This window comes from Lampris incognitus, chromosome 6 (genome assembly GCF_029633865.1).
Source record: "Lampris incognitus isolate fLamInc1 chromosome 6, fLamInc1.hap2, whole genome shotgun sequence".
Taxonomy (NCBI): Eukaryota; Metazoa; Chordata; class Actinopteri; order Lampriformes; family Lampridae; genus Lampris; species Lampris incognitus.
Window position 1 is genome coordinate 4,521,425 of NC_079216.1, and position 71,432 is coordinate 4,592,856.

Consider the following 71,432-nt stretch of genomic DNA (forward strand, 5'->3'; position numbering starts at 1 on the left):
GTATTACCTCCAGCTTGGTCGGGCGTCCCTACAGACACCCAACCGTGGCCGTGTCTGCGGTTGGGAAGCCGAATGTGGGTGTGTGTCCTGGTTACTGCACTAGCGCCTCCTCTGGTCAGTCGGGGCACCCGTTCGTGGGGGGGGCAGGGGGGAATAGCGTGATTCTCCCACGTAGGTGAAAAGAAGCGGCTGCCGACTCCACATGTATTGGAGGAGACGTGGTTAGTTTGCAGCCCTTCCTGGATGGGCAGAGGAGTTGGAGCAATGACCGGGGAGGCTCGGAAGAGTGGGGTAATTGGCCAAGTGCAACTGAGGAGAAAAAAGGAGAACCCCCCCCCCCCCCCAAAAAAAAAAAGAAATATCTTCTATTCTTCTTAACCAACAATTTTGTATGACTGTTTGTAGCAACTATGTTGTAGCCAGTGGCTGAATAAGCAGACTCTGTTCTGTAGTCTAGCACCATACTGTCCTCACAGTGGGCTGCATGCACTTCACGCTCTGCTTGTAGGCAGGAAGCAAGAGCACTGACAGGTGGTCAGATTTCCCAAAGTGAGGTCATGGGCTAGACCTGTAAGCCGCCTTGATCGTGGAGTAACAGTGGTGGAGAGTCTTATTGCCTCTGACTGGGCAAGTGACATGTTGGTAAAATTTCGGTAGCACAGATTTCAGGTTACAGTGGTTAAAAGTCCTGCACCACAATTGAAATGGCCTCAGGGTGCAAGTTCTCCTGTCTGCTAATGGTTCCATCAAGTACATCCAGTGCCACCGGCACTATGTAGGCAGCAATTAACGTGCAGGGCAATTCCCTTGGGAGATAGAATGAGCTGCACCTCATTGTTGTTCCAACACCGGCAAACAGGACTGACACAGTATCTCCACGTCAGTGCAACATGAGTTTTGTTTTCTTTTTTTGACAGCCCCCCCCCCCTCTTTTTTTTTTCTCCCCAATTGTACTTGGCCAATCACCCTATTTTTTCCATGCCGTCCCGGTCTCTGATCCACCCCCTCTGCCAAGCCGGGGAGGTCTGCAGACTACCACCTGCCTCCTCCGATACATGTGGAGTCGACAGCCGCTTCTTTTCATGTGACAGTGAGGAGTTTCACCAGGGGGACGTAGCATGTGGGAGGATCATGCTATCCCCCCCCCCCTCAGTTCCCCATCCCCCCTGAACAGGTGCCCCGATCGACCAGAGGAGAGGGGCATGCAGTGACCAGGGGCCTCATGTATCAATCGTTACTATGGGCAAATTTCTACGTACACACCCATGGGGTTTTTTAGCCCTGAAGTTTGTCTCAGAGACCAGTGTAGAACCTGGCTAACCCCTGAATTTAGACACCGACTGGCTAACGCTGATGTCTTTGCAGGCCTGGGTGGTTGCTCGTTGTAAGAGGTAGACAATAGATGTTAGGAGGAAGGAATTAACAGATAACCATCAATCTTTGCTCTGACTGTCAGACAATCTTGAGGACAAAAAAATTCCATGGGTCTGTACACACAAATTTGCCCATAGTAACAATTGATACATGAGGCCCCAGGACACAGACCCACATCCGGCTTCCCACCTGCAGACATGGCCAATTATGTCTGTAGGGACTCCCGACCAAGCCGGAGGTAACACAGAGATTCAAACTGACGATCCCCGTGTTGGTTGGCAATGGAATAGACCACTACGCTATCCGGATGCTCCAATTAATTTTTAATAGAGAAGCATACGCCACCTCCCTTTTACCTTGCCAGTAGTCATCATGGAATGGTCCATGCGGTGCACAGAAAACCCCTCTGGTTGTGTAGCCCTATCAGGTGTATTAGGGCCCAGCCAAGTCTCGGTAAAGCAGAACACACAGTCCTTCATGTCCTTTTGAGAGCTTATTCAGCAGTGAAGTTCGTCCATCTTGTTGTCAAGGGACTGGATGTTAGAAAGAAGTATGCTGGGAATCAGGGCTGAGTAGGACGCAGTCGTAGCCTCGCCAGGGCGCCACTTTGTTTGTCTTGCTTCAGGCAGTGCTGTCTGCGGCCATTACTCCATGGTGGCACCTGTTTATTATTGTAGGTAATCTCTCTCGACAAGTCCTGCAGCTTCTAGCTGTTGGGAACGTCTAATCTTATGTCCTGTAAAGTTTGGCGATCATGCGTCTGGGTAGCATAGTGGTCTATTCCGTTGCCTACCAACACGGGGATCGCCAGTTCGAATCCCGGTGTTACCTCTGTCTTGGTCGGGCGTCCCTACAGACACGACTGGCCATGTCTGTGGGTGGGAAGCCGGATGTGGGTATGTATCCTGGTCACTGCACTAGCGCCTCCTTTGGTCAGTCGGGGCGCCTGTTCGGGGAGGAGGGGGAACTGTGGGGAATAGCGTGATCCTCCCATGCGCTATGTCCCCCCTGGTGAAACTCCTCACTGTCAGGTGAAAAGAAGCAGCTGGTGACTCCACATGTATCGGAGGAGGCATGTGGTAGTCTACAGCCCTCCATGGATCGACAGGGGGTGGAGCAGAGCAGTGACCAGGATGGCTCGGTAGAGTGGGGTAATTGGCCGGATACAATTGAGGAGAAAAGGGGGGGAAATCCGGGTGGGGGGAAGTCCGGCGATCATAGGTAATTGTGCAAGATCCATTTTGTGCAACAAAATAACATGAAAACAAACCACAAGGCGAGAGTAGCTTATAGTGAGTCGCCGTAGTACAGCACCATGTTTGAGCTCATCATATGAACAAACTCCAAGTCAGTATTCACCTTGTTTGATTTTCTAGTTCGTTAATTAGTTTTTTTGCTTTACAGTGTCTCTAACTATGCCCCCATCCTGTTTCCAGTTCCTCCTGGCGGAGCTGAACACGTTTTACCTGAAGTTTGTGCTGTGGATGCCTCCAGAACACTACCTGGTTCTACTCCGACTCGTTTTCTTCGTCAACGTGGGTGGCGTGGCCATGAGGGAGATCTACGACTTCATGGATGACCCGTGAGTGACATCCTGCCTCTGGTGGGGGTGTGTGTGTATGGGGTGGGGGGGTTTGGCCGGCTGTCATAATGTTGGTTGTGACCTGGGGCTGGTTGGAAGTGCCCGTATGTTGAATAACCGTCAGCAGCTCACTGTGTGTTTCCCAATGCGAACACCAAACCGTTTCTTTGGAAAGGGATGTCATGGCTGCACGGTGGCGCAGTGGTTGGCGCGGTCGCCTCACAGCAAGAAGGATCCTGGGTTCGAGCCCCGGGGTTGTCCTACCTTGGGGGTCATCCTGGGTCATCCTCTGTGTGGAGTTTGCATGTTCTCCCTGTGTCTGCATGGGTTTCCTCTGGGTGCTCCGGTTTCCTCCCACAGTCCAAAGACATGTAGGTCAGGTGACTCGGCTGTACTAAATTCTCCCTAGGTATGAGTGTGTGTGTGTGTGTGTGTGTGTGTGTGTGTGTGTGTGTGTGTGTGTGTGTGTGTGTGTGTTAGCCCTGTGATGGCCTGGCGGCTTGTCCAGGGTGTCTCCCTGCCTGCCACCCAATGACTGCTGGGATAGGCTCCAGCATCCCCATGACCCTGAGAGCAGGATAAGCGGTTTAGATAATGGATGGATGGATGTATATATACACACATAACTTCCTGCTCTTACAGGAAGTTCCACAAGAAGCTGGGCCAGCAGGCGTGGTTGGTTGCAGCCATCACAGTGACAGAGTTCCTTATCGTGGTCAAGTATGACCCAAACACCATCCTGCTGCCTATTCCCTTCTTCATCATACAGTGCTGGATCCTGGGGATCCTCCTCATCCTCACCTGGACCCTGTGGCGATTCTTTATCCGGTAAGAGGGATCGTTGGTGAGAAATTTAAACCAGTTTCTTACATGTTCAATTGAGCAAAGAAAATGCACATCACGATCCATTAAGTTTCACAATCTAAGGAAATGTCCAAAAGGTGTGTGGGGGGGGGGGGGGGGCTTCAAGGCTTTAAAAAAAAAGGAAAAAGGGAGCTACTTTGCAATATGTAAGTGAAGGCTCGGACAGAAAATGATTACCATTTATCGAAGACTTGCCACATGTAACGATTACAGTTCTGCACTCAGATCTCTAAACTTGAGGCTCGCCTCATTGATTCTTTTATTAACAGAATTTATAACACACCTAGCAGGGACATTTTGTTCGCCCCCTTTTTAATCCTGGGGGCTAAATCAATACACAACCACCGAAAACTTACAAATAGATAACTCAGTGGACAGAGACCAAATTAATCTCTGCAGCCGATCTGACTCAAATCTGAGCTGAAGAAGCATTTGATGATTGATGGTTAGCATTAGGGCTAGGGTACTAGCCATTAGCTTAGTGTGTGTGAATCATACGTCCAAGTGTTGGTACCAATTCAGATGGCTGTCGTGGACATACTTATCAGCATCCTTTTTTTTTCTTTGTTTTTTATAACCAATAAACTTTAACTTGTCAGTAGTTTTATGTGTGGATATACCTGTCCAGTGTGATTTTTTTTTTTTTTTTTGCAAAAAAAATAGGAATAACACGCCTTTTTTTTGCAAAAAAAAAATGGCTTGTTATTCCTCCTTTCTCTTTTGGTTTGGGTTGTTCTTGGTTTGATTCAGCTTCTGCTCAGCACTGCCCCCACCTGGCTGCAAACAGATGTGACTGCTAACAGCATGTTGAGATTCTCATCTGTTCTCTGCTCCCCATACCCCCCCTGCCCTTTCCTCTTTCTCCCCCCCCCCACCTGCCCCTCTCCCCAACGCTCAGCAGTAATGTCCATGTCCATTGAGGTAGGTATAGATAGGAGAGAGATGTTTGCTTCGCCCACCTCCCTCCTATTAGACATGTGGTGCTTTGCTTTGTATCTCTCTCTCGCACCATGTGTGGATCCATTATAAGCCCTTAACCCACTGTTGGAACTTAACGAACTGTGACCCGGAACTTTCTGCACCGAGAACATTTAGGAACCTGTGTAATTTCTGGTATCGGTTCTTCTTTTAGTTTCCATTGTATTTAAGAAACTGCGAAGCTCGGGAAATATGACACAGAAACACAGCGGTCACATAGTCAACATGTGTCATGCAATGATGTTGTGCATAGCAAACAACAACGGTTCTCCCACTGCTGTTTTTTAAAATGGTGGTTGTAGCTGGGCCATAGTGGTGATGGTGTGATGGCGCATATTTTGACCAGTCATGACAGCAGGCGGCACGGTGGCACAGTGGTTAGCGCGGATGCCTCACAGCAAGAAGGTCTTGGGTTCGAACCCGGGGGTAGTCCAACCTTGGGGGTTGTCCCTGGTCGTCCTCTGTGTGGAGTTTGCATGTTCTTCCCGTGTCTGTGTGGGTTTCCTCCGGGTGCTCCGGTTTCCTCCCACAGTCCAAAGACATGTAGGTCAGGTGACTCAGCCATACTAAATTGTCCCTGTGTGTGTGTGTCGGCCCTGTGATGGTCTGGCGGCCTGTCCAGGGTGTCCTGCTGCCTGATGACTGCTGGACTAGGCTCCAGCATCCCCGCGACCCTGAGAGCAAGATAAGCGGTTTGGATAATGAATGAGTGAATGATTGACAGCATTGTTAGCTCCCCCTCGAAGTTCTTGGTACTCAGATTTAGTATTTCTTCCCGAGCATGGCCAAAATTAGGATCCAGGAACAAATCTCCAAAACCAGGCCGTCGCCAAGGGAAACAAAACCAGAAGCCAACGCATACCGAACCGGAACTAAATGTTCCGGTATTTTCCAACAATGGTTGAGGGCTAAATTACATGGATTCACCTCTTGCATGACACTCTTCAGTTTCCTGCCATGGTTGCCACTTTCCGTTTTGTTTTTTTGTTTTTTTTCATCTTCACTTTCCTCTCCCTCTCTGTGTGATTGGCCTTCTCTGCTGTCTTCAGGCTGAGTAGGTCTGGATCACACAGCACAGTTTCCCAAGCCAGGACATAAACCACTGACCAAGATTCAGCTTGCAAGGACACAAACACCCTACACCATCTGCCAATCAGCATGCAGACTCCTCTCACCAAACAGCCCATCGTCCAGTGATAACCAATCATATCGACACAGCCACGATCTGTCAACCTCAGTTACAGTCCTGACAAGCAGACACTCGTCCTCGAGACTTTCTGCCATGCTTTGAGACAATAGCTAGTCCTCAGATATGCAAATGATGCAGACTTTCTTAGGAGTTAATTTTTATGTTTAAGTGTCTGATAAGACTTTGCCAGGAGTGCATGGTGTTTTCCATCTTCATCATAGCACCCAGGTGAGGAAGAAGAAGGCAGGTAGTGTAGAGTTTGAAGAAGAGAAGTTGCCTAACCAGCAGATATGACAGAACAAGCTGGTAGAAGACCTTTACCAACACATAGTACTACTTCAGAGAACAGGGAACAGGACACATCAAATATGGACTACTATAAAAAGGGAGACTTTGATTTCCACTGCAACGGTGACTTCAGTGTCTTTTAGATTCTGGTAGATTCCAGATGCAGCTTGTCAGTTTATCAGAAAGAGTAAAGTTCTCATCAACTTGTAATGAAAGCAGCAAGTCCACCCAAGATTTGAGTGCAGTTCAGGGAAACGTCAAAACCGTCTGTGCAGAAAACCAAAAGCTGCCCCCCAAATTGCAACCCATATGCTATGTAGGTCACTTTATTCACCTTCCTCCATTTTATTTGAGCGTCTGCCTTCCAACTGTCAAGCTCATCCATTTAGTAACCTCAATAATGCTCACAATGCATTTGAAAATGTAGTGTACATTACTTTGTGGGCAGCACCGTGGCGCAGCAGTTAGCAAGAAGGTCCTGGGTTCGAATCCCGGGGATGTCCAACCTTGGGGGTCGTCCCGGGTCGTCCTCTGTGTGGAGTTTGCATGTTCTCCCCGTGTCTGCGTGGGTTTCCTCCGGGTGCTCCGGTTTCCTCCCACAGTCCCAACACATGTCGGTCAGGTGAATCGGCCGTACTATACTGTCCCTAGGTGGGAACGTGTCAGTCCTGTGATGGACTGGCGGCCTGTCCAGAGTGTCTCCCCGCCTGCTGCTCAATGACCGCTGGGATAGGCTCCAGCATCCCGCGACCCTACTCAGGATAAGCGGCTTGGGTAATGGAGGGATGGATGGATGGATTACTTTGTTAAAAATACCACAATGCAATGCTTTGCCTCTTTTGCTCCTCTCGTGTACTCTTTTCACCGTCAAATATGACATCATGAGATGAGAAGCCCCAAAATGATGAGTCGGTGGCATCAGAAATCTGTGTATTATTCCCTACAGAGTGCTTCACATGTAGAGAATAGTGAATGAGTGGAGGTGGGATAAATGAACGATTCTGAACACAGCTGAATATGTCAGAGAACATGGAGATTTGTCCCACAGCAGGTAGCCTAGCTACATGTGATGTCATGAGCGGCACGGTGGCCCAGTGGTCAGCACTGTTGCCCCACAGCAAGAAGGTTCTGGGTTCGATCCCCAGGCCGTCCCAGGTCCTTTCCGTGTGGAGTTTGCATGTTCTCCCCGTGTCTGCCTGGGTTTCCTCTGGGTGCTCCGGTTTCCTCCCACCATCAAAAAGACATGCATGTTAGGATTAATACCCCTGCCTGCCTGTGCCCCTGAGCAAGACGATGGAAAGAAGAACTGGAGTTGGTCCCCGGGCGCTGCAGCTGCCCGCTGCTCCTGGGTCCGCAGCTGCCAGTGTGCGTACGGAGGATGGGTTGAAGGCAGAACCATGTGGAGGTTCCACACCTCAGCCTTCTGGAACAGCTGCTCGTGGCCCTGCCGGGTTGGGTGTAAAAAGAACTGAGTTTGAAAATGTGCCAGTTCTATGTTTCTAGTACGTATCTGATCTGGATTAGTGTGTGGGGGGCGTCCAGGTGGCGTGGCGGTCTATTCTGTTGGCTACCAGCACGAGGGTCGCCGGTTCGAATCCCCGTGTTGCCTCCGGCTTGGTCGGGCGTCCCTACAGACACAACTGGCCGTGTCTGCGGGTGGGGAGCCGGATGTGGGTGTGTGTCCTGGTTGCTATAGTAGCGCCGCCTCTGGTCGGTCAGGGCGCCTGTTCGGGGGGGAGGGGGAACTTGGGGGGAATAGCGTGATCCTCCCACGTGCTACGTCCCCCTGGTGAAACTCCTCACTGTCAGGTGAAAAGAAGCGGCTGGTGACTCCACATGTATGGGAGGAGGCATGTGGTGGTCTGCAGCCCTCCTGGATCAGCAGAGGGGGTGGAGCAGAGACCGGGACGGCTCGGAGGAGTGGGGTAATCGGACGGGTACAACTGGGGGGAGAAAAGGGGGGGTGGGATCCACAGAAGGTATTAGTGTGTGTGTTGTACGCCGGGATCTATTGTAGGAACCTGTAACCTGATGGTGTGTTTCTAACGCCGTTGCCCCCCCCCCCTTTCTTTTTCCCCCGCAGTGACATCACACTCCGCTACAAAGAGACCCGCCGCCGCAAACAGGAAGTCCCCGGCGACCGGGACCGCCCCCTCGGCAACGGCAACACGGTGACCCCCAGCGGGCGCAGCAAACTCAACGGCAGCTCCGAGCTGCTGCGACAGAGGAAGTCCTGAGTGACCAAAAGGCGGGGTGGGGGTGGGGTGGGGGGGCGGAGCTTAGTGAGTCGAACTGTCAGCGGTGATTGAAGGAAAAAGAAGACAGTTTTTTTTGTTTTTGTTTTTTTACAGCAGCGGGGTTAAAAACGAGGAAAATGAAGGACATGACGGCACACATGGCTGGACGGAGGAGGGGGTAGTGTGCGCTGTGGACAGTCGTTCTTGTGCCTACCTGAACCTGAACCTGAACCTGAACCCGAACCCGAACCTGAACCGACTAGAATCATTCCAGCGCTGGCTTCTTCACTGTTAACACTAATCACTGATCAAACACAAAGGGAGGGCGGGGCATCGTCTCGCCGGTGTCATGTGACCAGGATTTACCTCATTGTGGCGGTTTTGTTTTGTTTTCTTCAGAGGAACTGTGGGGGAGTTATTCGGGTGGTGAGTTTCAGGGGTGGAGGAGAAAAAGGGGAGTTAGGTGACCAAACAGAGGGGAAGAGTCGGAGGGACGATGGACTTTTTAGCTGGTGTGGCGTTGGAGGCCGTTTAGACTGATCTACCAGGTTTACCCTCGCTCTCTCTCTCTCTCTCTCTCTCTCTCTCTCTCTCTCTCTCTCTCTCTCTCTTTCTCACAGTCTCGTTCTCTCTCTCTCTCTCTCACAGTCTCTCTCTCTCTCTCTCACAGTCTCTCTCTCCTCCACTCGCTCCATCTTCTCCTCTTTGTCTCTCATGCAGCAGACGAGCATCAACACAGCAGCCACCACCCCCCATAGTTGTGTTTCCGTGTGGCCTCCGGCTTGGTCGGGCGTCCCTCCAGACACAACTGGCCGTGTCTGCGGTCGGGAAGCCGGATGTGGGTATCCGTCCTGGTCGCTGCGCTAGCGCCTCCTCTGGCTGCTCGGGCGGAGGGGGGGGGGACTGGGGGGGAATAGCGTGATCCTCCCGCGTGCTACGTCCCCCCCCCCTCCCCCCCAGTGTAATTCCTCACTGTCAGGTGAAAAGAAGCGGCTGGCGGCTCCACATGTGTCCTACCACCCAGTGAAATCCCTACACCTGACGTAGCACTTCACCATCCACATCCGGAGCCCACAGCAAAGCACATGCCTGAGACGGACTCTAGAAAAGCGCACAACAAAGACAAATCTGAGGCAACAGGGCAGAGGGGGTGGAGCAGCAACCGGGACGGCTCGGAAAATAGGGTGATTGGCCAAAGTACAATTGGGGTGAAAAAGGGGGTGGGGGGGGACCCCCCCTCCCCCACAAAAAGCGTGTTTTGTCCCATCTCGTGTTTTCAGATGAGTGTGTGCAGGGGGGAAAAGGCCGGGGTGTGTGTGTGTGTGTGTGTGTTTAAGAAGATGAGCATACTTTTTCTTTTCTTCGTCCACTGCTATGCAATCTTCAGCATCAACCTGGGACTTGATTCAGTTTGGCACAATATTACCAAGCACTAGTGGAAATGGAGCTCAGCTAACAGGAGACGAGTTTTCTGCCACGCACAACTCGAGTCAGTCATCCAGGATCCTCCCGGGGGGGGGGGGGACTACCTGGCTCCTGACAATGGAAACCGTGCGTTTGTCCCGCTTCCCCCCCCCCCCCCCCCCAGACAAACTTCATTCGTTTTTCCACAGCTCCAGGTGCGTCCTCACTAGTATGTCTCGGTCCCGGGTTTCACATATCGAGCCCGGAAGTGTTATTGCTCGCACCTCCAGGGGGCGCTCCGCCGTCTTGAACGTTCAGCGCCATGCTCAAACAGAGGAGAACCGGCCAAAGCCACCATGTTCTCAGGCTCTGTTCTTAAAAAGAACAGTTTGGTTTGTAGGAAATAAGATGTACCGTACTCTAGCTATCTAACCGCCGACATACGTCGTGCTGGGGCAGTATCTAATGTGGGGGTAGTTTTCTCTCTTTAGGAAACGGGTTTTGCCATGGCCGTGAGAGGACTGCAGATAGACCTTGAACACTATGTCGTACTTGAGTTGTTGTTTTTTTTGTGAAACACGGTTGTGTTATCTTGACAAATCTATGGCACTCTAATGAACACATCGAGGACAATCACGCTCCACTACGCCCAGTCCATCCTCTGACGGAGGAAACCTTGACGTGGTTTTAACCCGCTGAGTGGTTTCTGGTCAGTCAGAATGTTCACTGAGGTCCGAGATCCATGTTCGAACCCTTGTTTTGACCAAATGAACAGAATGGTGTGTGTGTGTGTGTGTGTGTGTGTGTGTGTGTGTGTGTGTGCCAGAGTTAGAGGACAGATAGGTACACAGGCGTAACAAGCCAGCCCGGGCCCCAGTGCATGATGGTCAGAGGGCCCTGGCCTGCCCATCACAGTCAGACGTAGCATGACGCCATGTCGGCAGTGAATGAAAGAAGTGAAAGCACGCAGCTTTAAAACGACCAGCAAAAAGTGAAATGTGCCGCCCAGTTGACACCTAAAAGAAACGGTTACTAGGAGGCCGCTGTGCTATAGAAGATAGTCATAATAGCAAGGCCAAGCAGGGCGTCCAGGTGGCATGGCGGTCTGTTCCTTTGCCTACCAACACGGGGATTGCCGGTTCGAATCCTCATGTTGCCATCGGCTTGGTCAGGCATCCCTATGTAATGACCACGGATAAGTAGATTATCTAGCCCTTGGCTAACGGGTCGGATCCTTGGTTACGTCCCTGCTGCGGCAGTTCCCGGCTGACCCCAGGGAACCGCAGCAGCCGGGATGCGAACCTGGGTCTCCCGCATCACAGGCAACTACATTAACCAGTCGACTAAAGGGTCCGACCCGTTAGCCAAGGGCTAGCGAATCACCTTACCCGTGGTCGTTACATCTACAGACACAATTGACCGTGTCTGCGGCTGGGAAGCCGGATGTGGGTATGTGTCCTGGTCGCTGCACTAGTGCTTCCTCTGGTCGGTCGGGATGCCTGTTCGGGGGGGGGGGGGGAATAGTGTGATCCTCTCATGCGCTATGCCCCCCTGGTGAAACTCCTCACTGTCAGGTGAAAAGAAGCGGCTGGCGACTCCACATGTATCTTAGGAGCAGAGGTATAAAAACCAGGTCCAGAAAGTAAATGTCCAAACTGTATTTGCTCCAACCATGTTACTAAACCAGCTGATTTCATTAACTAGTGTTCCCTACCTAGTTGAGGAGTGCTGTTGACTAGAAGCTGCTGCTGTAGTAGTGCATGAGTGGAGCAAATACATGGTTTGGACTTTTACTTTCTGGACCTGGTTTTTACACCTCTGCGGAGGAGGCCGGCTCGGCAGAGGGGGGTGGAGCAGAGACCGGGACGACACGGTAATAGGGTAATTGGCCAAGTGCAATTGGGGTGAAAAAAGGGAAAAAATAATAATAGAGAGGCCAAGATCGTGATAGGCTAGCCTACTTAAAAGTCTGGGGTCGGAGCACCACAACGGATGACAACATCGGTGACGGCGCACCCGCACATTGACTACATTATTCATGTCTGCACATAGGCTTTATAAACACAAGACACAAGTGTGTAGACTGATTATTGGTCAAATAAATAATAAGTTCTACTTACATCGTAGGCACACTCTCCGGGCTTTTCGCTGTGTGAAGTCTTGACACTTGGCCAGCTAGCTAACTCTTCTGAGTGGACTTTGCTATGCAGTAGTACGCATGTCCATAATTCCACGCGGGTACACTTTGCACATTTTTGAACATACTATAGACTCCCAAAACCGTTGTGGACCCCAGTTCAGTTGCATTACCTGCATATATGTTAGCTTTGCTTCTGGATAGGTGTTGTGTTGGAAGTGTGTGTTGGATTGTGTCTTGCAGCCATGTTTCACCTGCAGTCAGCCAAAGTTTTGTACTCATTCCTGCAGAAGCCATAAAGGCAGTACAACAAAAGACAAGCTTATTACGGTATTTTATCTTGTTTTCTTGCCTCATAATGCTCATTTCGAGATAATACTGGTAAATTTTTCCTCCTCAACTCGCAAAAATTATTTAAAGTGCACTTGTCTCATGATAATGGGTCATGATTTAAGATCATCTTGTTTTAGAGTGAACATTGAATCAAGTTTCTCGTTTCTCTGAAAATTTCTTTTCCCGTTTAGTGAAAATGTCTTATAACAAGTCTTATAATCATGAAACAAGCACACTATTTAAAAAAAATCTGCCAGTGGGGTGAGAAAGTTACTGTCCATATCTTGACATGAGCGTTATGAGACTCAAAACAAGGTACAACACCTTGATAAATGTGTCTTTTCTGCACGGTTCTGCGGCCAACTGGGAAAGCCGTCGATTCCTTCCATGTTTTGAAGTCCAGAAGCCACTGGGGCCTGACGGGTCACTCACAAAGCAGGGTTAAAAGTTAGCCAGATAACTTGAAGAAGTATTATGAAATATATTATTCAGTTGTATTACTGGCAAATCACCAACATGCATGACCGAATCATTCCTGAATCTTCATTTTCAAGCTTTGTTTTACTCAGTGCATTGACATGCGCCGTTAAGTCGAGCTACGGTTACAGCTCCATTAGGCCATGTAACTGGACTACTGTCGTTGATTCCTGTCAGTGTAACCAGGCTCTTGCCTACTCTACTTTTCAGTTACCTGGCTAACTTTTTAATCCTGCTCTGTGAAATATCCTGCAGGATCGTCAGCATACAGTTTGATTGTACAAGTGCGTGTAGGCCACAGCTTCTGGGTTAAAAATCTAAGAGAGGGCCCAAGCGGGACTGTTCTGATCAGCTTTGAAATGAAGAGTGGCTTTGGACGTGTCAGAAACCATCGATAACTTGAATATTGTGGAATAACTTTCTTTCTAAACACGAGGGAGACTCTGTGAAAGCTCGTTTGATTTTCATGTCCGCCACGACTTTGGTTATTCAGAACGCAACGCTTCGATCCCACAAAAAGCTGCTTCAGAGTTCATCGAGTCCAAATGGGAAATGACCCCGGCTTCTCTGGAAGGTCTGCCCGGATGCCAGCCGGAGGCCTTGTTCGCGCGGCCTCCGGATGTTCGACAAGAGGAAACAAAAACCCAACTCCACGAGTCGTCTTAGCCGCCTTCAAACGGAACTCGTGCGCTCGCGGTGCGACGCGGGAAGTCGTGTGCACGACATGCGCGCCGTTCAAGCGGTTCAGCCGTCGTGAGAACACCTGTTGCTAAGCAACGCGGACGCCAAAAGACTCCTCCTCCTCCACTAAATGCGGAAACGTAAAGGCGGGAGGACGATGAGGCCGTTGGGAATATCAACATTGCCGTCAGACACAATTATACAATTACTAAGAAAAACTATATGGCTAACACTACAGTATATTTTAGGTTTGTTTAGGTTGTCGTTTGGGCACCTTGTAACATTGTTTAGAAAGGTGCGCTATAGATAAAGTTTATTATTATTACCGGTCAGTCTTGGTTCCATCCCTCACCTATGCTCATGAGCTTTGGGTAGTGACCGAAAGGGTGAGATGGCGGATACAAGCGGCTGAAAGGAACTTCCTCCGTAGGATGTCTGGGCTCAGCCTTAGAGATAGGGTGAGGAGCTTGGAGTAGAGCCGCTGCTCCTTCACGTCGAAAGGAGCCAGCTGAGGTGGTTCGGGCACCTGATCAGGATGCCTCCTGGGCCCCTTCCTTTGGAGGTTTTCCGGGCACGGCCAACTGGGAGGAGACCCCGGGGTACACCCAGAACTCTCTGGAGGGACTACATGTCCAATCTGGCCTGGGAACACCTTGGGATCCCCCAGGAGGAGCTGGAGGGCGTTAATGGGGAGAGGGACGTCTGGAGTGCCCTACTTAGCTTGCTGCCACCATGACTCGACCCCGGGTAAGCGGCTGAAGATCAATGAATTATTCTTATTTACTTACCATCCACTGAAAATGAACTTCATGCCCTCGGCCATTTCTGAACAAGTCAACAAGACGTCACAACTCGTGAACTCGGAGCTTTCAGAAAAGCATGACCCCGTTTGAAGGCAGCAGGAGTCTCGGGGGTCGGTCGTGTATCTGTTTCTGTGCGCTAAAGCTGTCGTCGTTTTGTCTCCTCCGCGGAAAAAGTAGTAACCTGTTTTAATGAACTGGCTCCAAATCTCCCGCCGTAATCTAGCTCAGTGTTAAATGGCGCCATTCTACTCGTGAATGTATGTGATCCAGCGGAGGCGGATGTTCAGAGAAGAGGGCTTTTTCTTCTGGAATAATCATGTAAGATATTCGTTCACACTAGCTAAGAAATGACCTTTTCCATATGCAGTCCATCCTGACGTAGCTCAACAATATGTTTGCCCCCTTCGTTGAATATTTGGACTGCCGTGACAATATAGACATTAAAAATGCCGTTTAGCGTTAGTGTCCAAGTTTATACTACTCGTTAACCTGTGCTGTGTAATGCGGTCCGCTAAACTGGGTAGAGTCGTTTTAGGGTTTTTAGGCGGGGGCAGATTTGTGCCTGTCTTCATGCTTTGGATCGGCTTACGTTTCCCTTTGGCTCAAACAGCTGAATCCGAGGGAACAAACCGATGAAGTCATGAATTCTTAATCTGTCCTGAAATCATTATGTAGTTAATTCAGGTAGTACTTTAGCCCTGTGTTGGGACTAGCATGAACCAGTGCGTGGGTGCTAGTCCCATAGAGATGCGCTGATAATTGCTCTTGCGCCGTTTGCGGCACTTTTGACTCGGGTGGGGCAAGGTTTGCCGGCTGAAATCTGACAATCTGCTAAACTTTCTAAAGGTCTTGAACACTTTTCTGTTACCCGGCTGACATATATTGGATATTGTAAGATAAATTATAAAATCTCACCTGTGTGGTTTACACAAGTCTACTTCCAAGTGCATGTCAACGTGGACGCTCCTGGCCTACGCCTCTACAGGAGCGTCCATTTTGACATGCATCGGAAGTAGACTCTTAACAAGCCACACTAAGGTCAGCTTTCATACCTTTTCTATGTAAATATTGTAACGACCACGGATGTGTAGACTCGCAAGCGCTTGGCCAACGGTTCGGACTTTTTAGTAAACGGGTTAACGTAGTCGCCAGTGGTGCGGGCGACTCGGGTTCGCGTCCCGGCTGCGGCGGTTCCCAGCTGCCCCCCCCCCCCCGAATTCGCTACAATAGTTCCAGATGTTTCACTCGGGTTACAGAACAAGCTAATCAAATTGGCAAATTTCGGTCGGGAGAAGTAAAAGAAGTTTTCCGGGGCATTGCCACGAGGCGGCACAAAGTGGTTTGTGTTAAGCTAGTCCCAAACTGAACTAAAACGAAAGTGTCCCTGTGAAACCTGCTAACTGCAGCTGATGCAGAAAGTCAAGGATGGTCGATGTCATCTTTACTGCCTCTCTGCCTGTGCAGTCCCATTTACTTATGAATTGCTGTAAAAAAGCCATTTTCTACTAGCGTTGAGAAAATGTGAAAACAAATGAACAGAGATGCTGCTGTAGTTACATGTTATTTTATAATATTTTCAATAAAATCAACTGAAACTCTGCAGCTTTGTTATGGTCTCTTGATTAAAATGGCCATTTTGTCGTCAGGTGACAAAATGGTATCGTTTTGAAATGTGGTCTTTATGTTCAGTTTAGCGACACAATGCTGACAAAGCAAATAAAAGACCTCCATCATGTTCTGCCCTAAGACTGATAACACCCTCCGTTTGTTTCAGGTTTGGAGGATGTGACTGATTTTTGGCTTGTTAAATCAGGTATGCATTCTTTTCGAAATGTGTAATCTGGTAGGACATGGTTTGTTTTCCAGGTTTCGGGGAGAGTGGGGTGAGTTGAGCCAGTTGTTACTTGAGGTGTCTTTAAAGTGAGGGCATGACAGTAATGTCTCCAGCTAAAATAAGTACATATATCTCAGGATGTGGTGCATCCCTGGGAATAATCGCTTTGGATCTAAAATAAGCAGTTTTCAAAATATGACTTTCCAAAGAAAAGGGGTCTCTTGGCCCAACTTGCCCCTGATGAGGGGTAAGTTGAGCCTAGGGAGAGAGGATAAGTTGAGCCACATAGGGGTAAATTGTGCCATTGATTATGTTGAAGTGAAAGTGAACATTTTCTCCTAATGTTATATCAAAACAAGACAGTTCAATAACAAATGACTTCTTAAAGGTTTTATTTAAAGATAAAGTTAACAACTTCAAAGGCCACTTTTCTTAAACAAGGCCTATTTAAAATTTCAGAACAAAATCAAGGTCAAGATGAAGAACAAAATTGACGTCGGACCATTAGGCCCACATTAGAGCAACAGTATCATCTACATTTGTCACAGAAGAATGTTGTTTGAGTTGGTCTGTTACAAGCTCTCCATGCAGGTGCTTTTCCCATCGAGCGCTCCTCACATCATGCCTCACACAGTAGTTAAGACGGTCGGTGTCGTGCCCCCGCTGAACAGTCTCTCTGGACCTCAGAACCCATTCCTGAGCCGTACACCGCAGTGCAACGGGCTCAGTAGATAAAGAGGTTGCCGTGCAGTGACAGCCTACTTGTCATGTGATGCCATCCATTGACCAACAGAGTGGTTCCTCTGCATGCCATCTGATGTTTGTGCCATTGGTCCGATAGGGCTCATGATCCTATTGGGCTCTTCTGCCACAAACACCATCGAGCACCCTGCTGCCAGGGCCTTCTTGGATTTGAATTCGGAGTTACCTTCTTCTAGCCCTTTGCCTAAAGAGGCAAATGTACAAGGCAGTAGAAACAGATGCAGATAGCACCATCTACTGTCATAATGGTAGCAGCAAAGGTTGACCTGACTTGGATTGGACTTGGACTGAAATGGATTTTACTACAGGTTTGATAAGCAAACTTTCACACCCCTCTCCGGTCACAACACATAACCATCTGCACCCCCTGCCAGCCCCTCTTCCCTCCCCACCGAACCCCCACCCGCACTCAGGATCTGTGTTGAGGATGTGTGCCAGCTCTTCCAGAGACAGAATACCAAGTGGCACTGGGCCCTGATGACATGTCACCCTCCTGTCTTAAAGTCTGTGCTGACCAGCTGGCCCCCATTTTCATACTGATCTTCAACAGATCACTATGAAGTCCCCTCCTGCTTCAAGAGCTCCACTATCATCCCGGTCCCCATGAAACCCCCTATCACAGGATTAAATGACTACAGGCCCATTGCCCTAATGTTTGTGGTCATGAAATCCTTTGAGAGACTGGTGCGGGCCCACCTGAATGAAATCATAGGCCCCCTGCTCAACCCCCTGCAGTAAGCCTACCGAGCAAACCGGTCAGTGGAGGATGCAGTCAACATGGGATTGCACTACATCTTCCGACACCTCAACTCCCCAGGGACACACGCGAGGGTCCTGTTTGTGGACTTCAGCTCAGCGTTCAACATCATCATCCCAGATATCCTCCATTCCAAACTCAACCGGCTCACTGTACCAGCCCCCATCTGCCAGTAGATTAAAAACTTCCTGACAGAGAGGAGGCAGCTGGTGAGGCTGGGGAAAAACACACCCAGCACCCGGACAATCAGCACTGGTGCCCCCCAGAGATATGTGCTCTCCCCTCTACTCTTCTCCCTCTACACAAATGACTGCACCTCAGGAGACCTTTCTGTTAAACTCCTGAAGTTTGCGGATGACACAACCATCACTGGCCTCATCCGGGATGGTGACAAGTCTGCATATAAACGGGAGGTTGAACAGCTGGCCCCCTGGTGCGGCCATAACAACCTGGAGCTGAACACACTCAAACAGTGGAGATGACAGTGGACTTCAGGAGCCCCCAACACTGCCCCCCTCACCATACTCAACAGCACGGTGTCTGCGGTGAAACCTACAGATTTCTGGGTTCTACAACCTCCCAGGACCCAAGGTGGACATCCAACATAGACACAATCATCAGAAAGGCCCAGCAGAATCATTGGTGCCAACCTGCCCTCCATTCAGGACTTCTCTCCAAAGTCAGGAAACGGGCAGACGACATCACTGCAGACCCATCGCACCCTGGTCACAGCCTGTTCCAACTCCTCCCCTCTGGTAGGCGCTACATAGCACTGTACACCAAAACAGCCAGATATAAGAACACAAACTTGAACCAGTTCATCTGGACACAATGTTTATTTAGACCTCTTCAGTCTCAACTGACTGTGAGTATCCCCACTCTTATAAACAATACACTGGAATAACGACCGAAACGATTGGTTTCATATGCAAATTGCCGTGACCATTAACTAGAGTTACAATGTCAATGGGCACTATTCACAGAGGATTTGGGAATGGTAACAATCACAATATTGTAAAATGGCGACAGATGCTGGGATTGCAACCATTCCCAATTCCTCTGTGAATAGCACACGTGGCCATTGTAATTCTAGTTAATGGTCACGGCAATTTGCATGAAACCGATGGTTGGTTTGGGTCGTTATGCCACTGTATTGTTTATAAGGGTGGGGACGCCGGCAGTCAGTTGACTGAAGAGGTCACTTAGATGATTGATGACACGTTTCTCCCAATGAACGTGTCCAGATGAACTGAATTAATGGGCGCCCCCCTGATTCAATTTTCTCTGATTTTCTTACCTGGATTATTGAGCATGCATCAAGACAACCAAACGTAAATAGTTTCTTTCTGTGGGCTGTCATTCCAATGAACGCCCAACATTGTCAAATATACCCAACCATGTTGTATATACTGTACTGTACATTGTACATATACTGGTACACTCTGTCATGTCCATCTACTTCAGGCATGCAAGTAACCTGCTAAAATCTATTTCAGCAGCTCTGATATATTCATTGCACTTTATCGCCTCATATTTTGCCTGTATATAGTCAGTCCTTGTGTATATATCTGAAGATTGTTGCGTTAATCTATGTTAAGTACCCTGAGGGCCGCGAAACCGGAGTCAAATTCCATGTATGTGCAAACCTTCTCCTGGATCGCCACCTTGCCGTGGTGGAGAAGCTTGTGTGTACTAATGATCCCAGAGCTATGCCATCCTGAGCTTGGCTCCTGGCAGGGTCACCCAAGGCGGATAGGTCAAGGGGGAGGTTCTAGACGAATCACGATCCGACAAAGACCTCAACGGCGGAAAATGTCTTCAGGTCACAATACCAGTGAAGGCGGATGAAGGCTGCAACCAGAGGGTGGTCCCCAATCATCTTGGTTCTCCATGCCATTGGACTCTGGCCACCCCCTGCCAAGGACCGAGACAGTCATACTCAACCCCGAGTGACCACCGATGATGTGCAAACCTACATGGCCAATAAGATCAATAAGAATCTATAAACTCGATTCTGATTCTTACGACAGTTACTTAGACAGTTGTAAAGTTGCAGTTTTCTTTATTGCATAGTCTGTTCTCCATCCATCACCAAGGTTACTCGCAACACAGCCTGTCACGAACTTCTGATTAAAATAAGCTTGCATAGCAGAGTCATCTAGACAGAGAAGACTCCAGGAAGTTAATCACAATGAGAGAAATAAATACAACTCAGCCAGTAGTGCAATCAGATATCAATCTTTCTGGATTCCCTGAAATAGAAGATTTAAAATTATTTCAAAAAGCGTAAGAAAATTCTCAATCAACAGGTGCTGGGCACTGAACCGGAAAAGAAAGGAGTAGCTTTAACCCAGTAGTGCATTGTATAAAATGCATAGTGTATACAAGGAGTATATAAGAGGAGTGATTTCAAAAGTAAAAAATACATTTATGCAAAAAAGACCAATTAAAATACCGTCAGTCAGGTGCCTGAGACCTCACCGGGAAAGTACCGTGGTCATTTTGGTTAAGAAAGACAGGCTCGAGCCTTGTGTTCTTTGGCGATTCTGAAAAGGCACAACACATTACATTATGTACTCATGTATGCAAACTCGGGGTGGAACGGTCCCTTCGCAGCAGATTCAACAAAATTATATTCAATATGCACGACGGAAAAATGTCAAAGAGTCCGGAACATCTTGTTTAAGCTCCAACCCAACATACTGGGACGCCCGTTTGACAGGCTTGTGCACGTGTCTAAAAAGAGAATATAAAAATTGTACTACAAGACATCTCAGAATACATCGGCCGGTAACTGTGTGAATGGTGCACACTGTGCATTGGTTAGTAACTTTTTCATAATCCTTCGCAATAGCTGCCTACGCTTAGCATGAGAAGACAAAAATACAAATCGCACAAACAAGCTAACAAGAAACACATTTTCAGGAAACATTTCTGAATGTATGTGAAACCTATAAGCAGAACCTTGCTCGGTGGTATTCTCAGGTTCAGGCCTTCAAGATTTGACCAGTTTGAAGCCCTGGCCCGTGTCCAGTACAGCTGGCGGGAACCAGTTCAGTTTAACCCTCCTGAGACACCGCAGGCAGATGCTGCAGGCCCACAGCAGGTTCAGGCCTCCACACCACAGCTGTAGCTGGACCACCGGGTAGGTCACCCGTGGGAAGTACTTCCTCCAGTGTTTGGTGACATCACTTCCTGTCGGCAAGTGCAGCGTGTAGTCACTCCAGTGCTTGGAGATGCCGTAGGCGGCGGCGACAGCCCTGCCCCTCTCCGACCACTGGATGCTGCTGTCGGCATTGCAGTTAAACTCCACCCACTGGGCGGTGAAGTCCCCGAGCTGCGGGTCATCCTGGAGTTCAGGGTCTGTCAACTGCACAAGTTCTGCCCCCTGCACCGCCACATACAGATCCTCCACTTTCCTGACTTCTCTCACCCACGGCATTGAGTTGTCACAGTCCAGAACCAGGATGAGGCGGGAACAGAAGTCGGCGTTCTTTTCCTTCCACCACTCCAGAATCTGGTCTAGGCGGAGAATGTCTCCACCTAGTGGCCATCATCGAGAACAGCCAAGGTTAGTCAGGCAGGAAACTGTCTTGCCATCATTGTAATAATAATAATTATTATAACAAATTATATTTAATGGCTCCTTTCATGACACTCAAGGTCACCTTATCATATACAATAAACAACAAAGTAGTAAACAACAATAAAACACACAATAAGCAACAGAGCATAGCTCAGCAGGAGTTAAATCAGGAATCAGGAACACTTTGTCATTTCATGTATGGAAGTACATGAAATATCGTTCCCCCAGCCCAGAGCAGTGCAACACAAAGATAAAAACATCCAAAAACTACAAGAACTAAAGTGAGTAAGCTAGTTTGAAAAGATGGGTTTTAGGTGCAGTTTGGAATTCCATAATGGAGTCCAGTATGAGGATGTGACAGGGTATGGAGTTCCAGAGTTTGGGTGCAGCATAGGAGAAAAGCCCCTGGCGCCCCTTGTGCCGAGGCTGATGGCTGGTAGTGCCAAAAGACCTGCTGGTGAGGACCGCAGGGAGTGAGGGGGAGTGCAAGTCTGAAGGAGGTCTGAGATAAGCAGGGGATAAGTTTGAAGCACTTTGAATGTTGATAATAAAATTTTAAAATTTATATTTTTTTCAAACATGTACAACATACGCCATCCTCCAGTCATGTGAAATGCAAATCCTCAGACTGTCTGCAGTTATTAAAATGTAATACTTAAGAACTTTCAAAGACCAAATATACAGAAATTTAAGCCCGATTTTAAGAAATAGTGCCGGAAGGTTTCAATCAACAGGTGGCATGAGTAGGAGCAATTCTTGGATTTTTTTCGTTTAAATGGGGGGGGGGGGGCACAATGACACCACAATTTGTTGAGGGGTCAACTTGATGTCTCATACATAGTTGATCTACTGCAGACAGCTCCATAAATATTAAACAAAAATATTTTTCTCATTTCTTTTTGAGCATTGTAGTCTCCCCAACCGGTAGGTGTGGCTGGTAAATATTAAATGTGCAGCATCCAGATAAGCATTTGGGAGGCTTATGGTATCAAACACTTACTTTCTACTGCAAAAGAACACAAAAAACATTTTTTTTGTACCCCCCCCCCCCTCCCTTTTTTCTCCCCAGTTGCATTTGGCCAATTACCCCACTCTTCCGAGCCGTCCCGGTCACTGCTCCACCCCCTCTGCTGATCCGGGGAGGGCTGCAGACTACCACATGCCTCCTCCCATACATGTGGAGTCACCAGCCGCTTCTTTTCACCTGACAGTGAGGAGTTTCACCAGGGGGACGTAGCACGTGGGAGGATCACGCTATTCCCCCCAGTCCCTCCCCCCAAACAGGCGCCCCGACTGACCAAAGGAGGCGCTAGTGCAGCGACCACGACAAATACCCACATCCGGCTTCCCACCCGCAGACACGGTCAGTTGTGACTGTAGGGCCGCCCGACCAAGCCGGAGGTAACACGGGGATTCAAACTAGCGATCCCCGTGTTGGTAGGCAACGGCATAAACCGCTACGCTACCCAGAAACCCCGGTAATTCTCTCCTTTATTAGACAGGACAGTGAAGAGAGACGCTTTCTAGTGAGGAGAGAATATAGGCATGTGGATCAACCCTGAACCTATCCGGTCACATGATCTGCTTGAGCCACCAGGATGTCCTACGTCTAGTCTTCTCTTTTTCTTTTTTCTAATCTAGTGTCAAGCGTCCTTGGTCTTAAAGGGTCCTTCGGTTCCTTGAAAGGCGCTACACAAAACTAAGTTGTTGTTCTAACCTGCCAGCGCCCACTCGCCCGAGCGGTGCGTGTGCCCGCTGTAGAAGACCATGTAGGTGTCGTGGCGCGGCCCGTCGGCCGTGCGGAGCTCCAGGAAGGCCTTGAGTTTGGTCTGGAGCGCCTCCAGGGTCACGCCGCTGGAGGAGTAGTCGCAGCCGAAACTCTCAATCAGGTGGTGGGCAAAGAAACGCTGCACGTTGTTCAGCATGCCGGTGGAGCGCAGGTTCAACTCCTGCACCTGATCCGGGGGCAGCAACAGGGGCTGCCCGTCAGGACTAGAAGGGCAAATGGAGAAAGAACACAGGAGGGTAAGAGCAGGAACATGTGTAAAAAAAAAAATCAGCTTACAAGCATGGCGTTGACCTTGCTTTGTGTCACAAACTACAGTGTCTGGTAAAAGATTCATGGGTGCTATTTGTTTATTTATTTATTTACCCCCCCCCCCTTTTCTCCCCAATTGTATCCGGGGAGGGGCTGCAGACTACCACAAGCCTCCAATACATGTGGAGTCACCAGCCGCTTCTTTTCACCTGACAGTGAGGAGTTTCACCAGGGGGACGTAGCGCATGGGAGGATCACGCTATTCCCCCCAGTCCCCCCTCCCCGAATAGGCGCCCCGACCGACCGGAGGAGGCGTTAGTGCAGCGACCAGGACACATACCCACATCCAACTTCCCACCCGCAGACACGGCCAGTTGTGTCTGTAGGGATGCCCGACCAAGCCGGAGGTAACATTGGGATTGGAACCGGCAACCCCCATGTTGGTAGGCAATAGAATAGACCGCCACGCCACCCAGACGCCCCAGGGTGCTATTTAACTCCTTTTTCCTGGTAACATTAAGAATAGGACCTCAAAATGACGGCTGCTTATGTGCCATCGTTTCAGCTGCCGGTAAAGACGTGCAGATGTGGAGACCATCAGTTATGTGGTCGTCACAAGAGCAAATTAGTTTACCTTATGCAAATAAAGACATTAATAAAACTTAATCTGAATTTAATTAAACCTGCTGTGCCGTGGTTCTCCGACAGGTCCTCTCTACATATCAATGCTGGTTATGTAATGCAGACACTGGCTCACCCCAGACCAAGTCTGCACTGAACAGTTAATTTACAGTGAGTTGGCCGGCTTGTCACATAGCGACTTTGACCGAGTTCTGGGTTTCGAAGTGCTTTTAGGTTCCTGCTGAATTATCTGATAAATATCATCCCACAAAATTAGTTTTAAAAGGGTCAGTTTGTGAGTATACACCGATTAGCCGACACATTAAAACCACCTGAGGCCACTTATCAGGGAGTACTGTTGCCATGAAGGGGTGTACGATGTGCCAGGGGGACAGCTCAGGTTGGACGGTTTGGAGACAAAGCAAGAGAGACAAGATTGAGATGGTGTGGACATGTGTGAAGGAGAGATGCTGGGTATACTGGGAGAAGGATGCTGAATATGGAGCTGCCAGGGAAGAGAAGAAGAGGAAGGCCAAAGAGGAGGTTTATGGATGTGGTGAGGGAGGACATGCAGGTGGCTGGTGTGACAGAGGAAGATGCAGAGGACAGGAAGAGATGGAAACGGATGATCCGCTGTGGTGCCCCCTAATGGCGGCAGCTGAAAGTAGTAGTAGTAGTAGTAGTAGTAGATGTGTCAAAGTAACATCCACATGAATGCCAGGACCCAAGGTTTCCCAGCAGAACATTGCCCAGAGCATCACACTGCCTCCGCTGGCTTGCCTTCTTCCCACAGTGCATCCTGGTGCCACCTCTTCCACAGGTAAACAACGGACACTCCCAGCCATCCCCATGATGTAAAAGAAAATGTAGTTCATCAGACCAGGCCACCTTCTTCCACTGCTCCATGGTCCAGTTCTGACACTGACATACCCACTGTAGGACCTTTGGGTGGTGGACAGGGGTCATGGGTACTCTGACCGGTCTGCGGCTACACAGCCCCATACACAGCAAGCTGTGATGCCCTGTGTGTTGTGACACCTGTCTATCACAGCCAGCATCAACTTTTTCAGCAATTTGAGCTACAGTAGCTCTTCTGAGGGATCGAACCAGACAGGCTAGCCTTCACTCCCCATGCACATCAATGAGCCTTGGGCGCCTATGACTCTGTCACCGGTTCAGCGGTTGTCCTTCCTTGGACCACTGGGAACATCCCACAAGACCTGCCATTTTGGAGATGCTCTGACTCAGTCATCAGAGCATCACAATTTGGCCCTTGTCAAAGTCGCTCAGATCCTTACACTTGCCCATCTTTCCTGCTTCCAACACACCAACTTCAAGAACTGACCGTTCACCTGCTGCCTAATACATCCCACCCCTTGACAGGTAACACTGTAATGAGATAATCAATGTTATTAACTTCACCCATCAATGGTTTTAATGTTTTGGCTGATCGTTGTGTTTTCATCGGCTTGTTTTGCCCTTTAGCTAAAACGCTAACAAGGTATAAAAGACAAAAAAGACAGAAGTGATGTTACAGCTTCCCGTTTTCTGAACAACGCTCTTGTCTATGTTCTGCCAATTCACAAAGTTCAAGAACATTTTCAGTGAAGTGGCAGCGAGCGGTAATTTCCCACTGAGACCACACTTCTTTTTTTGGGTTCTTTACCTGCAGTAGTTGGTGGGGACCACCATAGCGTAGCCCACACAGGTCCCTCCCAGGCAGCTGGCGAGCTCGTGGAAAAGTCCATGAAAGAGCGACTCCAGGGGAAGGACCAATAGAAACATACTCACAAAGACACTGCTGGACGACTGACAGACATTTACAAAAGGGTTATCCAAAGGTTAGTATGGTCTGACGCTAAAATATTATTGGAACTGGGTATTAAAAATGGATATTAATCAATCCACTGGGGGAGAAAAACAGTACATGTGGAACTCAAGTGCATGTCAGGGTAGTCAGTTTTGAACAGCTTCATATTACGCTTTTTATCTGATCTAAATTTTCCATATTAGGTTTATGGATTAGGAATATTATTCTAGGATTGTCTAAATTAGGATTATAATCTATTTTTCCAAATTATAAGATTATGTGTAAACCCTCTGAAAAATCATGCCCAAGAGCCCTATACATTTCAGTGAACTTGATTTTGTGATAAATTTACACTACGCCGTGCCAAATCTCCGGCCTAATTCAGCATAAGAACAAAGTTAAAGTCCTTTGTAACGGCCAGCCCGACCACGGGGAAATGGTGGAGCTTTCTCTGCTGTGGTTACCGGACTCTGGAAGACGTTGCTCAGTAACGCCAAACTCACCAACCCGGTCACGTCTTAAACCCTCCAGAACTTGTTTTACTTGATCTACCACCTGTATGCTGTTGCTCAGTCTTGTTTAAAGAGATTACCCATCATTTTTCATGTTTAAAAATACCATGTTTGATAACTTTTCCCTCTAGCATTTTTTTTCAGACCTAAAGCTGTTCAATGTGTTAGCATTCTGTAATTTCTCCTCTGTTATTTTTCATTGCCAACAGGGTCTGCCATTCCCGCAAATATGCAAATGTAATGGTGACCACACAGGAAATGTGTCAAGTCTGCCACAAAATGAGAAATAGAAGAAGGAACTTGTGTGCCGAATGCAGAAAAGGGGGTAAAATAAAAAGCCAAACATATACTAATGTATAATTGGATTTAATTTAACTAATGTTCAATATGGCTTGATATGATGGTGATGACGCACCATTATTACCGTGTCAGATGACATTGTTGATCAGTCTTCTGTCTCTAAATGATGCACACTACTGCTAGGTTATCCTGGCAGTACTGCACCAAAATTTGCACATTAGAAATTGTGGCCTGCATATGAAAACACACTGCGTGTTCAGGATCACATCCATTTCAAATGGAACTCTGGGATTTGCAGTTAGATAACTATTGTGACCACCAGATGATGCTAGATCCACCAAAACTGAAGAAATTAAGGATAATCACTTTAACTAACTTACTTAAATCTAGACCATTTAACCTAGTACTTGAAAATGTTGCTCACAGTCTATCTTGTAAAGCTCTTCTTAGCTCTGTTTTGATAAATGTCTTATAAGTGAAGGTTACCACAGTGTGTTTATCTCAGTGTGCAGGATAATACGATGTATACTGCTGAATAACCTTACCTGCCATGAGACTGCAGCAAAGATGACGGTTGACACAAGCGTGAAGAACAACAGGCGTTCAGAGATGAGGCAGAAGTGCCTCATACCCTTAGAGGCCATGACCTTGTCCAGGTTACTGACCCCTGACCCCTGGGTCGAGCACACCCTCTGGCAGTCACCGAGTTTGGTGTGAAAGCCCCACACCGTGAGGCCAAACACTGTGTGGCAGATGGCCCAGAAGAGCGCGCATACTATGAAGGCTGGTACCATCAGATACCACTGGTTGAGGTCTTTGAGCTTCAGAGCAGCCAGTCCGAAGAACGTCACCTCCACCGCCAGCAAAGGTACAAGCGATAGCCTGCGCCACAGCCCACGCCAAACCAGAAAAGGCTGCCAGCGCTCAGTCACGGACAAGCCGCTGAAGTACACATCCAGCAGGGGGTCGCAGATGAGCTGGCTAAAGAAGCAAGCTAGGGCGAAGGGGTTGGTGGAGATGTGCAGGGCCTTGACGAACAGCACTGCGGTGATGACAGCGAAGCAGACCAAAATGGGCAGAGCCAGGAGAGCCTTCATCCTCAGGGAAACCATTAATGTGGCCAGCGCCCCCACCAGTACCATCACACTCATTGATATGTGAAACGGCAGAGCCATGCTGGCAGTAGCAAAACCCACCAGCTCCAGGAACTCGGCCGAGGTGAGGAATGCGGGCCGGTATCTGGTACACCCACACACTCTCTCCAGCATGGCCCAGAGTGTCCTTAGAACCACACTGACCAGCAGCAAGTAGTCGGTTGCCTGTTCCTTGACGTCGTCCTTGATGGTGGGGCCATTTAGGAAACACAGCAGACCCAACAAAAACCCAAAGCACAAGTGCAGAATACTTGAGCTGATTTTCTCCATGCTGTAGTAGTAGTACAGTATACTGGCGATCCCGAGCACGAACAGAGCCAAAAGAAACACGATAAGGATCATGGACTCCGCAGTCTTTTCCCATCGAACGTAAAGTCCCAGGAACAGGGCCACCAGCAGGTTGAGGCTGGACAGGTAGCCGAGCCAGCGGACAGACGACCACATGCTGACCTCTCCGTTGACCTCCTCCAGCCGGGTCATCGCTGCATAGAGGCAGTGGCTGACCCAGTAGCGCACGGAGCGACACATCTCGCGGTCGGAATCCTGCGGCCCCCCGTATCCAAAACGTGACACTCAGAAGTCAAATGTATGCGTATCGCCCCTTAAATCACAGTTCAGTCCCAGAGGGCTTTTGCAATTCACATCACATCCTTAAACGTCAAAGTAGAACGAATGACAGCGCAGGACACCTATTCCTTAGACCCCCGACCCAGAAGAGGGAAAACTGTGGTGGGAACAAAACGGGAGCGCCGAGGAGAAGAAGGGGGATCCTCTTCAGGATGCAAGGGAATACAGGGACAGATTTTCAATAACCACTCGACCAGGCACTTGATATAAACTGCAGAATAGATGTACGACGAGGCGCCGGGTGCCCCGTAAAGGCGAGTTTACGCCTCGCCAAATGACTCGATGCCCCAGGGGGGTTTCCGAAACTCGCCGACGCCGTGAGAGACTCGCGCTTGGCTGCGCACCAACCGCTGGCTGGTTCGCCGGTCGGCGGTTAGCATGGACGGCTAACCGCTTGACATCGGACCGTCGACGAGAAGCGCTGCGTTTTCATGTGACGCCCGCCCGGCGTCTGAGGCTTAACGAGACGAGTCGCCCGCGGTCCGGCTGACGAGGACGCGAACCGCATGTTAAATCAAAAATAAAAAAAAAAGTTTACCACTTTGCGGAAAAGTTTCGCTCAGATGACGGACGCCATTACTTTGGGGAAACTACGGCGAGCGATCAGGGTCAGCGGCGTTCGCGTTCGACACGCCGGAGCGAAGCAGGAAGTGCACAGGAAGTAGCCTTCTTCTTCTTCTGCTTCTGTTTTCACGGTGGTTGGCACACACACAAAAAAAAACACGTCCGGTGCATTGCCGCCGCTATCTGACCAGGAGGCGATGTCGTTTGTTTTGTTCTTCTTTCCTAGGATGGCGAACGTATGACCCGGCCCACTTAGCCTAAATCTAACCAATCCAACCAACGGAGGTAACAGGTACTAGCCAATCAAAGGCAGAGGAGGGCGGGTCATGATTTCGCCATCCTAGGAAAAAAAAGAAGGGCGATCAGGAGTACTTGCCATCGTCAGTACTTGTCAAGTCAGGGAACTTGTCATTCTCGAATCTGTGGCGCCCTGTAGAACCTGATAATGTAATAAATCCCCCGATAAGGTAATAAATCCCCGCTCTTGAGTCCGTTGAAAATGCAATAAAACCTGATAATGTAATAACTTCCTGATAATGTAATAAAGTGCATTTGCATGTCCAACTTTGACCTGTTGGTGGCGCTAGAGCTCTGGAGCTAGAGTTGCCAACACTATCACCACTTGAACCCATTAATAGGTGGTCTGCTGTTAAATTATTACAATATTGGGGAATTATTACATTATCAGGACCTGCAAAATGAAGGCTAACCCGATCATGTAATAACCTCCTGTTAATGCAATACTTTATTACATTATCAGTAAAAAGTTTATTACATTATCAGGTTTTATTGCATTTTCAATGGCCTCAAGTGCATTTTTTATTACATTATCAGGGTTATTACATTATCGGGGATTTATTAAATCATCAGGTTCTACACGCCCTCCTTTTGGTGCAGTGTTAAGAAATAAGTAATTTAGCATTTTGTAAGTTTAGTAATTTAGTGAGTAGCATAAGATTTGCATACGTAGATGACACCATTACATTCAGGGAAGAGTTCAATTTTATACTTATAAAAAACAAAATCAGGAAACGGACACAAGTAGCACACAGACACGTCACATTTACATTCGTTTATAAAAGACGAAAACAACCATACTACAAGCACACGTTGTTCAGCATCACCAATGTCCTTTATCATGGAAAAAAGAAAAAAGAAAAATCCTCATGCAAATGGACCAAAAGCAAACCTGGAAGACAAATGCACCTATTTAATTCAAACAACACTACCCTAAGTACAGAAAGTGTATGGTGATGATGTGAATTTGATATTTTTTTTTCTTTGTTAGTAAATGTAAAGCAGTAATGTTACCCAAAAAAGACCGTTTTAAGCTGAATGATATTAGAATGGCGGCAACAGATTGGAAATTCAGAGGAAACATTTGCTGAAAACTGGTAAAACTACAGAACAACTGTACATGCTATTTGGCGAAGGAAGCTCTTTTGACTTTTCTATTTCCAGGGGCGTGAAAATCAGTAAATTTCAAAGAAGGCACGTTTAAATTACTGATATAATATAATGGACCCATTGTATGGCTGTAAAACTTAAGACAAATAAGAAATCAATCCAGTTTGTGACACGTCCCGGGATTAAACATGGTAAAGTGCCACTGGCAAAAGAAAAAACAAACAAAACAAAAAAACAAAACAACGACACGTATTCAAGAACACACACCTTCATTCACACGCAGTAAACACGTCCACAGGTTTCAAACATTCAGCCGACGCAACGAAACACACGTTAACATCTGAGGTCCTAGTGTCATCTGGTAAAACCTCCCCCCACAGAAGATCCAGCACACCCACACACATGATCCTGCTCGATATTGCTCAAATGCACCGCACCCCCTCCCGAGCCTGCGTAGGACAGACCAGCATGTTAGTGCAAATACCCCGACCGAGGCAAATTATTTCAGTTTGGAGATGTCTTATCAAAAATATCCGAGGGGACAAAAAACCGGGTGGAGGTTGTGGTTTGGACAGCAGGGATATAAAATAGCTTTGGAGGAGATATTAGGGCTTTAGATTGTGGCCTTGGTGAAATGAAACACTGTCTTGTGGCGATATAACTTTTTTGCCCCCCCCCCATCCCCCATCTGACTACAAACGGCGATTAAAAAACTACTGTGGAAAACACTGGAGCGTCATCAACACGGAGGACAAGAGAGCGATACCTACCATCAAACACTCGTACCTTGTTAAACAACAGGTGAACACCGTTACAGTTGGACATTAGTAAACCTACTACACCCTCCTATTGCGTTTTTTTTATCTTTTTCTTTTTCTTCAGAGAATGTTTGAAATGCTACAAAGAACTCTGTTGTAAAAGATACACAAACCGGTCAGAGGACGCCAGACTAACACGGCGTTGCCGCGTATTATGCCGGACAACGCCGACGACCGTTATGAACAGACTCCGTAAAGCTTTTTTTTTTGTTTTGTTTTGTTTTGTGTTTTGTGTTTTTTTTTTTTCCTGGAAAACTAGATGCACATCAAGAACTTCAGATAGTCCAGCTGCATGACTGACAGAAGCAAGAGTAATGGTCCTTCCGTTGCAATCTCGCTTTTGTTTTTTGGCTTTCGTAGGAAGGAGCAGCCCGCCACGCCCGAGTCTCTTCTGACCGAGGTGGAGAGAAGACGGTGGCATCCATCCGTTACCGGCGGCTGATGGGGAGGTGGTTTGGAAATGAAGGAGTGGGGCACCTAGAGGTCATTTCACTTTCCAGCTTTTAAAAAAAACCTAGCTAGTTATTAAAATATATCCATCTTAGAGTGTGTAATGTGCGTGTGTATATCTGTGTGTGTGTGTGTGTGTGTGTGTGTGTGTGTGTGTGGCTATGAGAAAGATATTTGACATTTGTAAACTTCTTCCTTTCACTTTGTGCAAATTGCATTGTTTTAGGGGGGAGAGAAGAGGAGTGGGAGGAGATTGCAGAAGGGTACATTTGGCAGCACAGCAAGTTGGGGGGGGGGGGGGGGCTGTGGCTGTTTTTTTGTTGTTTGCTTTCTTTTCCCATCTAGCTCTGAAGCAGGATGGGGTCCTCCAGCTCGTGGAAGCCGGGCACAGAGCTTCCCTGGCTCTCTCCGGAGTCTGAGTCGTAGGGCGTGTCGGGGAGCTCCGTGAAGCCCCAGGCCAGCTGGTCATCCTCGAAGTCGGAGCGGGGCTGCACGGGGACGTCGGCGTAGTCCTCCTCCTCCTCGTGGGAGTGGAAGTCCTGCGGGATGTACAGCATCTCGGGGTAGTTGCGTGACACCAGGTCGCTGGTGGTCGCCACCGACACCTTGCGGAAGGCGATGAGGTGCATGTGGGGGAACTTGATGTACTTGAAGCGCTTGAAGCCCAGCGACTCCACGGCCACACGCCAGCTGCGCATCATAAGGGCGTGTCGGTTCTGGTGGGAGGAGTCGGGTGTGATGATGAGCAGCAGACCGTGCAGCTCCAGCAGCTCGTGGGCCTTCTTGCAGCAGATCCAGCGCTGGTAGGGCGAAGGGAAGTAGGAGAGGAGCAGGGAGAAGACCACCACGTGAAACAGCTGAGCGGGCAGGACGTCAATGGGGTTGTGGAGCTGGCGGAGGAAGGCCTCCACGGCGTCACCTGCTAGCTGGAGAGGCTGCTGCAGCTGCAGGTTGAGGAAGTCACACTTGTAGACACTCTGCAGGGGGAGGGACACCAGCATGTTAGGCACGTGTCCCAGCTGAGATGCTAACTTTTACAACTCTTATTTTGGTCATTCACATGCTGAATTACTCTGAAAGCAGCTGGAAAATGTCAGTAGCTTTATGTTCCGCTCTCTGCTGGTTGACCCCAGGCTGACACCGCTGTACCCGTGAGTCAGTTCCTGGGAAAATTCTGTTTCTCTTTCTTTTTAAAAAACCTGGGTCTTATTTTTGTAGTTTTTTTCCCCATCACATAGTATATCAGTTATGATATGATTCTACTCACTGGCTTCATGAAGTAGATTTTGGACAGGGGACCACTGCTGGACTCAGCTTTACAACGGTGGACAACTGAACAGGAGTCTTAAACCTGTCCTTTAGGGCCCTGACACACCAATGTTGCACTGTCGGTGAGCGTCTGTGACCCTAGTTTTTGCGGTGTGTCCTGCACTGGCGGCACTAGTCGGACCCCTGTCGGCAGCTTTTCGGCCGATTCAGCATGTTGAATAGAACATACCAGGGGTGCTCAAGTCCAGGCCTCCAAGGCCGCAGTGTCTGCAGGTATTTCTGCAACCATGCACTACACCGCCTGATTTAACTAATTCCTTTCTGTCCTTGGTCCAAGAGGTGAGCTAATTAGTTAAATCAGGTGGTGTAGTGCATGGCTGGAACAAATACCCACAGACACTGCCGCCCTGGAGGCCTGGAGCTGGGCACCCCTGACATACATGCTAGTTGGCTGTTGGCTGTAGTCTTTGCGGTGTGTTCAAGTGCTACTTTTTGGCCCAGACGGCGGGCGATGTGAGGCAACGCAACAGCCGGCCTTCGTCACCGCTAGTCGGTTTGGTGTGTCTGGGGCCTAAAACAACACCCCCCCCCCCCCCGTGTCTCAGTTAAGACTGTCCATTACCTATGACTTCTCTATTGTGCTGGCCGGGTAGCTTATGGACGGTTACTACCACCTACGGTAAGTACAGGATCAGCAATGTCAATCACCATGACAACGTTGGACATTTCAAGTGATTACTCAACTTTCACTTTGGTTTTCACTTCCACAGTTGTGTTTTAGATAATTAGGTTTAATTAGACTTGCTGACGACTGTGTTCAGTTGGACCATAAGATGTTTGTAGTAAAACTGCTGAAAAACGATATAACCAAAATGCACAATGGCTTAAACTACGAAAATAATACACAGGTTGTAAGAAAGAGAATTACCCTTTAATTCTGAGTCTAAAATTCATATTAACCAGCAATGGCAATGACCCCTACCTCGACTGCAGGCACTATGTCAATACCGACTGTCAGAAACTCGTCAAACCTCAGGAAGGGGTTGAAGCAGCTTCCCACATCCAGGAGCCGCATTTTCCCAAACTGAGAGACTGAACTGCAAGAAAGATGAGCACAAGATGCAAGCGGCCATGAGCTCAGCCCCGGGAGGCCCGCGTATTCCCAGTGAAAGTAAAGTGTGGTTAAAAACATGAGGCGGATAACCAGGAGACAGCGGTGCACCGAGGGCAGTGAGGCCTTGACCTACCCAGGAACGACGCCCTCTGGCTGGTCGATCAGGCCCGCTCCAGTCAGACCTATGGCGAGCCTGGCTCTTTTCTCATCCTTCTCCAACATTCTCTTCATCCCACCGTCCAAGAAATATTCCTGACAGACACTGGAGGGGAAGAGATGAAAAACAGCATTACCGCCTGACTGTGAGAGTGACCAGTAAGTTCAACTTCACGTTCGACAGTATCGAGCAAGTTTTTACATTCTGCAAGTCTGTCTTGGTGGGAGGACTGCAGTGCTGCGGATGAGGAGGGGATATTATCACGATAATCGTACTGAATTTTGCATGACAGATATCATGCTGTCTGCTTACTTGTGTAAAAACACCATGTTTAAGAATGTAAAGTATAATACTGGACCAAACCCAGTTCAGAAACAACACCCCTGCAAATATTTCAGATCCCAGTTTGAGAGAAACTTTAGGTAGCAGATTCTCGTTATCATTAATTTAGATAACAAAATTGTCTATTGCATTGGGGGCGTCCGGGTAGTGTAATGATCTATTCCATTGTCTACCAACACGGGGATCGCCGGTTCGAATCCCCGTGTTCCCTCCGGCTTGGTCGGGCGTCCCTGGCTGTGTCTGCGCATGGGAAGCCGGATGTGGGTATGTGTCCTGGTTGCTGCACTTGCGCCTCCTCTGGTCGGTCGGGGCACCTGTTCAGGGGAATAGCGTGATCCTCCCACGCGCTGCGTCCCCCTGGTGAAACTCCTCACTGTCAGGTGAAAAGACGTGGCTGGTGACTCCACATGTATCGGAGGAGGCATGTGGTAGTCTGCAGCCCTCCCCGGATCGGCAGAGGGGGTGTAGCAGCGATCAGGACGCCTCGGAAGAGTGGGGTAATTGGTCGGATACAATTGGGGAGAATAAAAGGGGGGGGGGGGATCCAAGAAAAAAAAAAGTCTATCGCAAATGACAACATCCAAATTTCATCTGGCTACAATACCACTGGAAGACGATAAAGGATTATATGGACTCATTGTTCAGCTTAGATTATCGACATAAAGATATGATGGTCTCTCGATAGGAGTGACTTCATAAATTACTACTTTATTAATCCTTGTAGACATTTATTATCACATATACGACAGCAACACTGGACAACAAAAAACTCTGAACATCAACAACATCATTGAAAAGATGTGCAGTGGTGTCGATCTTCCGGTGTGGGAAGATGGCGGCGTGGACCTTCTGAAAGGACGCGGAAGCAGGGCAGGCTAAGCTAACTGCTAGCCCACAGCCCTGCCCGGGAGAAAAAACCGAGGGCCTTCTGACAGGACGCGGAAGCAGGGCAGGCTAAGCTAACTGCTAGCCCACAGCCCTGCCCGGGAGGAAACACCGAGGGCCTTCTGACAGGACGCGGAAGCCGGGCAGGCTAAGCTAACTGCTAGCCCACAGCCCTGCCCGGGAGGAAACACCGAGGGCCTTCTGACAGGACGCGGAAGCAGGGCAGGCTAAGCTAACTGCTAGCCCACAGCCCTGCCCGGGAGGAAACACCGAAGCGGTCCGGCGGCGGCCTCGCCTGGCGTCGACTGTGCAGTGTTTTTGTTTGCGTTTGTGTCGTCGTGTGGAGTGGGGGAGGTGTGTCAAAGGTGTCTGGTTGGGAGAGCTGGCGTTGGATCGGCTGAGGGAGCTTGGTCTGCCGCGTCCGGTGGGCCCAGGGACCACGGCCCTGCCTGGAGCTGCGCCTGAGGAGGAAACACCGAGGGCGGTCTGACAGGATGCGGAATCGGGGCAGGCTAAGCTAACTGCTAGCCCATGCAGACCGGCAGTTCCGATAGTGATCCTGGCTGGCGCTCGTTCTCCTGGACGGCGGAGTTTTTGGACTGTGTTGTTGGCTGCGCGTGTGTTTTGTTTTTGTTTTTGTTTGTTTGCTCCATGTGTTTTTGTTTTTTTGCATTGCGCTGCTGTGGGCTGGTGGGAACGGAGTTTCGTTTCTTTTGTGTACGTAGTGCATAAGACGAAACAACAAATAAATTGTTGCTGACGGTCAGCCTACCTGCGACACCACTCGATGCGTCCTTCCCCTTCACAGTTCTTGGCCCAGTGGTTGTCGGCGAGGTTCTTCATGGCCAAGGCGTACTGGCTCAGCGTCTGCTCATCCTCACAGTGCTCCCGCCAAATCTTGTCGAAGTCCCCCACTGTGAAGAACAGGGAAAAGCATTCATACCAAAAGTCACCAAACAATACAGAGTAATGAGCGGTAAAGTCCCCCCCCTAAAGAACAAAATTGGAGGGCATCCGGGTGGCGTGGCGGTCTATTCCGTTGCCTACCCACACAGGGATCGTCAGTTCAAATCCCCGTGTTACCTCCGGCTTGGTCAGGCTTCCCTACAGACACAATTGGCCGCGTCTGCGGGTGGGAAGCCGGATGTGGGTGTGTTTCCTGGTCGCTACACTAGCGCCTCCTCTGGTCAGGGGGAGAGGGGGAACTGGGGGGAACAGCGTGATCCTCGCACGTGCTACGTCCCCCTGGTGAAACTCCTCACTGTCAGGTGAGAAGAAGCGGCTGGCGACTCCACATGTATGGGAGGAGACATGTGGTAGTCTGCAGCCCTCCCCGGGTCGGCAGAGGGGGTGCGGAGGCGACCGGGACGGCTCAGAAGAGTGGGGTGACTGGCCGGGTACAATTGGGGAGAAAAGGGGGAGGAAATCCGCCCCCCCTCCCAAAAAAAGAAAAACATTGGGTGGGGGGCGGGGGGGTGTCAAAAAAATAATACCAGTTGACATAGATTAAGTACAGGATAACTTTACTAGTATTTAAGGTATGAAAAAAAAACCCCGTTTAAGCGAAGAGTAAACTTTTATTTGACTTGTTTTGATGTGAGAACATGTTGACGTCGGTCTGGCAGAACTGACAGTCCACATGATAAACTCAACAAAATGCGACGCATCACAAGGCAGCATTGAGAGTGGGGTTGCCAACCGTTCCTTAAAATAAGAAATCATTCCTTATTATATTATATATATATATCTGTGTGTGTGTGTGTGTACAGTGTAAGGCACATTATATTATCTTTGTTGTGCCCGCACCGCGCCGCCCCTTCCATCCAACCCCTGTCCCCTGTTCCTTATTTCCATTTCAAGGAGTTGGCCACCCTATTTGAGAGGAAAGTCTATGCTTTATACATGGACCCCACCACCACCGTCCTCTACATCGACACCCCTTTGTCTCCTTAATACACATCAGGACACAGAGACAGGATAAAAACACAGTGCTTACCCTTCAACAGAAGCTTTTACGGCAACCTGGCAAACCCGTGCCGAGCGACAGCAAGACTGAATCTAATTTTTGCAACGTGAAATTTCAGCTCAAACACCTTTTACTCGGGCAAGGCTGCCCACTGCGAACAGCAAACGTTTAGGACCTACTTGCTCACACTCGTCCAGTTTACCATCCGACCACAAAAACAGCCCCTGCAGGATAACCAAGAGAAACTCGCAGGCCGGCGATGGCTGTCTGTTGCTTCCCCATTTGTTCGGTGCTCAACTGTCATCTGGAAAAGGAGTCATTTCTCCACAGACTTCAACTCCAGCAGCCATTACAGGCTGTAAATCACGTCTGCCAAAACTCCCCTTCTGCAAACCTTCACGGTTCCTCAGAAGAGTTCAGCCTGCAGACGAGCAAATATGCTGATAAGGGAGAAATCCCTGCAGCACGAGGAAGGAACGATCAGATTTGCAGAAATGAAAGGACAACAACAGGCGCTGTGGTAAACGGCATGACTAACAGGTTGTAATGCCAAGCCCACTGGATCACGCACTTCTTATTAACCAATCATGAGTTCTGTTAACTGAACTGGTCATCCCCACTCCTGTCTCTGCAACAGCCAATTAGGCTCTCCCGTAGACTCGACAGTACCCGACCGTATAACCCACAGAAACTAGATTTTTCAGGTCAAACACATAGACCGGAGCAAACACAAACAAGGGCACGAATCGGCATTTGTTTGACTCCAGGAATATCACTGCGCCTCCTCTCAAGAGTATTTTCTGTCGGCCGTCTGACACTAGTTCCCAGTTACCCCGCACTGCTGTTTACTTTGAGATTTGAGTGAAACGCAGGTTTTTACTCCGAGGCAGACTTCTCCGATGAAACCCAACCAGTCAGCGAAGGCTTTCCGAAGAGAATTCATGCCAGAGACAGAAATGATGGTATTAAGGGGCCCTCTGGCAGGAAGAGGGGCCACTACAGCTTCAGAATCACATCAACCTGAAGTCGTTCACAGACTGTGCTGGCTCTTTTATTTTTATTTTTTAGGTTGCTCTCAAGTCCCCCGCCAAGGGGCCACGTTTCTGTCTCTTGGGGCCTGGGAACCAGTCCTATCACCGCTTTGTCTCCTCTACACAGACCTCCCTCTTTCCTAACATACAATAACATGAGCAACTACAGGAAAGTTGGACTGCAGATTCTAAACAAAAGACTGGACAAACACAACAAACCTCACCCAGGCATGCTGTGTTATCGGTTATGTGTAATATTTCAACTTTCACGAAGCAAAATGACTAGGAAATAAGACTGGTTAATATCATAAAATGACTAATATCATAGGATAACTACTAAATACCATACTAAATATAATATGACCGTACGTATGACGATTAAACATAGCAGGGTTGTTGACTGGTACTGACTGAAACAAAAGGACTCAAGCAGAGTTCTGCATAGACCCTTTAACCAAAATCAAGCGTAGTCCCAGTACTGCAGTATTACTGCTGGTCATTTCAAACTGGGGACAGGAATTGGCCTTTCCCCTCTACCCAGCCCTCCTACACCCACACTCCAAAAAAGACCGTGCACAGCACGAGAGAGAGGGAGCGGGGGGGGGGGGGGAGAGAGAGAGAGAAGGGGAGAGAGAGACAGAGAGAAAGGGGGAGAGGGTGAGAGGGAGGGGGAGAGAAGGAGAGAGAGAGACAGCAAAAGGGGGGTAGAGGGAGAGAGGGAGAGAGATGGGAGGGAGAGGGAGAAAGGGGGAGAGAGAGGGACAGGGAGAGGAGAGAGCGAGAGAAAGGGGAAGAGGGAGGGAGACAGAGAGGGAGAAAGGGGGAGAGAGGGAAAGAGGGCAAGAGAGAAAGGGGGAGAGAGAGACAGAGATGAGTGCAGTGTCAACAAGCTCAATGGCCCTTGCAGAAGAGACTAAAAAGCAGTTCAAGGTTTTTATTTACGCTTAGGAAACTTCAGCACCAGTGACCAACACCCATCTGTTGGCTTCTCAAACATGGCATGTAAGCACATATCATGATATACATACCAGTCATGATATCATATCATGACATACATACCAGTCATGATATGTATATGACATACATACCAGTCATGATATGTATATCATGATATCATATCATGACATACATACCAGTCATGATATCATATCATGATATACATACCAGTCATGATATCATATCATGACATACATACCAGTCATGATATCATATCATATCATGATATACACTACCGTTCAAAAGTTTGGGATCACCCAAACAATTTTGTGTTTTCCATGAAAAGTCACACTTATTCACCACCATATGTTGTGAAATGAATAGAAAATAGAGTCAAGACATTGACAAGGTTAGAAATAATGATTTGTATTTGAAATAAGATTTTTTTTACATCAAACTTTGCTTTCGTCAAAGAATCCTCCATTTGCAGCAATTACAGCATTGCAGACGTTTGGCATTCTAGCTGTTAATTTGTTGAGGTAATCTGGAGAAATTGCACCCCACGCTTCCAGAAGCAGCTCCCACAAGTTGGATTGGTTGGATGGGCACTTCTTTGAGCAGATTGAGTTTCTGGAGCATCACATTTGTGGGGTCAATTAAACGCTCAAAATGGCCAGAAAAAGAGAACTTTCATCTGAAACTCGACAGTCTATTCTTGTTCTTAGAAATGAAGGCTATTCCATGCGAGAAATTGCTAAGAAATTGAAGATTTCCTACACCGGTGTGTACTACTCCCTTCAGAGGACAGCACAAACAGGCTCTAACCAGAGTAGAAAAAGAAGTGGGAGGCCGCGTTGCACAACTGAGCAAGAAGATAAGTACATTAGAGTCTCTAGTTTGAGAAACAGACGCCTCACAGGTCCCCAACTGGCATCTTCATTAAATAGTACCTGTTAGAGCCTGTTTGTGCTGTCCTCTGAAGGGAGTAGTACACACCGGTGTAGGAAATCTTCAATTTCTTAGCAATTTCTCGCATGGAATAGCCTTCATTTCTAAGAACAAGAATAGACTGTCGAGTTTCAGATGAAAGTTCTCTTTTTCTGGCCATTTTGAGCGTTTAATTGACCCCACAAATGTGATGCTCCAGAAACTCAATCTGCTCAAAGAAGTGCCCATCCAACCAATCCAACTTGTGGGAGCTGCTTCTGGAAGCGTGGGGTGCAATTTCTCCAGATTACCTCAACAAATTAACAGCTAGAATGCCAAAGGTCTGCAATGCTGTAATTGCTGCAAATGGAGGATTCTTTGACGAAAGCAAAGTTTGATGTAAAAAAAATCTTATTTCAAATACAAATCATTATTTCTAACCTTGTCAATGTCTTGACTCTATTTTCTATTCATTTCACAACATATGGTGGTGAATAAGTGTGACTTTTCATGGAAAACACGAAATTGTTTGGGTGATCCCAAACTTTTGAACGGTAGTGTACATACCAGTCATGATATCATATCATATCATGATATACATACCAGTCATGATATCATATCATATCATGACATACATACCAGTCATGATATCATATCATATCATGACATACATACCAGTCATGATATGTATATGACATACATACCAGTCATGATATGTATATCATGATATCATATCATGATATACATACCAGTCATGATATCATATCATATCATGATATACATACCAGTCATGATATCATATCATGATATACATACCAGTCATGATATGTATATATGACATACATACCAGTCATGATATGTATATCATATCATGATATACATACCAGTCATGATATATCATATCATGATATACATACCAGTCATGATATCATATCATGATATACATATCATTATTGTGTAAAATTCTCAGTGATTATTGTGATATATTCTCCATATCACCCACCACTAGTAAAGAAAATATGGTGCTATACTGGAAACGGTACATTATGATCTATGTTTTCTCTGCTTTCTATTTAACAGATTTATATCTAGAATTACAACCCTGTAGAGGAGTGTTGTTAGGGGAGGATGATCTTATTACGATTGAAGTTTTTTCCTTTATCTGTAAAAATAATTATGAATTCGTCTGCAACACATTGTCCAACAAGTTAAGAAAAAGCTCTTGCAATGGGTTCTGATGACCGGGTCTCCGGGTCATCCTGCGCTGGCTGTCATGTTACGGCACCTTTGTGAAATACTCCACCTATCTACTGATCTCCTGTTTCTAACACACAGCCGCCGTCTAGCATGGCAGCAGACACAGCCTGGCGAGGAGACGGCTTCCCTCCAGGACATTTACAAGACGTGGATTTCCCTCACTACACTGAGATCGAGCTGGAGGAAGTCCACTGGCCCCTCTGGATCCGAACCAGCCTTCCCTCCTCTTCAGTAAGTACCTTGTTCACCTGTCACCAAGCAGCCACTACCACACAACACCCATTTCTCACTTCTCTAAGAACTCAGTTACTCATCCATCCATTATCCAAACCGCTTATCCTGCTCTCAGGGTCGCGGGGACCTGGAGCCTATCCCAGCAGTCACTGGGCGGCGGGTGGGGAGACACCCTGGACAGGCTGCCAGGGGCCTGTCCAGGGCCTCACCTGGCATTGACTGGTGTTTTTGATGTCGTCGTGAGGAGTGTGGGGAGGTGGGTCTGGGAGAGCTGGCGCTGGATCGGCTGGGAGAGCTTGGTCTGCTTCGCCCGGTAGGCCTGGAGACCAAGGCCCCTGTCTGGAGCTGCACCCGAACAGGAAATGCCGAGGGCGGTCTGACAAGATGCGGAAGTGGGGCGGGCTAAGCTAACTGCTAGCCCATGCAGACTGGCGGTTCCGACAGTAATCCTGGCTGGCTGGCGTTCGTTCCCTTGGACAGTGATTTTTTGCATGTGTTAGTTTGGGTATGTATGTTCTTGTAGTTTTTGTCTGTGTTGTCTGTGTTGTGTCTGTGTTGTGTCTGTGTTGTGTCTGTGGTGTTGGCGGAAACGGCATTTTGTTTCATTTCATGTGCATGAAGTGAAATGACAAAGTGTTCCTGATCCCTGAATCTTACAACTTCAGCCATGTAAACTCATGTCAAGCCTATCGAAATTCCATCAAAGTGACGTTTAAAGACGAAATCCTTTAATTACTGCTGCATGTCTTTGATTATGATAACAATTATTATGTAATAACTGACAATAAACTAACAAACACGATCACATTTGAACCATAAGACGTAAGTGCTAGATTTTACTTTGTTTTGTAATGTTGCTGAAGTAACTTCAGAGGGACATCGTTAGTCCGGCGGTCTGCACCGGAGTCGTTTGTTTTTGCTATAACGTTACAATTTTGATCTACTTAACGAGCAAAAAAAAAAACAACCTATTTGTAATACGTTAGACAAGGAACACCTTTCTCCATGTAAAGGTCATAATGACTTGCAAGCGTAGTATTTACCCTAGGTTTAGTATTTAGTACTCCCAAACTCCCACCCTGCTGATCATTCCTGTGGTTTTCTCTTCCCTGCAGTTTGTAAATCACTCTGGGCACATGCACGCTCAGACACGCACACAGATACAAGCTCAGGTGTTGTACCCTAAAAAAAACTGTGTGTGTTTGTTTTCTCTGAGCTACATGTAGTACGTCTCTGGTTAAATACACCGACGAGCCAAAACATCATGACCACTCGCAGGTGAACCCAATACCGGCCACCTCCAAACAAGGGCACAGGTCAAGGTCAGGGCAGATTAGATGGGAAGCGAACAATCAGATAGATAGATTAGAGAGTTGGATACTTTATTTGTACCCATGGGGAAATTAGTTTGCAGCACAACCACAAGATATTTCATCACACTATCAGAGTCACCAGCAGACATGCTCGTACACGGTTCTCGTAGCCAACGTGTTGGACGCAGGAGAAATGAGCAGGAGTAAACACCTGAGTGACTTTGACAAGGGCCAGATTATTATGGCCAGACAACTGGGTCAGAGCATCTCTGAAACGCCAAGGCTTGTGGGGTGCTCCCGGTCAGCAGTGCCGAGTACTAGTGGTCCGAGGAGGGACAAACCACAAACCGGCAGCAGGATGTTGGGTGCCCAAGGCTCATTGATGTGCGAGGGCAACAAAGGCGATCCTGTCTGGTCCGAACCAAGAGAAGGTCTACTGTGGCACAAACCACAGAAAATTTTAATGATAGTTATGGGAGGAATGTGTCAAAACACACATTGCATCACACCCCGTCATGGCAATGGTATTCCCTGGTGGCAGAGGCCTCTTTCAGCAGGATAATACGCCCTGTCACACTTAACACATTGTTCGGGAATGGTTTGAAGAACATACTGAAGAGTTCAAGGTGTTGCCCTGGCCTCCAATTTCTCCAGATCTCAATCCGATTGAGCATCTGTGGGATGTGCTGGACTGACAAGTCCGATCAACGGCAGCTCCACCTCGCAACTTACAGGACTTGAAGAATCTGCTGCTAATACTTTGGAGCCACAGCTTCAGGGGTCTTGTAGAGTCCATGCCTTGTCAGGTTGGTGCTGTTTTGGTGGCACACGGAGGACCAACAGCATATTAAGTAGGTGGTCATAATGTTTTGCCTCATCAGTGTATAAATTCTTCATTAATAAATTGGGGTTTCTAAGTATAATCTGGTCCCAGCACTCTGCAATAAACAGGGCTCATTTAGTTGTAAAAATTGTAGTGAATGTCTGCCAAGTCTGCAGTCATCTTCCAATTGACTGTCACAGTGAGGTTCAAACAAGTGTCCCTCCAGGTCATATACAGATAATTGTCTTAATTGTAGTGCAACTAGCTTTTGGGCGATATCTGATCAACACCGATTTATTTTTGGTTATAGCAACCACATTTGTACTGTAAATCATGCAAATATTGGTTGTCTTCCAGGCCTTGTTTGCTAATAATCCTTTTTTTTTTTTACTTTACACTTTTATTGATATTGTACATACAACGAAATTCATTCTCTGCATGTAATCCATCCTATGCTAGGAGCAGTGGGCAGCCGCAGTGCAGTGCAGTGCCCTGGGACCAACTCCAGTTCTTTCTTCCATTGCCTTGGTCAGGGGCACAGGCTGGAGTTGCAATCTCAACACGCATGTCTTTGATGGTGGCAGGAAACTGGGGCACCCGGCGGAAACCCACGCACACCAGGGGAGAACATGCAAACTCCACACAGAAGGGATGGGATGGCCTGGGGTTCGAACCCAGGACGTTCTCGCTGTGAGGCAACGTGCCTACTAATCCATGCTGGTATTGCTGAACTGGTCTGTGAAATTGAGTGTGTGCCAAGAGTAAGCAGCTTTTTTGTATAATAACTACACCAGATGATCTTACTGATCAGTCTGTCCTCATTGGTCTAAGTGTGCTCTAAAGTGTGTGGGTGGCACAGTGGTTAGCGCTGTCCCCTCACAGCAAGACAGTCCTGGGTTCGAACCCCAGGGTGGTTGTCCAACCTTGGGGTTCATCCCAGGTCGTCCTCGGTGTGGAGTTTGCACGTTCTCCCCGTGTCTGCGGTGGGGGTTTCCTCCGGTTTCCCCCACCATCAAAAAAAGACATGCATGTTAGGGTTCACACTCCTGTCTGTGCTCCTGACCGAGGCATGGCAAGAAGAGCTGGAGTTGGTCCATGCATGTAAGGGTCATACTCCTGTCTGTGCCCCTGCCCGAGGCATGGCAAGAAGAGCTGGAGTTGGTCCATGCATGTAAGGGTCATACTCCTGTCTGTGCCCCTGCCCGAGGCATGGCAAGAAGAGCTGGAGTTGGTCCATGCATGTAAGGGTCATACCCCTGTCTGTGCCCCTGCCCGAGGCATGGCAAGAAGAGCTGGAGTTGGTCCATGCATGTAAGGTTCATACCCCTGTCTGTGCCCCTGCCCGAGGCATGGCAAGAAGAGCTGGAGTTGGTCCATGCATGTTAGGGTTCATACTCCTGTCTGTGCTCCTGACCGAGGCATGGCAAGAAGAGCTGGAGTTGGTCCATGCATGTAAGGGTCATACTCCTGTCTGTGCCCCTGCCCGAGGCATGGCAAGAAGAGCTGGAGTTGGTCCATGCATGTAAGGGTCATACTCCTGTCTGTGCCCCTGACCGAGGCATGGCAAGAAGAGCTGGAGTTGGTCCATGCATGTTAGGGTTCATACTCCTGTCTGTGCCCCTGACCGAGGCATGGCAAGAAGAGCTGGAGTTGGTCCATGCATGTAAGGGTCATACTCCTGTCTGTGCCCCTGCCCGAGGCATGGCAAGAAGAGCTGGAGTTGGTCCATGCATGTAAGGGTCATACCCCTGTCTGTGCCCCTGACCGAGGCATGGCAAGAAGAGCTGGAGTTGGTCCATGCATGTAAGGGTCATACCCCTGTCTGTGCCCCTGCCCGAGGCATGGCAAGAAGAGCTGGAGTTGGTCCATGCATGTAAGGGTCATACCCCTGTCTGTGCCCCTGCCCGAGGCATGGCAAGAAGAGCTGGAGTTGGTCCATGCATGTAAGGTTCATACCCCTGTCTGTGCCCCTGCCCGAGGCATGGCAAGAAGAGCTGGAGTTGGTCCATGCATGTTAGGGTTCATACTCCTGTCTGTGCTCCTGACCGAGGCATGGCAAGAAGAGCTGGAGTTGGTCCATGCATGTAAGGGTCATACTCCTGTCTGTGCCCCTGCCCGAGGCATGGCAAGAAGAGCTGGAGTTGGTCCATGCATGTAAGGGTCATACTCCTGTCTGTGCCCCTGACCGAGGCATGGCAAGAAGAGCTGGAGTTGGTCCATGCATGTTAGGGTTCATACTCCTGTCTGTGCCCCTGACCGAGGCATGGCAAGAAGAGCTGGAGTTGGTCCATGCATGTAAGGGTCATACTCCTGTCTGTGCCCCTGCCCGAGGCATGGCAAGAAGAGCTGGAGTTGGTCCATGCATGTAAGGGTCATACTCCTGTCTGTGCCCCTGCCCGAGGCATGGCAAGAAGAGCTGGAGTTGGTCCATGCATGTTAGGGTTCATACCCGTCTGTGCTCCTGACCGAGGCATGGCAAGAAGAGCTGGAGTTGGTCCATGCATGTTAGGGTTCATTCTCCTGTCTGTGCCCCTGACCGAGGCATGGCAAGAAGAGCTGGAGTTGGTCCATGCATGTTAGGGTTCATACCCCTGTCTGTGCCCCTGACCGAGGCATGGCAAGAAGAGCTGGAGTTGGTCCCCGGGTGCTGCACAGCGGCTGCCCACAGCTCCTAGCTACACATCTAGGATGGGTTAAGCGCAGAGCAGAACTTCCCCTACGGGGGATCAATGAAGCGTCTCAAAATATTTTTAAAAAAAGAATCAATGAAAACAGCAGGTGTGCTGAGTGGTCAGGTGGTAAACCTGCATCCTCCCTGCAACTCCGCGGCACATGGTCGCCTATGTGTGACCCGCTGAGTTTAGCGTTCCTCTTTCCTGTCCCTCGGGGCTCGTCGTCAACTGGGACACGGTACGGGTCTGCTGTTGGGCGGTACTGGTACGACGGCGAACATTAACCGGGCACGGTTCGCTCCCCGATTCGGGCCGTGCGTGCGTAGCCGACCCCCCCCCCGCCCCCTACGGCACGGCCCGAGGGACAGGAAGGCGCAACGCAAGACGGCGTCGCACCGTAACGAAACGAGTCGAGCTGAACGAGACGCGGCGGGCTGCGGGGACCGTTCAGCCGTCCAAGGCCGGACGAGAGTAACGTTACGCGACGGGTAACGTTACGCGACGGGTAACGTTACGTTACACGCAGCTGCGCCACACACGAACACCCACCAACTTTCTCGTCCGTCGAAGTTCGTTCTGTTTTTTTTTTTTTAACGAGTTCCCGATAACGCAACCCCGTCCGCCCCCACGCGCGTTACACCGGCGTTACAATGTCTCCGTTTAACGCGGAGTGTTGCGCGCGGGCTGGCGTCACAGGGCCGGAGGAGCGTTGACGTTACAGCCCGCAGAGTGACGTTACGTCGCGCTGCGACAGGACGAGCTCACCTTCTCGGTACTTCCTACGCAGTCTTCTGTGTACGCTTTTAACCACCCCCGACAGCTTCTCCTGCTCCTTCTTGCACGGTGCCCCCGCCGGGATGAGCATGTAGCGCGGCTCCGGGCTGCCTTTGCTCCCCCCCGTCTCGATGTTGTCCGCGGGGTCCATGGCACCTCTTCGCCGCCGCGGCTCACCCCCCTTTCGCCCCCCCGACAGCGAGTCGCCAGTTCACCAACCCAGAACGGAGAGACGCCCCGCCCCGTTTCCAATCTTAACCAATGAGATGTGACAGCCGCTGACGGCGCTTCCGCAACAAAAGAGCGTTTATGTCTCGGACGTGGCGCGACAGAGGAGGTTAAATGGAGCTCGGGTTAGAGTAGGAATGAGGGCCGACTGGACCTTCCGGCACGGAAACGGAGCCGGTTCCGTTGGTTGACAACGCAGGGAAGGAGGCGGGGCTTCTTTCCGATCGAGGTTGGTGAACTGGCGACTACCTTCCGTCTCTGACACCGGCGTACCGGCAGGACCGGCCAACAACGCAGCGTCTGATTGGCTCTCTTTGACAAACGTGCTTCCCGAATTAACGGTCCGTCGTCCAATCACAGGCTCGGAAGCGCAAACGCGTCCCTCTGACAATCGCATGTAAAACAAGTCTGGGTCAAAACCTCGTATAGGGCCGGGCAGTACATGGTCAGTGTGCGAAATTGTGGGCAGTGTGTTACAGGGCTGGTCAGCGGCAGCGTCTGTAGTGTGGATTCCTGGATATTAAATGCCACGTGTGTAGATATGTAGAATTTTCTGCAGCGGTCCCGGTAATTGTTGTTGAAGCAGGGTTTCCCAACCCAGTCCTCAAGGACCCCCTATCCTGCAGATTCTCATTGTAACCCTGCATAGGTAGCCCTGCTTGCACTTACTCGACCAATCATCTCGCAGCGCTTAATTATGCAAGGTGTGCAACGTCTGACACAATTCATTGCTGATTGGTTGAATAACTACAAACAGGTACCTATTCAGGGTTGCAAAGAAAATATGCAGGGTAGGGGGTCCTTGAGGACTGGGTGGAGAAACACTGTGTTAAAGTGTACTTAAGTAGCATAGGCACATGACATGGCTAAGCTACGTCCGAGTAAAAAAAAGGGTTATACATGCAGGGGCAAGAATAATACCTCCCACTCTTATGGATGTTTGGTTTAGAGAGAGAGCTTAATTTAAGTGCAAGTATGCCTGTTCTAATTGTCTGTTAACTCCCCCTCTGTCATCTGTTTCCACCTGCGGAAGTCAGACTCGCTCCACTGGCAGGCGAACTCACACAGAATGGCCTGCGGCCGTCTCGAGGACCAAGTCACAAAATAGTATATTAGAAATTATTTACTGGGAATAACCCCTTGAGGTGTGTGCCATCTCGTTTTCAAGGGGGTCCTCAATGACAGCAGTAGTACAAAATAGTTCAACATTTATGAAAGACAAAAATATATCAAATAATAACACATACTACACAACCAGGAGGCCATGCTCCAAGCAGGGCATGAGAATGGACCATTCCTTCATTCATAGATAACTAAAAGAGGACTAAAGTCAGAGATAGCACTAAGTAATAAAGATATAAAACATAATTACAGAGGTGTTATTATGGGCACACAACTGATCCTATAATAAGAAGACAGGGCATTTGTTGAATAAGTGGAAATATATGGACCGGATATTTTCCGGTAGAGCAAGATTACATCATCGGTAAAGAGTGCTGTTCTATGTTCTAAATGACCTACTCGAATTTCATGAATTGGGTTCGAACCCTGGGGTAGTCCAACCTCGGGGGTCGTCCCGGGTCGTCCTCTGTGTGGAGTTTGCATGTTCTCCCCGTGTCTGCCTGGGTTTCCTCCGGGTGCCCCGGTTTCCTCCCTCAGTCCAAAGACATGTAGGTCAGGTGAATCGGCCGGACTACATGGTCCCTATGTGTCGGCCCCGAGACGGCCTGGCGGCCTGTCCAGGGTGTCTCCCTGCCTGCCGCCCAGTGACTGCTGGGATAGGCTCCAGCATCCCACGACCCTGATTTGGATAAGCGGCTTGGATAATGGATGGATGGAGATTATTCCAATCAGAGGGAGCTTTAAACATAAACGCTTTCTTAGCTACTGACTTAGAGGCTGCAGGAACAGACAGAATAGCTGCACTGACTGTCTCAACTGAGTTAGGGGAGAATGGCAACACAAACTGCTGTCAAGAGTGACGGTTACTGAGGTGTATACATTTAAAAATACACTGCAGCCAATGTCGCTGTTTTCTTATGATGGGAGAGGGCCAATAAGAGTGTCATACATTGTACAATGATGAGTTATGAAAGGAAAGCAACAAGAAATCTGCAAGGTCTATTATAAACGAGGAAGAAGAAGATTAGTGTTGGATGCAGCCTGACATGCAACTTCAGCATCGTCCAATATTGGTTAAATGAGTTGTAACACAAGCATATGTCTAACAGTAAATGAAAAGCAGTTTCTGGATCAGTAAAGAACACCAATACCAAGGTTCATTATCTTCAAATTATAATTAATATGGCATTTGCATGACAGTTCAGAGTCAGGCCATAGGCCCGGGTATTTGGTGTGTTCAGCTCTGTGCAGTGGCGTACCACCGAGACAGTCAATACATACGTATAAGCTTTAGCTTTATTGTGTTTGTTATTATTTATTATCAGAATCAACTTTATGGGCCACGTGTGCTTGGAATTTGACTCCTTTTTACAGCAGTTTCGAGTACTTGCATATATCACTCACACAAAAAAGGAAAAATAAAAATAAATAGAACGATAAATGTGAGCATGTATGCACAACGAGTAGGTCACAACTATACAGAGTTTTATTATGGCTGAATAATAAATAACTTATTATGCTTATATATTATACTGATTAGATATAATATTGCTTACATATTATATACTAATATTATAACTTTATAACGTATTATGCTTATATATTATATAATATTATATAGTAAAATATAGACTATACATTTATCAATTACATAATTATATACTTGTTGTAATGATGACAATAACAATATTTACAATTGTACATTTGTATTGCACATCTGAGTTAAAGAAAAGAGGTAGTGCACATCATAGATACGTAGGTCAGCCATCTTGACCAGAGGGGGCTGTTCACAAAGTATCATATTTCCATAAGTGTGTCCATTATTGCACCGTGTCGTTAAGGTTCATGAGAGAGATGGCTTGTGGGAAAGACTGTTCTTATGTCTGGTGTTTTTGGTGCACATTGCTCTGTGGCGCTTGCCAGAGGGTAGGAGTTCAAATAAACTGTGTCCTGGGTGTGAGGGGTCTGTGCTGATTCCTCCCACCCGTTTCCGGGCTCTAGAGGTGTACAAGTCCTGCAGGGTGGGCAGGAGAGCGCCGGTGATTTCTTTTTTTCTTCTTCTGTTGTCCTTCCTGTCTTTATGCATGCTCAATAACCCAGGTCAGGAAATCACAGAAAGTTGACAGAAAGTTCTCTGGAGACAACGTTTATTGAGAGAAACGTTTCATCATCATCTAAGTGACCTCTTCAGTCTCAACTGGCGGCAGGTGTCCCTACCCTTATAAACAATACAGTGGTATAACGACCAGGTTCATATGCACATATGGGCGTGACCACTGACTAGAGTTACAATGGCCATGTGTACTACTCACGCAGGATTTGGGAATGGTTCACAGCATTGCAAGATGGCGACAGATATACTTTTATACCCCCCCCCCCGGTTCAGGGATAGTCGCTCCCTTTTCACATCCCAGATAGCATCCGGATGTGGGCCACTTCAGGCAATGATGCGGCACTGATGGCCTCCTTCTGGCCCTGACAAAATGGACGTGAGCCCTAAGTGGCCCACATGTATAATAGCAAATATGGCCCAAATATGATAAATCAAATGGGGGCCTTTTTTTGGCAAAGATGCGGTGCTCACGGCAATGGTGAATATGGCCCAAATATCACAAAACAAATATGGCCACCTTTGGCAAATATGTGGCACATGCAGCATTGCTATGGCTTGGTTCTGGCCCAGATCCGGCAAACAGGAGTGGACCGCCCGAGTGCCATCATTCCACGCGGTATGTGGGCCGGATGAAAGTGTCGGTGTGGGGCGGGGCCGGGCCACAGCAATTTTGCTATCCGTGATAGATGGCCTCTTTGACTCCCCGTTCAAACCAGCCTTCCTCCCTATCAAAGATGTGCACATCACGGTGCACTTCTTTGGTAGCCCCTCCGTTGGCTACCATAGCTCTACCATGTACTAGAGCCCTGCGTGGGACTATTTTCTTAATCTTACCCGCATGCGGCAGATTTCTGACTATCACCACCCACTCCCGCAATGGGTGTATCCACTCCCGCAAACATTCTGACCATTCACGCCCGCACAATAACGTTCTACAGATTTTGTGCCTCTTCCCGTCCCTCAGGGCAAATGTGTTATTCTACTGTGGCTTGTTAATAAGGAGACTGATGCCTGCAGTGCCTGTGCTCTCCCCTCATCATACAGTGGTTGGGTGAGGCACAATATCTTTTACATCAGATTTGCCATTTAGTGGCTACATAAACAACGTGTTGAAATATGTCAACAAAATCTTTCCTGGCAACAATGTCACACGGCCGGATGTCTCTACAGCAACGTTCAACACATTCCTCGATAGTATCTTACTTAATATGTGCAGGCAGAAGGGCTCTGTCTTTGAAGGAGGGCCTACTTTGACTGGGGAGAAGTGAGCAAGTACGTCGCCTCGACCCAGAGGTGCCAGATTTGTGCCCATTGTAGATCAGTACTTTTACACGTCTGTGGCAACTAACAAAGTCCAGTTTGTTTCTATCTTTGTCAGTAATGACCGAGATTTTTTTCTGAATGTCAGACCTGCTTTGCTTTGCTTTTGTGTTGTAATGACCTGCTTTGATCTTCTTTTCAAATTCATTTGTTGGCTCCATCCTTCTGGTTAGCGCTAGCTAAATCCCGGGACCCGCATTTTATCTTTGACCACCTGCTCCCACCCACAGCAAAGTTAAAACCGCTTGCTCCCACAAGATTTGTGTTGTGCCCCATGGGGCCCGTGGGATCCCATTCTCAATTCAGTCCTCTACTGCGTCCAATGCAATGAAAAGCATATACCTTGGCTCTCCCAGCCCCTCAGCTATATATAAGGATTTTACATCAAAAACCATGATGGCGCCATGGATGGCAGCATTGGTACAGTGCTCTCTAGTACCTTCTCATCCCAATGCAGTCCTCTAGTACATGGTACTTTTTTTTAAGTGTACACCAATCAGCCAAAACATTAAAACCACTGACAGGTAAGTTAATAACATATATTGTCTCATTACAATGGCACCTGTCAAGGGGTGGGGTATATCAGGCAGCAAGTGAGCAGTAAGTTCTTGAAGTTGATGAGTTGCAAGCAGGAAAAATGGGCAAGTGTAAGAATCTGAGCGACCTTTACAAGGGCCAAATTGTGATGGCTAGACGACTGGGTCAGAGCATCTCGGAAACGGCAGGTCTTGTGGGGTGCCCCCAGTATGCAGTGGTCAGTATCTACTAAAGTGGTCCAAGGAAGGACAACCAGTGAGCGCAAGGGGTGCGCAAGGCTCACTGCGCATGCGGAGCGAAGGCTATCCCATCAGGTCTGATCCCACAGAAGGGCTAGTGCAGCTCACATTGCTGAAAAAGTTAGACCAGTTAAAGTGCCAATGATGACCCCCGTCCACCGCTGAAGTACCTACAATGGGCATTTGAGCATCAAAACTGGACCATGGAGCAATGGAAGAAGGTGGCCTGGTCTGATGAATCACTTTCTTTTACATCATGTGGACGGCCGTGTGTGTGTGCATCATCTACCTGGGGAAGAGATGGCACCACAGGATGCACTATGGGAAGAAGGTAATCAAGCGGAGGCAGTTCGATGCTCTGGGCAATGTTCTGCTGGGAAACCTTGGGTCCTGGCATTCATGTGGGTGTTACTTTGACACGTACCACCTACCTAAACATCACTGCTGATCAGGTACACCCCTTCATGGCAACAATATTCCCTGATGGCAGGGGCCTGTTTCAGCAGGATAATGCGCCCTGCCACACTGCAAAATTGTTCAGGAATGGTTTGACATGACAAAATGTTCAAGGTGTTGCCTCGGCCTCCAAATTCCCCAGATCGCAATACTACTGAGCACCTGTAGGATGTGCTGGAAAAGCAAGTCCGATCCATGGAGGCCTCACCTCGCAACTTACAGTATGTAAAGGATCTGTTGCTAACGTCTTGGTGCCAGATACCAGAGGGTACCATTAGCCTACCGTTAATATAAAGTAATTAATCACAATCTGAAGGCTGATGCTTGATATGAAATACTGTTGTAAACTACTAATAAGACACGTTAGCCGCTAGCTAACGGGTCTGACCCTTTAGTCGAGCGGTTAGTGATGTCGCCTTGTGGTGCAGTACACCCCGTATCGAATCCCGCACCGGGCAAGAAAGTAACCGGTTACACTGTCAGTAGATGTGCAAAAGTAAAAATTCCACACACACTAAAGCAGTGTTTCTCAACCCAGTCCTCAAGGACCCCCTACCCTGCATATTTTCTTTGCAACCCTGAATAGGTACCTGTTTGTAGTTATTCAACCAATCTGCAATGAATTTTGTCAGATGTTGCACACCTTGCATAATTAAGTGCTGCGAGATGATTGGTCGAGTAAGTACAAGCAGGGCTACCTATGCAGGGTTACAATGAAAATCTGCAGGATAGGGGGTCCTTGAGGACTGGGTTGGGAAACACTGAACTAAAGTGGGATTTTTGTGTGTAGATCTCTCTCTCTCTCACTCACACACACAGACACAGACAAAGACACACACACGCACACACACTACTGCTTAAAGTGGTGTGTCGTGTGCTGAAAACGTAAATTTCTGAAACCGGGTTCCAGAGCGAAATCTTTTGAAACGCGACTCCGGCCTCGCCGTGTAAACCAGCGCAACCGGTTCCTGCGAAAACGGTGACGTCACGGCGCCACTTCGCACATGCGTATTGCGTTTTCAGTCAAACAGCCATGCGCGAGTAAGAAGACGGCGTTAACAATGGCGGATTGCCGAGCTGTGTTTGCGCCGTTATCTCTGCTACGTTTATTAACGCTAATCGACGTTTTCCTGGACTGTTGACGCTTTATAGTCCAGGGTCCCTCGGAGCGACAACTCCACGTCATCATCCGTCCGGACAAAACGATCTGTTTTCCAGCGTACACTCGCCACCGTGTTCGTTTACTCGCCGCCGCTGAGAAGAAAGCGTTTGTGCGCAGGCGCGTGGTTCTACTGGGGTCCACCGGAAAGGCTCTATACTACGAAGTTACACCGCCGACTACTGGCCTGGCATGCGTACTACAGCGCTTTCAGTCGTTTTTTGCGGATCCATGTGTGTGCGGATCGTATTCAAAACGACGTCGTCTGAACGCGGAACTTTTTTAAAACGCACAGGAAAAACGTTTCCGTTTTTAGCAAGACCGTGCGGAAACGTGGCCTCGGCTCCACTTGAATGTCCTCCAAGCGTCGGCGTCACCAGGTCATTTAGCCCCGAATATAATTTTAAATTCAAGCTGTGATGCCTGACAAAAAAAAACGTAACGCGTGTGACTGTCCGATAGTCTTCGTAACATAACAGCCTGTCAAAATAACGTCCCTTACACTTAACTGTGTGTGCGCGTGCGCGCCACGCATGCGTGGGAGGGTCTGATGGTCAGCGCCGAGTCACGTGACACAAGTTAAAAGCGGGAAGAAGAAGCGAGTCGAGGAGAAATGGCAGACCCTGCAGGAAAACAACAACAACCACTTGATCTTTCTGGATTTTTCCAAAAGAGAAGGGAGGGTAAGAATTTAGCCTTTGTAGTAGCTTTTAAATAATGGTTGAATTTTTGCCTGTTGATGTATTCGGCGCCTGCAGTCGTGGTGAAGAGAATTTCTCCTCGTCGTGATTGTAGGTGCCGTTTAGCTAGCGGGCCGTACTCGTCGGATCCCGCAGCGCACTCATATTGTCCTTTAGCAGGGCTTTTCTCGTAAATACATCACATTTTCACAAAACAAACTAAAACGGCAACGACTCGTTCGTTTTGCTATAGGCACAAACAAAAGTTATTGATTTAAATCTAAACGAACTTCAAGTAGATGAACAATTAGCTTTACGCCATTATGTTTGGGGGTGCTGTGTAGATACTACTACAGTTAGCTCATGTAATGTAGTTAGAATGCAATCCAATCCAATCCAATTATGAATCCAGTTATGAGTTTCACTGAAGTTGGTTTCATGGTTTTGCAGAGGGCAGCAAAGACCAGCTCCAGACTGAAGAGCCAGCAGCGGCAGCTGAGTCAGAATCAGGCGTGGAAACTGGTAACAACAATTTGGTTTTACTTTGTGTGTTTGTATGTCACCACTCATCTAAGTGACCTCTTCAGTCTAAACTGACTGCAGGTATCCCCACCCCTTATAAACTATACAGTGGCATAATGACCGAAACTGCGATCTTACAATGTTGTGATTGCAACTATTCCCCAATCCTCTGTGAATAGTACACATGGCCATTGTAAATCTACTTAATGGTCATGGCAATTTGCATATGGAACCGATCGCTGGTTTCGGGTGTTATGCCACTGTATTGTTTATAAGGGTGGTGATACCTGCAGTCAGACTGAAGAGGTCACTTAGATGAGAGATGACACATTTCTCCCACTACACATTGTGTCCAGATGAACTGGTTCAACTTTCTGGGAATAAGTTGCATGGTATGCATGAAGCATCCTAAACTGGTGACTCCAAGGTGATCCATTGCTTTTATTATGTTACTGGCATTGTCTCTTGAAATGACAAGGACTTTCCTCTTCTCACTTGTCCAAGGCATTTAACATCTCCATCTATCCACTGTACTGTCAGACTTAGTAATGACATTGGACACAAGTCTGAGCTCCAGATAACACTTGTGAAACTAACCATAGCAACCTTTTCCAAGTATTTCGGAATAAATTCGCACACTTGCTTGTACTTATCTAGGATAGCCATTTCAGAGATTAATTGCCGCTTTGGCAATGTGTAGCGAGGCTCCAAGTGTCAAAAACCCATATTTTCAACAACAGAAAGGGGTTGGTCATCCAGCACAATGAATTCAGTGACATTCTCAGTTATCAACTTTGCTTTGTTGCTTTCTGGGGGGACTTTCTCACACTTCTGAATTGTTTCCAGGAATGTTTGATGTTTGTTGTTGCGGCACACTTTTTTTGGGGCACTCATTGCCTGTTTGATATACTCCTGTAGCAAATTCTGGGGGCAGCCGGGAACCGCTGCAGCCAGGATGCAAACCTGGGTCTCTCGCACCACAGGCGACTATGTTACCCAGTCGACTAAAGGGTTCGACCCATTAGCCAACTGGCTAGCGAGTCTACTCATTCATGCTCATTACACTACCCCCCTCCTTCTGGTAGTGCATCCCCGCACTTCAGCATACCAGCTCCCTCACGCCTCTGGACGCACGCGCTTCCAATGTCCTTATGGTCTTACCATCCCACTTTTGACACCATTGTAGCAAATTCAGGGGGTAGCCGGGAACTGCCGCAGCTGGGATGCAAACCCGGGTCTCCTGCACCATGGGTGTCTACATTAACCAGTCGACAAAGGGTCCGACCCATTAGCCAACTGGCTAGCGAGTCTACTCATTCATGCTCATTACACTACTCCCCTTCTTCGGGAGGTGCGTCCCCATGCTTAAGCATACCAGCTCCCTCACACCTCTGGGCGCACGTGCTTCCAATGGCCTCACAGTCTCACCATCCCACTTCTGACACCAATGTAGCAAATTCAGGGGGCAGCCGGGAACCGCTGCAGCCAGTACACGAACCTGGGTCTCCCATGCCACAGGTGACTGTGTTTACCAGTCGACTAAAGGGTCCAACCGACTAGCGAGTCTACTCATTCATGCTTGTTACACTCCTTTCCATGATTCTTCTGCAAGTGCTTAATCAAGTTCATGGTGTTGAAGTTTCCAATGCTGCTGCCACCCCTTGAAAAACTCACATTTCATGATTTGCACTCGGCTGTTTTGCTTTTTTTCTTCCTTGAGCTTAAAATGACTCCACACAGCAGACATGATGATGGTCTCACTGTGGTCTGACTCATGTTCTAGCTACTGATCATGTGACACATGCTACTCATCATGACACATCTCTCTTTACAGCATGTTGCTCAAAGTTTAGTTAAGCATTTACATGATAGTTTAGTCTAATGGATTATACCTTTTTTCCCCCGATATCCGATCCGGTGATTTTGGCCAGTGTCTGACCGATACTGATGCTGTGTATCAGATTGGCGCATCCCTAGTCTCAGTGCCATCTAACCCAGGACCACTAATCACTTTTAGGTCATTAGTGGCATCCTGAAAGAGAAGGCGCTGTGACTAGACAGTACATTGTTAAAATCACCACCAATGGAAGGATCAGGCATCAAAGCGGAACAGACCAGGGGTTGATTAAATTGTTGATAAATGCTTGAGAGACTAAAAGTGGATCATGCAATATAATTTTTTTTTTTTTTGGTGAATTTTTTTTTTTTTTTTTGCCCCGTTTTCTCCCCAGTTGTACTTGGCCAATTACCTCACTCTTCCGAGCCGTACCGGTTGCTACTCCACCCCCTCTGCTGATCCGGGGTGGGCTGCAGACTACCACATGCGTCCTCCAATACTTGTGGAGTCGCTAGCCGCTTCTTTTCACCTGACAGTGAGGAGTTTCACCAGGGGGACGTAGCGCATGGGAGGATCACGCTATTCCCCCTCACCCCCGAACAGGCGTCTCGACTGACCAGAGGAGGCGCTAGTGCAGCGACCAGGTCACATGCCCACATCCAGCTTCCCACCCGCAGACACAGCCAATTGTGTCTGTAGGGATGCCTGACCAAGCCGGAGGTAACTCGGGGATTCGAACCGTCGATCCCCGTGTCAGTAGGTAACAGAATAGACTACCACGCTACCCGGACACCCCTTGATTAATGTTAAAGAGTTGTGATGTGACTGGCTGTTTACTTTTACCGTGGAGAAGTTACAAATCATGACTCCCCCTTAGCATTACGCATCACGAACCATTGTTAAATGGCAAAGTAAATCATCTTACAGTACAGAATTCACATTAATAGGAGAAAAAACAGACAGCATTGAATGTTTTGTGCATTTATTTGAAACAAGTAACATTTTGACTTCTATATGGAAACTGTGCGTCCCCGTGGTGTTTTACAGCATTAGATAGCATCTCCTATGTATTTCCAGAGGCATGTGTCTTAAAATTTGCTGAACTATTCCATAGACAGATTTGGTTATTAACATCCACTTAACACAAGTGCCTTAACAGGGTTATTTTTTACAGGGAAAGCTGTCTAGGAGCTACATTCTGGGAAACCAATCCAAATTATTGAAATTGTTGAGCACAACAATTTAAATAATAGTTTAGTTTTGTTTTGTTTTCACCATTGGAGTTGAATTTCAAACGAAGTCTGGACAATTGGATCAGTATATTAAAGCAGGAAACCCTCACAGTTGTTGTTATGAATTCTCTCTCAAATGCCATCATGTAACTTGACAAAAATAACAAGCACATGATGGTAACTGCTCTGTTTACGTCGCCTGCAGAAAGCTCAGCTGACGCACTCCAATGCTGCTCTGTATTAAGTGTCATCACACAAGAGGATTTACATAACTAAACCATGGCAATGAAGACTGGATATCATAGATCAGTACATATGCAGTACCACATGCTACAATGACATAACAGCTACAGACAAAACCCTGGCAGTTTCTGAAACTATTTTGGGAGAAAAAAAGGAAGACCCCTTCACTGAACTCATGGCACTCACCAGCTCTCTGAAAACTTTAAAGCCTTTCTTTGTTCTTGACTCATTAAAAGATTCTAATGCTGCACAATAATAATTATTTAACTTTTTTGGAGGGCGTCCGGGTAGCGTGGCGGTTTATTCTGTTGCCTACCAACACAGGGGTCGCCGGTTCGAATCCTCATGTTACCTCTGGCTTGGTCGGGCGTCCCTACAGACACAATTGGCCGTGTCTGCGGGTGGGAAGCCGGATGTGGGTATGTGTCCTGGTTGCTGCACTAGCGCCTCCTCTGGTCGGTCGGGGTGCCTGTTCGGGAGGAGGGGAACTGGGGGGAATAGTGTGATCCTCCCACGCGCTACGTCCCCCTGGTGAAACTCCTCATTGTCAGGTGAAAAGAAGCGGCTGGCGACTCCACGTATCGGAGGAGGCATGTGGTAGTCTGCAGCCCTCCCCAGATCGGCAGAGTGGGTGGAGCAGCGACCGGGACGGCTCAGAAAATAGGGTAATTGGCCAAGTACAACTGGGGAGAAAAGGGTGGGGGGATTATATAAAAAAAATAATTATTTAACTTTTCATGAGATAAATGCACTTAAGTTGAGTTGAATCATTGAAGACTTTGCTTTTAACTTTTTTTGAACGTGCAGGTGCTTTAATAAACATGTCAACAACTTTGAATCCAAGATAGCAGTGATCCACCATACAACTTAGTAAAGCCTCCCCGCCTGCTGCCCAATGACTGCCGGGATAGGCTCAAGCATCCCCGCCACCCTGAGAATAGGATAAGCGGTTTGGATAATGAATGGATGGATGGACAACTTAGTAAAAGTTATTCTTCGTTTTAAACGTCGCTTTGCAGCAATAGAACAACATATTGTGGCATACTGTGGTTAGACTTGCAGCTGTTAGTAAGAGAATGAAGAGTGTCGGATGACAAGCTAGCTAAATGACAGGGGCGTCTTCCGTTGGAGGTTTTCCAGACGCGTCCAACTGGGAGGAGACCCCGGGGTAGACACAGACCTTGCTGGAGGGACTACATGTCCAATCTGGCCTGGGAACACCCTGGGATCCCCCAGGAGGAGCTGGAGGGTGTTGCTGGGGAGAGGGACATCTGGAGTGCCCTACTTAGCTTGCTGCCACCGCGACCCGACCCCGGAGAAGCGGCTGATGATGAGATGAGATGAGAAGCTAGAGACTTACTATGTCTTAGTTCAATAGGAAGAGAGTTCCATAGTGTGGGGGCGCTACAGCACAGTGGCCCAGTGGTTAGCACTATTGCCTCACAGCAAGAAGGTCCTGGGTTCGAACCTCAGACTGTCCCAGGTCCTTTCTGTGAGGAGTTTGCATGTTCTCCCCATGTCTGCGTGGGTTTCCACCGGGTGCTCCGGTTTCCTCCCACCATCAAAAAGGCATGCATGTTAGGGTTAATACTCCTGTCTGTGCCCCTGACCAAGGCAATAGGAAAAGAACTGGAGTTGGTCCCCGGGTGCTGCAGTTACCCACTGCTCCTATATAATAGGATGGGTTAAATGTAGAGAACACATTTCATTGTAACCTGTACAATGATGAAATAAAGTGGCTTTCCTTTCCTTTCTTTTCTTTTTTAAAAGCCCTATCACCTTTGGTGACAAACCGTGACCTGGGAAAACCAGCAGGGCTCCATCTGTGGATCTTGTGTATACCAGGTCAATAAATCAAGAGATCTATTCAGGAGCAAGACCGTTTAAGGCCTTAAAAGTGAGCAATAGAATTGTAAAATCAATTCTAAATCTGGCAGGATGGTGGCGCAGTGGTTAGCGCGGTCGCCTCACAGCAAGAAGGTCCTGGGTTCGAACCCCGGGGTAGTCCAACCTTGGGGGTCATCCCGGGTTTGGGGTTTGCATGTTCTCCCTGTGTCTGCATGGGTTCCCTCCGGGTGCTCCGGTTTCCTCCCACAGTCCAAAGACATGTAGGTCAGGTGAATCGGCCGTACTAAATTGTCCCTAGGTGTGAATGTGTCGGCCCTGTGATGGACTGGTGGCCTGTCCAGGGTGTGTCCCTGCCTGCTGCCCAATGACTGCTGGGATAGGCTCCAGAATCCCCGCAACCCGAATTTAGATAATGGCTTGAATAATGGATGGATGGATGGATGACGAGCTAAACAGAAAACCTTTTAAATATCATGACCACAGTCAAAATGGCGTGCCGTTGAGTTAGGCGGTCAGAATGACACATCTACATCACAAGCATGTAAACAAAACAAGCTGCTGTTGCAGAGCTGATAAAAATCCATTGCGGTTTCTTCTTTAGGTCATGGAAGTCAAGCCAGGTCGAGTTTCACTGATGAGTTTGCAGATAGGAGTTTGACTTTGCGTGATGCTCACATCAGAAAAGCCAAAAAACCATAAAGGACAAAATGAAACATTCTGTAAAAGAATTAAAACTAAAACTAAGAATATCTCAAATAGATTTTTTTGTTCAGATTGAGAGTATTTGCTTATCTGAATATTGAGCAGATGAAGTTGTAAAGGGATTTAGACAATAAAAGGTGAAAAAAATATATGCAAAAAGAACATCTGCTGCATGTTATGTGCAGAAAAGAGCTCTGCAGCTATCAGGTTCCTACTAACAAGTATTCAGATACTGAGTAGCGCCGTGTCTTTGTGGTGAGAGCTGACTGTTGTGTTTTGCACAAAGCATTGCCGAAAGCTATTGTTGAAGGGGAGCGGGGTGTAGGCAAGTGATTTAGTTTAATTACAAAATGTGTAACTCAGATTTGTGTGTAATGATGTGTGCCTCACAGTGTATTAGACCACTTTAATGTGTGCATGTTTGTGTGTGTATGTGTTATCTGTGAGCTAATACCATATAGAGAAAGAACAGTCTAATATTTACCAGGCCTGGTATTACTTCATATGCAAACACATCAACAACAACAGAAGGGACATTCTCTCTGGAGGACACTTCTGTCTGAGCCTGTCCACTGCACACACTGGTCAAGTGATTTGGTTTGACAGACACAGTCAGACAGTTGTCAGATGACATACTGCATCTGTTTATACTGATCTATAAGAGGAGGCCAACATCAAGAGAGCCATTTCAGAAATGGCCGTGCCCATGGCCAAGTCGCATACTTTGTCTCTGTCGCGGACCAAGCAGTCAAGGTACAAGGAAACATAGGATGGAAGTTCGAAAGCTGGGTTTATTTTCCCAAAAAGATTCAACAAAAACAAATAACCGAGGACAACAGAATTAACTGAGTTATAGAGCCCTTAAAAGAGCTCAGCAAAACTCTACTGAAAAATAAGGCTAACAAAACAAGATGTTAACCAACAGACCTTCAGAATGTTATTCTTTTTTTTTTCTTCTTTGCGTTTTTGAGCAGATTGCAATCATCATCATCGTCGGTGGTCACTCGGGATCGGGTATGACTGTCCTCCATCTAGGTCCTTGTGAGTCTTCAGGTGGGCGTAGAGGCTGATGCTGGGGCCGCATGTTTTGGAGATATGTGGGCAAGGGTGTGAAGAATTAGTTGAGAATGTGGTTTGGGCCTTTTTGGTAACTCACTCCTTTCTGAGTCTGTTGCTTTTTTCAGCAGCACAGTGGAGATCATGGTTGTAGCACCCGGACAACCAGTCTCAAGGCCTCCCTGTTTTTGCTGCTTGTTCTCAGGTGTTAAGGTCAATGCCAGAGTTTTGATGTGGACCTTCATCTTATCTTAACGTCGCTTCATTTGTCCTCCTGAGGCACGGCGTCCTGTCACGAGCTGAGAGTGAAGGGACTTGTCAGACATGGCCAGTCCATCTCAGCTGATGTTGTGCGATAGTGGCAGTTATAGTAGGCATGTTAGCCTCCTCACAGCTGATCTTAAGGATCTTCTTGAGGCATCACTGTTGGTATGCCTCGAGTGCCTGCTATATGTGGTCCAGATTTCTAACCTATACAGCTGTACACTAGAATTTTTGTTCTGGCCTGCAGGTCAACTCAGTCTTGATGGCACCATCAAGATGGTATCACAGACAGTAGCCTCGGTTCTGCACTCTCGTACTTTTTCTATTTTTGTTAATTTGTTATGCCAGGAGGACAGTAGCAGGTGGGGAGTTTGACTAGGCGGTTCACCTGTCAAATGGTAATGCAGGTGTCCTAAGGTGAGCTCGGGGAGGACAGAAACCTCCTGAGGAGCCGAAGGGCAAAAGCTCGCTTGAGCTTGATTTTCAGTATGAAGACAGACCGTGAAAGCGGGGCCTCATGATCCTTGTGATTTTTTGGGGGTTTTAAGCAGGAGGTGTCAGAGAAGTTACCACAGGGATAACTGGGTTGTGGCGTATCTGTAAAGAAATGTTGTATCCAGATGAACTGATTCAACCTTCTTTGGTTTATTTGTTTAGTTTCCAGCACCCACTCACTGATCACATACAGCAGGACTTTTAAGCCTCCAACTGTCCACTCGACAAACTGAACAGTCTTTTTTACCGACTTTACCCAAACGTTTTAATGAAAGTCTTGCCGAGGTCTTGATTGGTACAGCCCTGTGCGGACTACGACGAAGACGCTGAAGGGGGAAGCGAGCCGGAGTGCTCTGCGACAGCGGAGATTTAGAAACGTGCTCCCACCAATCCACCTGGCGAATGTCCACTCTCTGGCCAACAAGATGGGCATACTCCTACACATAAATGGAAAAAACTCGAGCTTTTCCAGATCTGCCACCCTGTGTCTCATTGAAACCTGGCTTAGTGAGCATATCATGGACAGTACACATCATCGGCTGCAGTTCCAACTCCTCTGGGCAGACCACGATATATGGATGAAGCTATCGTGAAAAAAAAACGGGGTGGCGGCATATGCTTCTACATAAACAAGGGTTGGTGTACGGATGTCCTAGAGTTGAAGAAATCATGCAGCCTCACTTCGAGCCCTTTTTCACTGCCGGAAAACCATTCTATTCACCGCGGGAATTTTCCTTCTTCTGGTCAGTGTCTATATCCCACCCCCAAGCCTGTGTTAAAGAGGCTTAAAACATCTGGCTGATCAAATTACAAACATGGAGCGCAAATATCAGACCCCCTACTCATTATCCTTGGGGATTTTAACAGCGCAAACCTCAGCCACAAACTGCCAAAATAGAGATGGCATGTTAAATGTCCCACCAGGGACAAAAACACTGAGCCATTGCTACACATACGCAGTGGTGAACCGTGGCCCTGGACCTTTGGCCTTCAGTAGGACCACGTGTCAATTAAAAAAAAATCAAATACAGCAATAAAAATAATAGCCAGAGCCCTGTCACATGAAAGTTCAGCATATTAAAGATTTCTTTGCCCTAACTGGCTTCACAACACACACACACACACATTTTTTTTAATTGCATTAGAAAAATACATTTTAAATCACATAATTTGAATTTGTATGATTAAATTTGAATAATTGCATTGAAAAATTGAATCTGAATAGTATAAGTTGAAATTGAAATTGAATTTATTAGTTTGGAACTGAATTCCATTAAACTTGAGATACTGTAATATTATGAAATTGAATTCATCTCTGTAACTATTTGATCCTGACTGATAATCGAGTTGAATTTTCACTGAGGATCAAGGCTGACTACAGACATTTTGCGACCATTTTTTTTTTCAAGGTGCAAGTGATTTTTTTCAAAGGTAGCACCGGTGCGACTTCACAATTAAGGAACGTTTAGAAAAATAATAATTTCTTGTTTCTCTGTCTGACTGAAACTTTTGGTCTGGTTGTCAAATCATATGCTGGTGTGACAAACTGGAAAAGTTAGTCTGGTGACATATTTCTGCACATACTCACCTTCTGGTTGTGTGCAATGGTCTCTCTCCGCTGTTGCTCACTCAGCTGCAGGTCAGTAGTGTGTTTCCAAATGTTTTCAGAGAAGCAGTGGCACGCAGGATGGACTGATGTTTCAGAGCTGCTTTAGTTAAGCAACTCAAATTAGTAAATCCCATATTGGACCAGGGAAAACATCCCAGCAGTACAGCATGTTGGTGCGCAGGCAGCCCGTTAGCCATGGATAGCAACTGTAGCTGCTAGTTTAAAAATGCCTCTGGTAGCTCTTGATAGCTTGCACCAATCCTGGCAAGGCGGGTGATGGTCAACCTTTCTGGATTATTTCTAGTTTTTCCTGAAAAGGAAATCTAGAAAATTGAGTTTCTGTTAATTCAGCCACATGGTCTTTTTCACTCACTCCCGCCATTTCGCTGCTCTCTACATCCTTCGTTGTCGTTCTGTCGTCTCCCTTTCCCCATGCTCACTCACTGACTACCTTCGCTGGTCGCTTATCGAATTCGCGAATACCCGGGAGATGTCAGGATATTGTCCCGCCCACAACTCAACAAAATATGATTGGCTAAGACAACTTTCAAAATCAAATTCATGCCCACATTGACTTGGATTACACATGCATTCAGTTACAGCTACTGAAGGTCCTGACACGGGGGAGTCGCTGATTCCCCCAGATACCATCAGAAGAATAATTTGTAATTGGTCCATTCCCCTTTCCATTATATTAACCCACTGTTTGCCCAAAACATATTATCCATCCAGCCATCCATCCATTATCTTATCCTGCTCTCAGGGTCGTGGGGATGCTGGAGCCTATTCCAGCAGTCACTGGGCGGCAAGTGGGGAGACACCCTGGACAGGCTGCCAGGCCATCACAGGGCACACACACACACACACACACACACACACACACACACACACACACACACACACACACACACATTCATACCTAGGGACAATTAGTACAGCCAGTTCACCTGACTTACATGTCTTTGGACTGTGGGAGGAAACCGGAGGGGGAGGAAGAAGATGAGCGTGAGTGAAATGGGAGAATGACACAATCACTGTTCACCTCAGTTCTCTACTATTGTTGTTTACAGCTCACGTAGAATTTTTCACTCTACTCGTCTGTGAACATACCTCATCATCATCTGTGACCATACCTCCTCGTCCTCTGTGAACATACCTCCTCTACCTCTGCGATAGTCTACATTATGAAGGAAGAAATAAAGCGTCTCTTTATTGATTAATTAATTTATTATTATTATTTATAATTAATAGTAACTAACAATAATTAAAATATTAAATCAATGAATCAACTATTTATTTTTATTTATGTATTGTCTATTAGCGTTATAATTATTAATATATAACTAATTGTTATTAATAATTGAAAATAAAATTAAGTAAAAATTTAAATGTTAAATAAAATTAAAATAGAAAATAAATAAGTAATAATTATTCTAAAATTATTTATTTATAAATAAAGCGTCTTTTCTTTACTTATTTTATTGTATCTGTTTTCCCTCCCCTGGCATTTATGGTCTTGATTGTTCTTATAATGCCTGTAATTTCATAAATGTGGCTGTTAAAAAAATATATATAAAGAAAAGCGTCTCGGTTGTCTTTGAGACAGTTGACATAAAAGATGAAAAAGACCAAATCCAAAAAGTTATCTGATTCCGCTTTAACCCTGTCAGCTAATGGTAGCTACATCTTAGTTGAAGGGAATGATGTTTTCAGCCGAATGGAGTTGAACTGAGGGAGGAGTCAGTGCACACAATGAGCTACATGCTGCTGTCAGACCCCCGGCAAGATATGGCTTTAAACATGGCTGGTCTTAGAGGAGAAGTAACATTTATATTACATGAATGTGGATTTTCTTTTGGTTTTCAATCATAAGAGCTGTTATAAAATCTGATTCAGTTATTTTTATATTCATACCGTTTATTTATATCATGAATATCAAAGTAAACACAAGAGACAGAAATTAAAGAAATGTTGTTTGAGTGACATCAGTGCATAAAGCTTTACCAGTTTAATTTACATCTCTATAATGTTGGATACCGTTGTAGAGTGAACAGTTCAAACAGTGGTCCACAGCCTTTTCGCTGAGTTCACACCAGTACAACAAAGAAATCGGTCAACGAAGAACAAGTGGAAAAAGCAAAAGTCCTTGGTTGGGCAAAATGTGTTTGTTTGTTAAGATGAGTATTTTGTAAAGTCAAATACTTAATGACATGTTCACTGTCTGTGTTGGAATTTAAGAAGACAAGATAGAGTCATCATTCTCCCATAGGGAATATATAGATAGTGGTATGAAATATGAATGTTTTCAAAAACATTTTAATTGATCACATGCAATTCAACAGCAGTTCCTTTTTCTACATTTCAGTCTGTTTTTCTTCTTCTTTAAAAACTACAAGGCACTCTTAATTTCTTCAGCGAAAGGGAAAGCAGCAAAATTGTGGGGTACAACAGATATATTTGGACAGATTGAACGCTGGGGCCACAGAAGGAGGCTTGTTGTTCTACACACAGTATGTCTTGAATTCTCAAATCTCTCTGAACACTATCAGTAATATTTAGACTGAGAGTTAAGTGGTCCACATAGAAAATTCTAAAATAAATCAAGTAATAACATATAAAACAGACTTTTCAGGTAAACTTTAATGGGGCTATGGGTATTATGTCAGATTTCTTGAACCATGACATTGCTAGTAAATATTAGAAATATTGTGCTAATATTATAGCATGGGTTGCTGAGTGATACTGATTAAAAACAAAGTAAAAACTCAGCATTCCCCACCTCAAAAGATTTTTAAATTCAAAACACTGGAGCTGGACCAGCTGACAGGTTCTAATGTTGATTGATGACCCCAAAAAAACTTGTCTCACACTCTCAGTCCTCAGTAAAGTATAAAATATTGCGGTAAATTTCTACGGATGATGGGGAACATGCTGTGTGGTCCATTCCTTTCTATTCAAATTTATGTCTTGCTTTAATTTGTTGTTGTTATTCCCGCCACTGAACAATAGAGGGCAGCACTCAAGCAGAATTACACATGTACTCTTAACAGTTTTCTTCAACCTACTCGGTTGTTGCTTTTGGGGGGCTGTTTGTCTCCACGAAAACACAGCCAGAATGCAGATATCAAGTACAAAGCAAAACAGGCGAGAAAGTCATAGTGGTATGCCACAAATAGAAACACCGCCACCAAGGTGCTGTATAGCAACGTTTGCATGATATTAATGCGGGTGAGTGTCTGTCGCCATCGTGCAACGTGCCGACTGACAGATTTCTGTTCTTCCACTGATGGGAGGGGTTCTACTGTTGGTTGCGTGTCCTCCTGATGGTCCTGAAGGATGCAGGTGGGTTGTTCCTCATCCAGGGACTCATCGATGGACGGCATGGGCAGGGGTAGTTGTTTTCCCCTGGCTATAGAGGGTCTTTTTCCCATATTTCCTCCTCCCAGGCCTTTGCTGATATCCTTAATGGCCTGTCCAGGATTCTTCCGGTGGGCGGCACGCAGACAGCGCATGTGCAACTCCACCTCGTCATCTGAAAGTGACTCTGTGGAATCGCTCTCCTCACCTGTTTGATCGCCTACCGGTTTGTCTTCTAAGAAACACAGGCTTTGCTCTGAAACACTGTTTTCATCTCCATCTGAGATGCGTATGGCCGTTGATTGCTCGTGTTCAGCTTCATTTTTGCTTTGAGTGCCACCTTCGGCGTGGAAGTACATTTCAGCAGAGTTATATGCGTTTCCCTCCATAGTTTCTGCATTGGTGTCTCGCTCACCTGCAGCTGCCTGCAAACTGTTTGCCGGTGTGGAGAAATTGTCCTCTGCTGCGTTTAGCATTTTATAAGGATTAGGATTATTATTATCATTATCAGATCTCTCGTCTAAACCTCTGCTTTCATTTTCCTTCTCCTCTTTCACCTCCTCTTCGGTGATCTCTTCATCTCCTGCCTCTTTGGCCATCATCTCCTTGTAATCTGGGATCTCCTCTTCTTCTTCCTTCTCCAATTTTTCATCCTGCGGTTGAATCTCTGCCTCACACACCAAACATGTTTCCTTTTCTTCATCTTCATCTTCTCTCTTGTCTGTCTCCATCTCTTCCTCCCTCTCCACTTCTCCTTCCTCCTCTAGGTTTTCTGCTCCTCTGATGTCATCCTCCAACTCCTCCTCATACTCTCCTTCCTTTTGTAAAATGTTCTCCACTATTTCTGCCTCTTCTATACTTTCCTCCTCTTGAGTCCTGATGATGTCTACTAACTCCTCCTTCTCCAACTCCTCCACGTTCTTCTCTTCCATGGCCAAAGTCTGCACCTCTGTCATCTCCTCCTCATTCTCCATCTCTACATCATCATTTTCTCTGACCATTTGCTCCACCCTTTCATCTTTTTCTGTCATATTTGTGGCCTCTATCGCCTCCATCTCCACCTCGAACCCCTTTCCCTCCTCCAACTCCTCCAGATGTACACCAGTTTCTTCCTCTACCTCTTCAGTGTTTTTCTCTTTTTTATTTTTTTCCTCACTTATTTCTTCATTTCTGAACACATCCACTTCCTCCTCTTCAACCATCATTTCCCAGTCTCTCTCCTCAGCAGTCTTTTCTGGACTGACCTCCAGTTTTGCGACTGTAATCTTAATTTCACTGTCCTCCTCATCTTCCTCCTCCTTTTCGGAGATACTTGTGTTCTCCTTTTGTACGCCTTCCAGAGTGTCTTCATCTTTGAATGCCACAAACATGTCACTGTTTTTGTGACAGCTTTTCTTTATGACTGCCAAGTTTGATTCAGATACCTCAATGCTGTCTTCGTTTTCAGCAGAAAGCATTGTTTTCTCTTTTCCCAGGTTGCTTGTCACCTCGTTTCTCTCTCCCATGCTGTTTGGTGTCTCTGGAAAAGTCTTTGGTATTTCGCTGATGAGGTCTTCTCCCATGCTACACTTGTTTTTGGCTGTTTCAAATGAGACAACAGAAACATTTTGATCTTCAGTAGAGATATTATCAAGTTCTATTGTGGTTGAATCAATTACACAGCTAGAATCTAAGTCATATGGAAACTCTGATTCCTCCTGATTCAAAAATGTATTGGTTATTGATGGAGTTAATGTTGTACGAGTGTCATCCGTGTTGTTTAACTCACTGACATGCTCACACGCAGCTGCTTCACCCCTGCTGGTTGGCAGCTCCATCTCAGCACTGGTGTTCACCGATGCAATCGGAGAGAGTTCAGGGTTAAAAAATGAAGTCGTGTCTATCTGGGTCAGTGAGAGCGGGACATGGTGAAATATTTCTATTTGTGAAGTTGTTTTCTCTGCTGGATGAGTGTGAGCTGTTTCTGTCATCAACTGTTTCTGGACAAGAACTCCACATTGGGGGTCATGGACCAAAGAGGCTTCCAGAACTTCTCCCTGGAGGTCCAAACTCTCTCTAGGGATTTGCGCTGTTGATGCTTCAGAGTCTGAAATGTTTAAAGATGGCTCTGGTTCCTCCCATGTATCTTTGTGTCCTTGGTTTGAAGGTAGAATCTCAGCCTGGTCTCCGCCTATTTCAGTGTGATTCCTTCTGGTATCTGCGGGAATATTAAAGCTATTTTCTCTTGTTACTGCAGGAGGACAATAACTTGTTGATAAGTTTCTCATATTCAGCTTACCTCCAGTTGAATTGGATTGGAGTGAATCATCGGAGATTTGACCCTCGGCTCCCACCATGCCAAACACCTGATGATAAAGGGGAGCTACCACAGTTCCAAATGTAAAGCTGCTGGCCGAACCGATGAGGCCTTCAGACCTCTCCACTGAACAGACGTTGGTATCTGACTCCTGTTCAGCATTGGTAAGAGATTCATCATTCATGCCTCCATCGTCACTCACCGTCTTTCTCAGACTCTTCCCCTCATTTCTGGAGAGGGAGCTGTTGGCATTCAGGTGTTTTGGAGGAGTGGGTTCATCATGCGGAAATGACAAGGAGTTTGGGATCGCTGTAGATTGTTTCTGTATGATCCCTGAAATCACTCCCACATCGACACTCTCAGATTTCTCGGACTCGTCATTGGATGTGCCATCCTGAGTGGGAGGGATCTCGTATTGGACTTCGGGAGAGGGTTTGATAGAGGTCGGCGGAGGTTCTGAAATAACACCTGAACCCTCCAGTTGGCCATGCGCCACAGAAAATGGATGTGTTTTTGAAATGTTTGACTTTTCTAATGGTGGGTTGTCTCTCGCTGCAGTTGGTGGCATCTCTGAAACTGATACTTCACGTTCCCCGTCAGTGGGTTTCTCATCCCGCTGGGCGAAGTAGTGCCTCACCTGGGCCAGACGCGCTGCCTGTCTCTTACGGCGTTGGCTGCTGTCAACCTGTTCAGTCAACAGGAAGGAGGAACAGATTACTTTCAGCTTGTTCACATCGTACCCGAGGTGAGTAGGAAGACATTTAGATTGTCTGTCATACTGTACCATGCTCAGTTTTTACATTAGACATTAAGTCAAATCAATTTTATTT

At 47.4% G+C, this 71,432-nt stretch overlaps 3 protein-coding genes and 1 long non-coding RNA gene across 4 annotated transcripts in view; 2 read left to right on the plus strand and 2 right to left on the minus strand.

Moving 5' to 3' along the window:
* ptdss2 (phosphatidylserine synthase 2) overlaps window positions 1-8,583 on the plus strand; it is a 45,537-nt gene extending 36,954 nt beyond the window's left edge. Inside the window, exons 11-13 of the mRNA XM_056281691.1 lie at window positions 2,811-2,956; window positions 3,599-3,784; window positions 8,359-8,583. Coding sequence (XP_056137666.1) covers window positions 2,811-2,956; window positions 3,599-3,784; window positions 8,359-8,512 — 486 coding nt within the window. The 3' untranslated portion in view covers window positions 8,513-8,583. The remainder of the gene's footprint in view (window positions 1-2,810; window positions 2,957-3,598; window positions 3,785-8,358) is intronic.
* An 11,175-nt stretch (window positions 8,584-19,758) lies between these two features.
* tmem168b (transmembrane protein 168b) lies at window positions 19,759-28,554 on the minus strand. The gene is made up of 4 exons (XM_056281535.1): window positions 27,113-28,554; window positions 25,612-25,754; window positions 23,004-23,278; window positions 19,759-21,243 (listed from the first exon to the last, which is right to left on the minus strand). The coding sequence occupies exons 1-4, from the start codon at window positions 28,247-28,249 to the stop codon at window positions 20,696-20,698; spliced, it is 2,103 nt and encodes a 700-aa protein (XP_056137510.1). The 5' UTR covers window positions 28,250-28,554; the 3' UTR covers window positions 19,759-20,695.
* Window positions 25,621-41,861, plus strand: LOC130113860 (uncharacterized). The gene is made up of 4 exons (XR_008810362.1): window positions 25,621-25,786; window positions 31,498-31,620; window positions 41,550-41,702; window positions 41,821-41,861. It is a non-coding gene; the product is annotated as an uncharacterized LOC130113860 (long non-coding RNA).
* Window positions 31,826-47,470, minus strand: bmt2 (base methyltransferase of 25S rRNA 2 homolog). The gene is made up of 5 exons (XM_056281537.1): window positions 47,279-47,470; window positions 36,127-36,268; window positions 34,104-34,232; window positions 33,839-33,953; window positions 31,826-32,564 (listed from the first exon to the last, which is right to left on the minus strand). The coding sequence occupies exons 1-5, from the start codon at window positions 47,436-47,438 to the stop codon at window positions 31,929-31,931; spliced, it is 1,182 nt and encodes a 393-aa protein (XP_056137512.1). The 5' UTR covers window positions 47,439-47,470; the 3' UTR covers window positions 31,826-31,928.
* Between the last annotated feature and the right edge of the window lie 23,962 nt (window positions 47,471-71,432).

Excerpts from the sequence above, each read along its gene's own strand:
- tmem168b (XM_056281535.1), bottom strand. The coding sequence starts at position 28,249 with ATGTGTCGCTCCGTGCGCTACTGGGTCAGCCACTGCCTCTATGCAGCG. Across the intron at positions 25,755-27,112 it reads TTGCTGCAGTCTCATGGCAG|TCGTCCAGCAGTGTCTTTGT; the intron begins GTAAGGTTATTC and ends AATGTCTGTCAG. Across the intron at positions 23,279-25,611 it reads GTCCCCACCAACTACTGCAG|TCCTGACGGGCAGCCCCTGT; the intron begins GTAAAGAACCCA and ends TTGCCCTTCTAG.
- bmt2 (XM_056281537.1), bottom strand. The coding sequence starts at position 47,438 with ATGGACCCCGCGGACAACATCGAGACGGGGGGGAGCAAAGGCAGCCCG. Across the intron at positions 36,269-47,278 it reads GCGTAGGAAGTACCGAGAAG|TGGGGGACTTCGACAAGATT; the intron begins GTGAGCTCGTCC and ends TGTTCTTCACAG. Across the intron at positions 32,565-33,838 it reads ACATAGTGCCTGCAGTCGAG|AGTGTCTACAAGTGTGACTT; the intron begins GTAGGGGTCATT and ends CTCCCCCTGCAG.